This window comes from Stomoxys calcitrans, chromosome 4 (genome assembly GCF_963082655.1).
Source record: "Stomoxys calcitrans chromosome 4, idStoCalc2.1, whole genome shotgun sequence".
NCBI lineage: Eukaryota > Metazoa > Arthropoda > Insecta > Diptera > Muscidae > Stomoxys > Stomoxys calcitrans.
Window position 1 is genome coordinate 22867328 of NC_081555.1, and position 72089 is coordinate 22939416.

At 37.3% G+C, this 72089-nt stretch overlaps 2 protein-coding genes across 4 annotated transcripts; one reads left to right on the forward strand and one right to left on the reverse strand.

Moving 5' to 3' along the window:
- The first annotated feature begins 8392 nt into the window (after positions 1-8392).
- LOC106085685 (uncharacterized) lies at positions 8393-17399 on the forward strand. Its single transcript, XM_059367069.1, has 6 exons — positions 8393-8815; positions 10605-11093; positions 11169-12515; positions 14237-14488; positions 15444-15893; positions 15971-17399. The coding sequence occupies exons 1-6, from the start codon at positions 8570-8572 to the stop codon at positions 17315-17317; spliced, it is 4131 nt and encodes a 1376-aa protein (XP_059223052.1). The 5' UTR covers positions 8393-8569; the 3' UTR covers positions 17318-17399.
- A 1468-nt stretch (positions 17400-18867) lies between these two features.
- Positions 18868-22734, reverse strand: LOC106084989 (uncharacterized protein DDB_G0287625). 3 transcript variants are annotated; one of them, XM_013248990.2, is made up of 5 exons: positions 22596-22734; positions 22354-22529; positions 21924-22283; positions 19201-19915; positions 18868-19126 (listed from the first exon to the last, which is right to left on the reverse strand). In XM_013248990.2, the coding sequence occupies exons 1-5, from the start codon at positions 22631-22633 to the stop codon at positions 19048-19050; spliced, it is 1368 nt and encodes a 455-aa protein (XP_013104444.2). In that variant the 5' UTR covers positions 22634-22734; the 3' UTR covers positions 18868-19047. The 3 variants fall into 3 exon arrangements, with proteins under 3 accessions (XP_013104444.2, XP_059222749.1, XP_013104438.2); XM_059366766.1 differs by having other exon boundaries at positions 19201-19927; positions 22354-22526; positions 22596-22733; XM_013248984.2 differs by having other exon boundaries at positions 19201-19927; positions 22596-22733.
- Between the last annotated feature and the right edge of the window lie 49355 nt (positions 22735-72089).

The following is a 72089-nucleotide window of genomic DNA, read 5'->3' on the forward strand; positions in this document are numbered from 1 at the left end:
TTGAAAAATTTGTAAAATATACATATAAAAATTTTCTTTATCTTTTGGCACCATTTATAGCAAGTTTACATGTCTAGTTTTTATGTAATGAAAAAATTTCAGAATGTAAACATCATACCACAAGTAAAAAACGGGGAACTTACAATAGAAAAACAGCTTTCAATGTTGTTGTTTCTAAATGGAAGACGAAAAGCTCGTCTCCAAAACAAAATCCACCATATGTGTGGTGGTCATGTTGACGTCGGCAGGCGGAGCTTGCCACGTTGACAAGGGAATACAATTAATGCAAAAGCCATAGAGGGAAGTTGGAGTCTGTTTGAAGAGATATTGCTCAGTGAAAGGCTTACAGCGAACAGTCTGGTAGTAGTAGTTGAGATTTCACATAGGATTTGTGCTTATGGTCTCAACTATAAGTGCTACGAACAACATGCTGTAAACTGTAGGCCGGTCTAACGGACGGACATAGTTCACGATGGTGCCGATGAGATAATGAAACCCAATTATCGAAACGCGTCCACCAGTCGGGTGACATGTGTGCTGCCTTGTCTGAGGAACTGGCAATTTCTTTACTTCAAGACTTAATTATCAATCTCTCCTTTGGATGTTGCATTCGCTTGGTCATTAAGCTCGACTTGAAAGACAATGAACCAAAAAAAGTAAAAAATGTCAGTTTCACACATGTTTGAACCTAAATTGTGGGTTTATTAGAAAAGAAAACCAAATTCCTTAAATCTTTGGTTAAGACTAATACGGATTTAAAAAGGTGGTCTCACGTGAACAGCCGGCCGAGAACATATACAAAATCAGAGTTACACTAATCACTGATTTTGACAATAGTGCTCTCAATATTTTGTTGTTGGTTAGTTGTTCCACTACCTGGAAATGAATATATCTTGCCTTGGACTCACAACTAGCAATATTTTTTGACGCCGCTAAAGAAAATCTATCGTGACTTTGTTCTCTGGCGCTGGGGGGTAAATAAATATCAGCTGTTTAACTAAGTTGTACCTCCAAATTCCTTGTTTAAACCTTTTTATTTGGAAAATCTAATCAAAGCGTATATACCTGATTCCGATTCCATAATTTAGCTGTCTACAACATTTAATGCTGCTATTTTGTTGTGTGCCCACAGTAATATTTGCTAGTAATGGAAGATAGTGATATTGGTGTTTTCATCCGAAGGGGTGGCATACTTTTGGCTCCTTTAGCCAAATATTATAATCATAAATATCAGTATATATTAAAATGTGACCAGTGTGATGAAATATGTTTTACCATTGATACATTTGTACTTCATTGCCTTGATCACGATGAATACCTAAAGGCAGAAACAAAGGTGAGTCGCCGAAAAGCTGCACACCCAACAGGAGAGCACGAAGAAGAAAAGGACGAGGTATGTATGTGTGTATAGTATGTTGTATTGTGTTATTGTATTTTTCATTAATTAGCCGTTAGAAAAAATCTAGTATCTCTGTAACTGGTGCTTCTAAAAGGGTTTCTGACTGGACAGATGAACATGTGAGGCATTTTGTGTGGTCGCTGGTTTCAACTAGGCACATATTCAGCTTCAATTCCAAACTAATAAATTTCTTTGGCATGTCGTGCACCATCAACTTCATCAAATGCTGTGGACGGTTGATGGTCTCCAAAACCGGCATTCACTAGGTAGTTTGTTGTTGTTGTAGCCACGTACTTCGATACATATACGCCTTCGCTGGGCAACTCTGCAGATGTACGCCGCTGGTTCATCCGCTACCTCATCCTCATGAATGTTGCTTTGATCTGCTTATTATAACTATGTGGGTTTGCAAATAATTTATAACTTTGTGAATGTGACCATCACTGATCTAGAGGCTTTCTCTTTTTCATGCCTGAACCTATCGATCTAAATCATGAAGTTCTAACCAGACATGTATGGGTGTTGATTGCCTATCCAGTAGATAGTGATGATGTTGTTGTAGCAACACATTTGTTGTTGTAGTAGTGTGTTGTGTTCTATCTTTCGTCTGCTTGATTCTGTTAGTGTCCGGATCCAGGAACTCTGCGACTAAGATGGTGTGCATCCAGAGGGATCTGGGTCTGAGACGAGTCCGGGTCTGGCTGGGCAGTTTAACAGGTGCCGGATCGTTATTGAGCCAGAACAATGCCGTCTGGAGGCGGTGGAACGGAGGATAGGTAGAGGTTAAACATTGCCACTAGGACCGTCCTATCACATGGCCTGGGCTGATTGAAGCCATGGCAAATGTGTGCGGCGATGGCATGCAGAGCAGTTGTTGTGCTATCCAGTCTTCGAAATCCATTCTGATGCTCGGCGAATGGAAATTCTCCAAAGAGGCTAGGGAGGATTAGTCCCTCAAACGTCTTGGTTCGGTCTGTACTAGTTCGTTCGGTCTGTACTACTCCCCCCGGATCCTTTCCATGCTTCAGTAGCGGGATCACTCTGCTTATCTTCCAAACATCGGATACTATAAGAGTGTTTAAAGACAGGTTGAGGACAGTCGAAAGGTACTCGACTGCAGGTTGATTCAGATTCTTCAATATCAGTGTAGAGATTCCGTCAGGGCACAACGACTTGGATGACATTCGCAACTTCGTCCACGGTAAATTGTGATGGCTGCTCTTCGGCTTGGAGACCACGAATACGACAAACGGATTAGATCAGTTAAATCGCCCGAAGTGACAGGTCCTGTCGTCCCGTCAACCGGGGTTCGAGAGTGACTTAACAGTAGACCACAGCTTGCCTAAACCTGTACCTAAGTTGCTTTGCCCGGAGCGTTCCAGCCACAAATTCCGCTTATGTTCGTTGCCTACCCTGTTAAGATTCAGCGCGCTGATTCTGGGGTTAGTGTGGTCCGTGCAACGAATTCCACCACGCTTGTCTGCGAGTACCACTACCTGAAGCGGGAAATTGAGGCGCACTTGGGTATTCGACCAGCTGGTATTAAGAAAGCGGCTGCTGCGCTAATGATGTCTCGGAATTTATTCTCGGAAATTAGCACATTTGAGGTGTGTCTGTTCACTGAAGCGGCGATTGGTGAAGTCTCTGAAGCCGACCCAATCGGCCTTCTTTTGATTGACAAACGTTCGGCGCTCAGAGGTTATGAAGTCTTGAGGTCGGTCGACGGGGAGAATTATGGGGAGGTGGTCTGACCCCAAAGAGATGACGGCTTGCCAGGATACATCACTAAGGAAATCAGGGGATGCAATGGAAGTGTCTGGCGAACTGCTGCATCTCCTCGTTATCCTAGTGGGGGCATCCTCATTCACCGTGCAAAACGTGGAGCCGTCAATTTGCTCTGCCAAAGCCATGCCACGCTGGTGAAATGTGATGCGCAGTCCCCTGGAACCAGACGATTATGGCAAGATAGTGACCCACTTATGTCGGGGTTGTAAGCTTGGTCATTAGTCTGGACACAGCGACCAATCGGCGGTATGTACACGTTATATAGCTCTACCTTGGCAATACCGGATCTGACTGTTATCCCCATGTAAGGTTCAATCAAGCTAGGCGCAGGCGAGAGGGGTCTATACTGCATGGAATGGTCTATCACGAAGTCCAATACCCCACCTCCATTCCTTAAGCGATCCGTGTTTCCGTGACAACTGTCCAAGTTGCAGATCTTGGTCAACTTTATCTTCTGGATCGCTGCAACCAATATGTTCTTCCGACTCATAACCGCCAATAGCTCGTCTTGTCCGAAAAAGTATTATAGGCAATCAGTATTTATGCAAGAGCCGGTGTCGACCGGCCTCTTCGAGACACTCTCCACTTGATATCGCTGATTGCCCGCCACTGTAATTATAGTTACTGCGTATGAAGTTACTGTAATTTCGCAACCTGTGGACGCGCCCGATAGCTCTCAACTGAGCTTATCGTGATGACAATGAAAACCACACAAATCGACACTCAGAGCTCCAAATGGCCTGGTCCTCATAGCCATCCCATTTGGTATATGTGGCAAGTGGACCGACTCTGCAGGGTCTTTAAGACGACTAACTTGATCACAAACTCCATCTGCATTTGATTTTAGTGCCTTTTTTTCTTGTACAAAATAAGAATTTGTTCCAGATTAGGATTTAGATTGCGGCTTGGTGATTTTTTTTGGCTGTTGCAATTGACCACCCCTGATGTTAACGTCTTCTTTCAGGATCCCTTGAAATTCATAAAACATAATAGCGATTACGAAGATGAGCGTATGTCTGATAACGATGATACCGAAGTAACCGAATATGTATTTGAGACTGAAATTGATGATGAGTCGAATGATGACCTTGATATGTCACTTGTAAAAGAGGAGGAACTTATCACAGACTCCAAGAGTTTGCTGCATGATGAAGAACATGAAAGTCAGGAACAATATGAAAATCAAAAGGAACATGAAAATGATGAAGAATATGAAAATGATGAAGAGCATGAAAATGATGAAGAACATGAAAATGATGAAGAGTATGAAAATGATGAAGAACATGAAAATTATGAAGAATATGGAAAACAGCAAGACCATGACAATGATGGAAAACAGGAAATTGATGAAGAATCTCAAGATGAACATACCTATGTCACAAAACGAAGCAGGACCAATGACTACGACGGGGATTATGAAGAACAACTGGTTGACGATGAGGAAGAGGAGCTTTTAGTACCCACGACTCGCAAACGCAGAAAAAAATTTAAAAATACTGACGACGTTGACGATGAACAAGAGAACAAGGTATGTAAATTGACTTTACCCATACCAAAATGCCCATATTTAACGTATTACTTTTTTTAATTGCTACTTTAAGCCTTTGCCTCACAACAAGCAAATACTGATGTTTATACATGACTTTATGAGAAATCAATCACATGTTATAGCTCTACTAGCTGCCTATGAAAAACATCCGCAACTTTGGAAATTTGATAAGTCAGAGCAATTAAAAAAAGAAGATCGAGAACTGCACCTTCGTCAAATAGCTGAAGAAATGGAAAATGCCAATATTCCCATGACCAGCACCATTCAAATCGAAGAAGTACTGCGTTATATACGCAGTTCTTACAGAAATTATATAAATCACTTTGACCCCAGCGACAGAAAGGGAGAAAAACGAAAGCCCCTATGGTATGCCAAATATTTGGAGTTTATGCGACCATGCATAGAGATTACCATTACCAAAATCAATGAGGAGTACCCAAAACTGCGTCCCCAACAAATAGTACGAATATTAGGCATTTATGAGAGATATCCACATCTTTGGAATACTGATCTGGTAGAATATGTGTGCAACAACAAAAGGCGGGAAGCTTTGCAGGAAATGCAGCAATCCATAGAAAAGGAAATGGGCATGAAGGTCGACATAGAGAGTCTTAAACGTTACGTTTACAATGTACACATGCATTGTTCTCGCGAAAAGAGAGTATGCGTGGAGAAGCTTTGCAAGAAGTCAGCTATTTGTAAATATTATAAGCACATGTCATTCCTAGTCGAACATTCCGCTCCATTTTCCTGTTCCGCTTGCGGAAAGAAATTTGGAGGTGCTTTTGTCTTAAAAATACACCATAGTTCTCAGCACGAAAAATTAAATTTGAAACCACTGCAGTGTTCTGTGTGCCACAAAGTGTATAAGACGCATGAACCCTACATAGCTCACGCCAGAAAGCATATGAAAGACTTTAGACATGAGTGTAAGGATTGTGGTAGGCAATTTATAAGGCTGGCTGATTTAAAAATTCACACACGTTACCATACGGGTGAAATGCCATATTGTTGTGAGATTTGCGGTCACAATTTTAGACACGCCCAAGAGCTTAATGTGCATAGAAGACGTCACAACAAAGACTATCGTTACTACTGTCAAGAATGTTCAAAGGGCTTTTATGGCAAGGATATTCTAACGAACCATATGCGAATGAAGCATATAAAAAAACGGGAATTTGTTTGCGATACATGTGGTAAAGGCTTCACCACGAAGACTTATCTAAATCAACACAAAACCATTCATTTGCAGGGCATAAATCATTTGTGTAAGCTGTGTGGCAAAGGTTATAAAAATAAAGCTGGCATCTACCATCACATGAGAACGCATCGTAAAAGAGATGTGTTGACAAAAAAATATCTGGAGGGGGAAGATGAGGAAATATTGAAAGATGTGTAAAACCCTGATGCATGTTTGTTTTTGGGCCAATCGAATAATTTAAATTTTCCGTTGAATAAATTTCTTTTAATGATGATTTTTTAACTTGTAAAAAAATGTAGTTTTGCTATTTTATTTTGTTGGCTTTCTATGTTGTTTTTGTTGTAACCACGTTTACACGTCCAGGTAGCGAATTTCGGCAAGTTCCGGTAGGTAATCAATCTCGTTTCTGCCTAAAGGACCGATCGCCGCGGGAATAAGGTCGCCGTTGGTTATTTAAAGGCGCCGATAACTTGCCTTGTCATATTCAGCATTAGTATTTTTGGAAGAACCGGGGTCGCCCGGCCTCTCACTGAGACTCTCCGCTCGATACCGCTGATGTTGTTGGAGCCACATATCATGTGGAGGTAGCGATCCTCGTCAAGCGCCTGTAGGTGAGTAAGCGCGTTCCGCGGGAACAGGATGGCCTTTGGTTATTCAAAGATTTAAAGGCGCCAATAACTCGCCTTTTCATATTGAGCATCATAGGCACTTAGTATTTCTGCAAGAGCCGTCCGCGACTGCCGTTGCACCTACTTCGTTTGAAGCATTCCCCTATCCGCAGCCTATGGACGCCCCCGGTAGTTCGCAGCTAAGCTTCTCGTGACAACAATAAACACCAAACAGACCGGGCCTTAATGTTCGAATCTATGTGGTGCTCCCAGCTTTCCCGTGCCGGGCTTTCTATGTTTTAGCTTTGTGGATATGTTTGTTTATTTGATAAGTTCCATAAGGTCAGGGGTAACTCTACCGAGATATGAGTTTATCACCATACCTGCAGGGAAAAGGGAGTTTAGAGATGCATAAGTCTAGAAGAATCGGGAAAAGAATTTCACTTCCACTGTTTCGACTTTATGCTTTGAACTCGATCTCAATTATTATCTTTGAGAATAAGCTGTGTTGTTGTAGCCGCATTTATATGTGGAGGTGGCGATTCTCGTCGAGCTCCATAAGTGAGCAAGCTTGTTCGGGTCCAAAGGACCAATTTAAAGGCACCAATAACTGTCTTTGTCATATCGAGTAGCACAGGCACTAAGTAGTTAAGCAAGGGCCGGCGCCGACCAGCCTCTCAATGATTGCTCGCGACTGCAGTTGCAGCGGCCCAAGTGCAGTTTACTGGCCCCTCACCGATTCTTCTGAAAATGGCATTGAACATCTTGGCGAGCTGATACCAGCGACAAGAAAAATTCCCGGGGAACGGACCTTGAGAAATAGGCCTCGAAAGGGTCAGTCAAAACTATTGAATAACTCTTAGGTTTTCCAACCGATTTTTCAAATTTGACATAATTAGAAAGCTTTTTTCAAGACGTAAATTTTGCATGAATATCATTTTTAGTTTGTGAGTTATAGGCAAAAAACTAAATTTTTTATTCAAATATTGTGAAAATGTGGTCTAATCTGAAAAAGTAAACGATATTAGCTATTTATTTTTTCTATGTGACTTTAAAGGCGCTCCCCTGATCTTATAAGCTTTGTTAGATTTAAAAAAGTCCAACTTTGGATGGCAGAGAGTTTTAATTTAAATACTTTTGGATTTTTTCCCACTGTTGGACATATGGTGGAGAAAAAATTAAATCCGGCCGAAGACTGGCAAATTTGACTAAATTTGGATGGCAAAGATAGTTTTAATTAAAATACTTTTGACTTTTTTCCCACTGTTGGACATATGGAGGAAAAAATGTAAATTTCGTTATTAAAAAGTTATATTGGTGTAATTTTAGTTTTGTTATAAGTTAGTAAGGAGAATTATATATCAAATGAAAGCTTAGCGAAGTGGCTATTGTGATCTGATGTAACTTGGTTAAATTTTTATAGGAAAATTTTGAATAAATTGTAGTTTTTTGAAAAAGATTGTTCAAAATTTTAATATTTTCATTAAAACTATCAAAGATTTAAAGATTTTTAAAAATTTTTTTACTATTGTCTGAAAGCGATTTAAAAAGTCTACCTGATGGTTTTTATTGTATTTCTTCCTTATCGGTTTAACAATAAAAAAAAGTTATAAGCATTTACATTTTGAACTTTAAAGACATATATCTCATGGACTAGGTCCTTCCCCAACAAAATTTTTGTACAGTTTCATTCAGCACATCGAAATCGTATCACCTGAAAAAAATTACCTCATTTGACGAGGGGCCCGTTAACTGCACTTGCTCCCTTGGTATCAGCCAATACACTGAGCGCAGCAGATAACAATTATCTTGTCGCCGTTAAAAAAACTACAGTGACTTAGTTCTCTGGCGCCAGAGGTAAACAAAAATCAGTTGTTTACTTAGCTGTACATCTACATTCCCTGTTTCAACTTTTTAATTTGGAAAAACTACATTTTAAATCAAAGCTTATGACCATATTTACCCTATTTTTCCATTACAATAAAAAGCTCTTTTCTCATCTGCATGCACAGTAACATTTCTTAGTAATGGTAGACTGTGATATTGGTGTTTTCGTCCGAAGGGGTGGCATACTTTTGGCTCCTTTGGCCAAATATAATAATCGTAAATACCAGTATATATTAAAATGTGACCAGTGTAATGAAATATGTTATTGCATTGATTCATTTGTGCTTCATTGTCTTGATCACGATGAAAACCTAAAAGCTGAAAAAAAGGTGACTCGTCGAAAAGCTGCACAGCAAACTAAAACGTCCGAATCAGAAAAGGACGAGGTATGTATGTATGTTTATATAATAATTACTAACGTAGTTAGTCAGTTGTATTACTGTATGTTGTATTTTCTATCCATTAGTCGTTTAATTAGATTAATGTGAGTTGCGTGGTTCCCAGTCTCAAAAGGACACACATCTAACATCAATCTCAGGTCAAAGAAATTATCGGAAAATAATGCTCCCTTTGCGAGCAAGGTCTTGACAGAGCATAGACGCGATCGCTGGAAAAGTTGGTATATAAACGCTTTCGCTATCCTATACTCATGAACGCTGTTTAGACCTGCTTAATATACTACTTGATCTCAAGGAACGAAGCGAAAACAATGCGCAAGATCTGCTCCAGTGATGATAATCCTGATACTTTGGTACTTTTTTGGGACTTTTTAAAGCCCGAAAGTACCAAGGTACACCAGCAAATTGGTACCTTTTTCGAAAGTTTAAAGCTATTAAAAATTAAAAAAAAAAAAAAAAATAACGAGTTTTCTGGGTTTTAAGACCAACTTTATTTTGTTGTTCCTAATGTTGTTGTTGTAGCTACATTTGCATTTGGAGGTGGCGATCCTCGTTAAGCTCTTATAAGGGAGCAAGCTCGATCGGTCGTCGGGGGAACATTATGACCATTGGTTATTTAAGGGACCAAAAACTCGTCTTGTATCGAGCATCATAGGCATTCAATATTTAAGCTAGAGCCGGTACCACCCGACCTCTCACTGAGACTCGTCACTAGTTACCGCTGATTGTCCGCGATTGCAGTTGCAGATACTCCGTATTTCTCCATTCCTATGGACGCGCCCGGTAGCTCCCCTCTTAGCTTCTCGTGATAACGAAGAACACCACACAGATTGGAGCTCAAAGTTCCAGTCCGAGTGATTCCTATAGTTATCCCGTGTCTTCACATATACAACAGCGGTGTGTCTAACTGATTGGCCCATATCAAGCAATCAAATCTTTTACCAAGATGATTTTTTTATACCCACCACCATAGGAATGGGGTACATAAAAGACGATCGAGCCATGTCTGTCCGTCTGATTTAGGGTTTAGGCCCATAAAAGCTACATTTATTATCCGATTTTGCTGAAATTTAGGACAGTGAGTTGCGTTAAGCCCTTCCGCAACCTTTTTCAATTTGGCCCAGATCAGTCCAGATTTGGATATAGCTGCCATATAGACCGATCTCTCGATTTAAGGTCTTACGCTCATAAATGCGCATTTATTGTCCGATGTCGCCGAAATTTGGGACAGTGAGTTGTGTTAGGCCCTTCCATATCCTTCTGCAATTTGGCGCAGATGGGTCCAGATTTGAATATAGATGTCATATAGACCGATATGTTGATTTAAGGTTTTAGGCCCATAAAAGTCGCATTTATTGTCCGATGTCGCCGAAATTTGGGACAGTGAGTTAAGCCCCTCGACATATTTCTTCAATTTGGCCGACATCGATCTAGATTTGCATATAGCTGCCATAAGGACCGATCTTTCGATTTAAGTTTTTAGACCCATTAAAGTCGCATTTATTGATTTAATTTGAAACCCATATTTCTTAGGCTTATGTGGGGGTTCAAAATTCTCAAGACACCGTAGGCCCTTCCCGGCTTATTCACAAAACTTAATGAAGTCTTAAAATAGGTTTATTTGACAGCTCTTGAAAGTAAATCTACTAAGTAAACCCATTTCAAGGCTATATTAAGTTTTGTGTGTACCGGCATTAGAATTTTTCCAAGATTAGGGTTTTGACAACCGCTTAGTGAGTTGCTTTTTGTTGTAACTCTTATGTCCTCGTTCTTTCAGGATCCCTTGAAATTAATAAAACACAATAGCGTTTTCGACGATGAAATTATGTCTGATAACGATGATACAAAAATTACCAAAAATGATTTTAAGGTTAAAATTAATAATGAGTCGAATGATGGCATTGATATGTCGCTTGTAAAAGAGGAGGAACTTATTACTGACAGCAGGAGTTTGAATGATGACCATGAAAATCAGGATGATCATGAAAATCAGGAAGAATATGACAGTCAGAAGGAATATGAAAATTATGAAGAGTATAAAAATGAGCAATATCTTAAAAATGATAAAGAACATGAGAGTGATGATGAAGAATATCCAGATATGGTAAATAATGGTATGAGACAAAAAAGCACAAATCACTATGATGGGGATTATGTAGATGAACTGGTCGATGATGAGGAAGAGGGGCTGTTAGTAACCAAGTCCCGACAGCGCAGAAAAAAGTCAAAAATAACTGACGATGTTGAGGGTGAACAAGGGAATAAGGTATGCTAATTGACTTTCACCAAAGCGTAATTCCCATATTTAACTTAATCTAGTTTTAATTTCTACTACTTAAAGCCTTTGCCTCACAAAAAACAAATACTGATGTTTATACATGACTTTATGAGAAATCGGTCGCATGTTGCAGCTCTACTGGCTGCCTATGAAAAACAACCGCTACTGTGGAAATTTGATAAGACAGAGCATTTAAAAAAAGCAGATCGAGAACTACATCTCCGGCGAATAGCCGATGAAATGGAATATGCCAATATTCCCTTGACCAGCACCAGTCAAATCGAAGAAGTATTGCGTTATATACGTAATTCCTACAGGCTCTACATAAATCACTTTGACCCCAACGACAGAAAGGGAGAAAAACGAAAGCCCCCATGGTATGCCAAATATTTGGAGTTTATGCGACCATGCATGGAGATGACAATAACCAGAATCAATGAGCACTATTCAAATCTGAGTCCCCAACAAATAGTACAGATATTGGGCATTTATGAAAAATATCCACATCTTTGGAATACCGATCTGGTGGAATATGTGTGCAATAATAAAAGGCTGGAAGCTTTGCAGGAAATGCAGCAAACCATTGAAAAGGAAATGGGTATGAAGGTCGACATAGAGAGTCTTAAACGTTACGTTTACAATGTACACATGTATTGTACTCGAGAAAAGAGGCTATTGGTGGAGAAGCCTTGCGAGCAGTCAGATATTTGTAAATATTACAAACACATGTCTTTCCTAGTCGATCATTGCGGTCCATTTTTCTGTTCCGCTTGTGGCAAGAAATTTGGAGGAGTTTTTGTGTTGAAAATTCACCATAGCATTCAGCACGAAAACGAAGCTAATTTAAAACACCTGCAGTGTTCTGTGTGCCTGAAAGTGTATAAGACGCACGTACCCTACGTAGCTCACGCCAGAAAGCATATGAAAGATTTCAAACATGAGTGCAAAGATTGTGGTAAGAAATTTATAAGGCCGGCCGATTTACAAATTCACACACGTTACCATACCGGCGAATTGCCATATTGTTGTGAGATATGCGGTCAAAATTTTAGACATGCCCAAGAGCTAACGGTGCATCGAAGACGTCACAACAAAGAATATCTACACTACTGTGAAGAATGTTCACAGGGTTTCTACAGCAAAGATATGCTAACGGACCATATGCGAATGAAGCATATCAAAACACGAGAATTTGTTTGCGATACATGCGGCAAAGGCTTCACTACTAAGAAATATCTAAATCGACACAAATCCATCCATTTGAAGGGCATAAATCATGTGTGTAAACTTTGTGGAAAAGGTTATAAGAATAAAGCTGGCATCTACCATCACATGAGAACGCATCGAAGGACAGATGTGTTGAAAAAAAAATATCTCGACAGAGAATGTGATGAAATGTTGGAAGATATATAAAACGCACATACCGATGTATGTTTTAGTGCTTTTGTTCTTTTGTAAGTTCGAGTTTTTTGATGTCGCTTTTTGTCCTTGGGAGCATTATACTGGCATACTTCATTAAGCATAAAGCTTGAGGGATCAAGCAAAATAGACCACAAAAGTAACAGCATTGGGTTTTGTTTGTAAGCGTTTCGTTGAAAAATGCAACTCTGCAAATAAATCCCACTAAGGCAACCAAGGCGGATTTAAAAAGGTGGTCTCTCGCAAACAGTTATTAACAGCCGGCCAGGTTTGACAGTGTTAAGATGCCAGATTTTTGTTTCCATTCTCTTTGTTGTTAATTTCTTTCTCGCATATTCTCACTTCATGTCCGCACACGTATACACACACGCACACAAATTTCTTTGTGTGTGTTGGCAAAACGTCGATCAGCTTGATGACAAGATGGCAGATTGCAACACATGATTTGTGGTTGTTGTACAAATGAGACCAGCTTTAATTGTTTCGCCATGTATGAAAAAGTAAAACTGCCGTTGAGTTTTGGTTTTGAGCGTCGCGTTGCAAAAATGCAACGCAAATTCCAAAAAGGTAACTCGGAAAAATTAGAAAAATTTCAACTTTGACGCTTGAAACCAAGTATCATTCGGCGTTGTCACACTTGAAGTAGTGCCTGTTGTCGTCAAAGTTAAAAGTTGTTTATCTTTTGAATGTTGCTTTTTAACATTTGTTTGCAGAGTTGCATTTTTCAACGCGACGCTCCTCAACGCGCTCATTATGTTTAGGAATTTAACTTTGACGACTGAAATCGAGCGACATTTTGTTTTGCCGTACGTGGAGTAGTGTTTTAAGGCAAGGTAGAGATCCTCGTCAAGCTCCTGTAGGTGAGCAAGCTCGTTCCGGTCCAAAGGACCGATCGCCGCGGGAACAGAGTGACCATTGATTATTTAAAGGCGTCAATAATTCGCCTTGTCATATCTAGCATCGTAGGCACTCAGTATTTGTGCAAGAGTCGTGCCGCCCGACCTCTCACTGAGACTCCGCTCAATTCCGTTGATTGTCCGCGACTGCCGTTGTAGTTACTCCGTATGCAGCATTCCAAATTTTTTTAAATTTTTGGTAGTACTTCGCATGGAGGATGCCAACTTTTTCTCTTTTAACATTCATTTTTTGCTTACGTTTTCTCCTATATGATGACATTTTCAATTGGTGGATTGACATCCTTAAAGATGTTCATGCGGCCTTTTGATGTTCATAGCAGTTGCCCAACAATAAAATATAGAGTGCATTATCTGTCAAAACCAGTGATTAGTGCAACCCTGATCTTGTGTATGTTACTAATTCGCGTAATTTTTCGTTGTTTGTGTGGTATAGTTTTTAATTATAATACACACACACAACCAAAACTCGTTGAAAGATAGTGCACTCCGCGGAAAAAAAGTTACTCAGCTGTTTACGATAAACTACCTGGTAAACAAGTCAGGCTTCCTTCTTTAATGAACCCTGGCAGACGGCAACACTTTTGCCGCCTTTAAAGAAATTCTATTGTGACTTTGTTCTCTGTCGCTGGGGAATATTATCAGCTGTTTCATTTAGTTGTGCTTCCAAATTCCTTGTTTCAACTTTCTAATTTGGAAAACCTAAATTTTTTTATCAAAGCTAATGGCCATATTTAACTGATTCCATGATTTAACTGTCCACAACAATAAAAAAGATACTTTTTCGTCTGATCACAGTTACAATTGTTAGCAATGGTAGACTGTGATGTTGGAGTTTTCGTCCGAAGGGGTGGTATACTTTTGGCCAAATATGATAATCATAAATATCAGTATATATTGAAATGTGACCAGTGCAATGAAATATGTAATTCTATTGGTTCATTTGTGCTTCATTGCCTAGATCACGATGAAAAGCTAAAAGCTGAAACAAAGGTGGCTCGCCGAAAAGCTGCACACCCAACTGAGGTGCCCATAGCAGAAAATTACGAGGTATGTATGTATGCCTAACTCGTATACATATGCCCATATTCACAAAACTTAAAGTAGTTTAAAGTAGGCTTATTTGACAGATATCCTCTATAGAACTGTCTAATAAAACGGCTTTTAAGTTTTGTGAATACGGGTGAAGTAAGTTAGTGAGTTGTATTACGATGTGTTGTAACTTCCATAAACTATTCGTAAATAAATATGTATATAGGAACTCTGTTACTGGTGCGTGATGTGTGGTTCTTAGTCTCATGCGGGCACACATCTACCGTCAATACCAAGCCAAAAACATTTGAGCCGACCGCAACTGTTGGAACGTAGTGGAGCCATAACTTTTCTGGTATGCCGTGCGCCTAAGATGCTAAAAGGTGGCAGATGGTCCCCAAGAATATAGTTGTAATTGTTTAGCTACATACTGGCATACGGCGGCAGAGATTCTTGTCAAGCTCCCTTTGGAAGAAAGGTTGTTTAAGAGCATAGTCGCTCAAAGGGGAAGTTGTTAGATGTTCAACGTTTTCGCTATCATACCCTCATGAACCTCTTTCACACCTGCTTAATACACTGCTTATTTGGAGGAACGATAAGGCAAACACACATATACTCACTATATTGCACATGGTATAGCTAAACCTCTTCTTCTAATTCATGAAGATCTGCGCAGAAGGGCTTGGATGTTTTTGCTCCTGTATCCCCTGTTCCATAACTGATATTCATCAGATAATTTGTTATCGAAGTCCAAGAAAGTCGGCTGATAGTTGCATACCAGTTGTAAAGGTCAAGGTTTCTATTATATCTATAAAAATGTTTCAGTATCTTTAAGACAACCAACTATGTCAAATTCCATGTACATCTGATTTTACAACCTTAGTTTTTTGGGCAAAATTGTAATTTTCCTAGATTAAGATCTTGACCACCGCTTGGTCAGCATACTCTAATGTTTATGTCTTCTTTCTTTTAGGATCCCTTGAAATTAATAAAACACAATAGCGATCACGAAGATGAAAATGTATCTGAAAACGATTACACCGAAATTACCGATTATGCACTTGAGGTTAAAATTAATCATGAGTCGAGTGATGAACTCGATATGTCACTTGTAAAAGAGGAGGAACTTATCACAGACAGCCAGAGTTTGAATGATGAGCATGAAAATCAGGTTGATCATGAAAATGAGGAAGAACAGGAGTGTGAGGAAGAAGACGAAAATGATGAAGAATATAACGATATGAATGATAATAAGAATGCATATGGTACAAGACAAAAAAGGACCAATCACTACGATGGGGATTATGAAGAAGAAATGATTGACGATGAAGAAGAGGAAGAAGAGCTGTTAGTACCCAAGTCCCGCAAAGGCAGAACAAAATCAAAAAATACTGACGATGTTGAGGATGAACCAGAGAATAAGGTATGTTAATTGATTTTACCCATACCCAAATTTCCATATATAACAAAATAATTTTTTTTAATTGCTACTGCTTTAAGCCTTTTCCTCATAAAAAGCAAATGATATTTGTACAAGACTTTATGAGAAACCGGTCACATGTTGTAGCTCTACTAGCTGCCTATGAAAAACATCCGCAACTGTGGAAACTTGATAAGACGGCGCGTTTAAAAAAAGCAGATCGAGAACTGCATCTACGGCAAATAGCTGAAGAAATGGAAAATGCCAATATTCCCATGACCAACACTAGTCAAATCGAAGAAATATTGCGTTCTTTGCGCAGTTCGTACAGAAATTATATAAATCACTTTGACCCCAACGACAGAAAGGGAGAAAAACGAAAGACCCCATGGTATGCTAAATATTTAGAGTTTATGCGACCATGCATGGAGATGACAATAACCAGAATCAATGAGCAGTATTCAAAACTGAGTCCCCAACAAATAGTACAAATATTGGGCATTTATAAGAAATATCCACATCTTTGGAATACCGATCTGGTGGAATATGTGTGCAATAATAAAAGGCTGGAAGCTTTGCAGGACATGCAGCAAATCTTAGAAAAGGAAATGGGCATGGAGGTCGACATAGAGAGTCTTAAACGCTACGTTTATAATTTACACATGTATTGTTCTCGCGAAAAGAGGCTACTGGTGGAGAAGCTATGCGAGCAGTCTGATATTTGTAAATATTACAAACACATGTCATTCCTAGTCGACCATTGCGGTCCATCTTCTTGTTCCGCTTGCGGCAAAAAATTTAAAGGTGTTTTTGTATTAAAAATACACCACAGCACTCACCACGAAAACGAAACGAATTTGAAACGCCTGCAGTGTTCTGTGTGTCATAAGGTGTATAAGAAGCAAGAACCCTACGTAGCTCACGCCAGAAAGCATATGAAAGACTTCAAGCATGAGTGCAAGGAATGTGGTAGGCAATTTATAAGAGCGGCTGATTTACAAATTCACACACGTTACCATACCGGCGAAATGCCATATTGTTGTGAGATTTGCGGCCACAATGTTAAATGTGCCCAAGAGCTTACTACGCATAGGAGACGTCACAACAAAGAATATGTCCACTATTGTCAAGAATGTTCACAGGGCTTCTATACCAAGAATTTGCTAACGAACCATATGCGAATGAAGCATATCAAAAAACGAGAATTTGTTTGCGATACATGTGGCAAAGGCTTCACCACGAAGATTTATCTAACTCGACACAAAGCCATTCATTTGCAGGGCATAAATCATTTTTGTAAACTCTGTGGTAAAGGTTATAAGAATAAAGCTGGCATCTACCATCACATGAGAACGCATCGTAGGACAGATGTGTTGACAAAAAAATATCTGGAGAGAGAAGATGAGGAAATGTTGGAAGATATATAAAACAAGCACACCAATGTATGTTTTCTTGGGTCAAGGGAATTAATGAAATTTTGTTGTTGAATAAATTTCGTATTATAACTTTTTTACACTTTATCATTGGCAACACCATGCCTATAAAAATGCTATTGATTCAAATCGTTTTATTGGCTGCCTATGCTACAGATTTGTGTTAACGTTCCAAAAGGCCAGTGATATACCTAACGAGATATGAGTTTTTCACTATAACTGCAGGGGAAAGGGAGCTTAGAGTGGTAGAAATTATGAAGAATCGGGAAGAGAATTTCTTTACACCTTGTAGAACTTGTCTTTGATGGATTTAGAGCCAAAAAAGCAATATAGCTCCCATATAAATCGATAGATTAGTCCGCAATTCTTATCCAATTTGGCCGAAATTTTGCACGGCGACTTCTACTATGGTCTCCAATATTTGGGACAAGTATTGTCAGAATTGCTCCATAACTTAATCAAGCTCTCATACAAATCGATTTACCAAATGCACTTTTTGAGCCCCTTGAGTGCGCAATAATTATCCGTTTTGGCTGAAATTTCGCACAATGACTTCTACTATAATAGTTCCCATTTAAACCGATATCCCGATTTTACTTCTTGAGCCTCTAGAGAGCACAATTTTTATCCGATTTGGCTGACATTTTGGACAAGACTTTTGCTATGACCTGCAAAAGTCTTGCCAGGTATGATATGACTTGGTAGAAAACCTGATAAAATTCCCATTTAAACTGATCCATCGAAGCATCCATAAGACTCCTTTAGCCTCTAAGGGCGAAATTCTTATCGGATTTGTCTAAAATTGTGCACAATCATTTCTACTATAAGGTTTTACATTTGTGCCCTGTATGCTGCTAGTCGGCCTATAACCTTATTTAGTTCCCATTTAAACCGATAGATCCATAGACTCCTGTAGCCCCTAGAGGTCGCAAATCTTGTACGACATCCGTGCCAAGTTTGGTCAGTTGTTGTTGTAGAAGTTCCGTTGTTGTTGTAGCAGTTTGTTGTGTTCTATCTTTCGTCTGCTAGATTCTGTTGAGTATCCAGATCCAGGAACTCTGCGACTTAGGGATCTGGGTCTGCGTCGAGTGGGTCTAGCTGGGCAGTTAAACAAGTGACGTGTGATCTCTGGTCACAATCGGGACATATGTCGGCATCAATCCTTGGTCTGTAGGAGTTGAGACGGTTGTAGTTATATCTTTGTACTGGTAGAATCTTTGTCTCCTGATGGAGGTGGTCCACACGAGAACTGAGGAGACAGCCCGTCGCAGTTCGAAGAGCGGCGTGTTACAGAGCTGACGGGACCACACTGGCGCTGCATAACTTAACACAGATCGGCCAATTGCTTTGTACGTGGTGTACAAGGTTTTTTTTTTGTCAGCACCCCATGTGAGTGTGTGACTTGAGGATCTTGTCCACCACCAACCACCACCCTGGGGCCCTTCCCGCTCCAAAATCCCCATTGGAATATCGAACTTTAATACAGTTTTTATGAATGGAGTACATCCCTAACCCCTTCAAAGGCCAATAAAGATCATATGGGATTTAACATAAAGACAAGCGACACACATATACCACTTTCGTAGCATGGTATTTCACTAACGCTCTTTAACTGTCGAAAATAAATATTCAAAGGACAATTTTGTTCCATATATTGTAAAAGGAGGCGTAGCGGAGCCGGCCGGCTTCAGCTAGTATTTTATATGCCTTCATTGATTGACTCATCATTGGCTACATTTGCAGGATTCGCAATTCCAAGGACAGCACGCACAACTTATGGTAGGCTGCTGTGATACTACACAACTGAAAAAAGAAATTCAAAGACTCGCCATTACCTGTTTTGAGAAGCCTTAGAAGGCTGACAAATATAGACATACCATTGATCACGTTGTTCCATTGCGGCACGCAAAATATCCCAAGGTTTTACATCGAATCTTGAGGGTTTCTCATGTCTATTCGGGAAAATTTTAGGCTTTTCTATCCTTAGGTTCTGATGCTTGGGGCTAGACATGTTTTGTTTAGTCTGAAGATCTTTCGAAGGAACAATCTGCTTTGGACTTCTAAGATTTTGGCCATTTCGAACCTTCCTTCTCAAGTCAGTTATCATGATATTTTCAAAAGGGTTTTTAGGAGTTCTTATGTCTCTAATTCTATTGAAAGAACTGTTCTTATTGGCCTTTGGAGCTAAGGGGGACATTTTTGCTCCATTTTTCTTGTTTATTTTGTTAGTCTTGATTGGTTTTTGGTTTTCGTTCTCTGCTATTGCCTTATGAAGTTTCTTTTCTGACTTGCTTTTACTTTGCTGAAAAAATTGATTGATTTCGGCTGGCAACTTTTTCTTTGGTATTGGATTCTGGAATTTTTTGACTGATTTTTTCTTATTTTCTTCACTGACCAATTCTGCTGTGATGGGTTCTTGCGATATTTTGTTAGATTTTTTCTTAGCATTCTTGTTAATGGCCTTTTGTGTATTATTGAGTTTTGAGGTACCCATTGATTCACTTTTAGGGTTTTCTTTTCTTTGGTTTCTGTTATTGGCATTTAAGTTGATTTCCTTACTTTCCATGTTTCCAAAAACGGACAGATTTCGATCTGCAATAAGGACTAAGGAGAATATTTGAGAATTTTAGGGAATGTTCTGTTATTCTATCTGGATCTTTGTTGGCTCAGTGTTTAGTTTAGCCGTACTCAGGACGAATTCACCTACGGCTTCAGAAGTAGTTCTACATTAATGCCTCCAAGTATCTGCACCAATCAAAATAATACGTTCATGAGCTTAAAGGAACTCTTCTATTGGCAGGCAACTTTTACAAACACTTTATTATACTGAATAAAATGCTTGATTCTTCAGGGAATATGATGTAGGCAAGACTCTTTCCGATATAAAGTACAGCATCACTATACCTAAAAAAATGCAAAGCTCCAGTTTATAACCGGTAGTTTCAGTTCTTTAGGGGTGGATATAGAAAGAACATTAGCGGCAAGGGAAAGAACAATAGCGGCAAGGGAAAGAACATTAGCGGCAAAAGGAGGGAACAATAAATCTTACGACGGCATCGGGTGTATACCATTCAGCCGGAATAAAATGAAAATCACTGTCAACCGGTTAAAAAATTACAAGGCTGTAGGAGCCGATAGTTAAACGGCAAAAATCTGTCAAAGTGGCAGTAACCCAGCTGAAGAATAACAACGCAGTAGGAACCGATAGGTTATCGGGTGTAAATTTTTTTTTTGAAAATTGTCTATGCGCTGCCTCCTTAGGTAAGTTTAGGTTGAAGGCCGCGCAACTAGTGTGCTAGTGCCTTCACTTGGCGATCATAGGTCCATTGTGAATGTAGAACAAGTAAAAAGGCGTTAAGTTCGGCCGGGCCGAACATTGGATACCCACCACCTCGGGTATATATATAAATCACCTTTCGTCAAAATCCGTTGAAAATGCATACCTTATGTCCCATTGCAGCTTCATCGAAATATGTTCCGATTTGGACCAAATACTAATACGTACAAGTCATTGTTCAATTGTGTATAACAAAATATTGATCTTTTTAGTAGCTTTATCTACAAATAAACCGATCTGAACCATATACGACACGGATGTCGAAAAGCCTAACAAAAGTCACTGTGTCAAATTTCAGTGAAATCGGATTATAAATGCGCCTTTAATGGCGCATACCACCAAACTTTATATCGAGATATCGGTCTTCATGGCAGCTATATCCAAATCTGGACCAATTTGGGTTAGGTTACAGAAAAATGTCGAAGAGCCTAATACAACTCACTTTCCCAAATTTCGGCGAAATCGGATAATAAATGCGCCTTTTTGGCCTTAAAACCTTAAATTGGGAGATCGGTCTACATGGCAGCTATATTCAAATCTGGGCCGATCTGTGTCATATTGCAGGACTATGTCGAGGGGCTTAACACAACTCACTGTCCCAAATTTCGGACAATAAATGCGCCTTTTATGGGCCCAAAGCCTTAAATCGAGAGATCGGTCTATATGGCAGCTATATCCAAATCTGGACCGATCTGGGCCAAATTGAAGAAGGATATCGAAGGACCTAACACAACTCACTGTCCCAAATTTTGGCAAAATCGGACAATAAATGCGCCTTTTATGGGCGCATGACCTTAAATCAAGAGATCGGTCTACATGGCAGCTATATCCAAATCTGGACCGATTTGAAGTAGAATGTCGAAGGGCCTATCACAAATCACTGTCCCAAATTTCAGCAAAATCAAATAATAAATGTGGCTTTTATGGGCCTAAGGCCCTAAATCGGCGCATCGGTCTAAATGGGGGCTATATCAAGGTATAGTCGATATAGCCCATCTTCGAACTTATGCTTATGGACAAAAAAAGAATAAATATATGAAGCCAAGTTTTTTTTGCTATTTTACCAAATAGGAACTAAAGACATTTAAATAACAGATGATTACAACTATGGGCTTAATCGAAAGATGGTGAACGTATAGTTAGCTCACAGGCTCAAAACCATTTTTTTGATTTTTGCTGTCCAAACAAATTTCTTTGAGTGTAATGTTTGTGTTTGGAAAAATGTTTTTATTTTGTGAATTATTAACACACCACTACCATTACCTTTTTGGGATTTCGTTTTCTTCTTTTTGCCAACCTCAGTGGAATTTTCTGTTTGACCTTTATTTATTTGAAGACTCAGTTGCTTTTGATTGTCTTTAACGACTTTCTTGATTACAGAAATACGATTTTCTTGAGGAGATTTTAAACCAGGTTTATCATTGTGATTATGTTTTGGTGCTTTGGCCTTTGGCTTCATAATATTCTCAGAGTTGGAGGTTTGAGTAGTTTTATTTCTTTGTGCTTGTCTCTCCCAATCGGTACCTAAAGGCTTTTTACATACAGTTTCATTCGCTATATCTCCTTTTGCTACTTTTTGCCAGTGCTGCGTTCCACAAAGATCCCCATGAACATTTGCCTTATCTTTATATTCGAAAAAAGCAATTGTATTTTTAATATTTTTCTTTTGAATTTTATAACCCTTCTTACTTACCTCTTTGCGATCTTGTTCTATGTATCCTTATATTGATACTATTGCCCCCTTCAAATACAGAATACTTTTCGCGAAATTGCGTCCTACAATAGACCTTGATTAATTGGCGACAAAACTTTTTCAAAACAAAGCAGGTGTGACACCTATGATTCCAATATCTAGAACAATTTTGGCTACTGAAGGATAAAAAAATGTTCACTTTTAAGGGAACCTCGTTAAGGGAATCATGTATGTATGCTTACCTTGAGGTTATTATGTCTGCAGGACAACGGCAAACCATTTCAAATCTAAAACATTTTATAAGAAATAAATTTTAAGTTTAGTTTTCGGAGAAAATCATATCTGACAGAAAAATTTTGTTTTTATGCAACCAGGGAAAAAAGTTAAATACACAGAGAGGAAAATTGTATACACTACACCACTACTGTCGCACAGGGTATTATAACTTAGTGCATTTGTTTGTAACACCCAGAAGGAAAAGAGATAGACCCATTGATAAGTATACCGATCGACTTGCCAAAATTTCGTACAAAGCTTTCCTTTGACGACTACCACAATATCCAAGAAGTTTGGTCGAAATCGGTTCAGACTTGGATATAGTCGCATTTCGGGTAATTTGCAATTTGTTGTCATTTGTCAACCGTAGTTATTACAGCTTGAACATATTTGCTCGAAATGTGGTACGGATTGTTTAACAATCCATCTGAAAATATCATCAGAGCTCCATCAAAATTTGTTCAGAATTAGATATAGCTCCCACTTTGTACTTATAGGGTAGGTGTAGGATATTTAACAGTTGACACTGCCCTACTTAGGCCTTTCTTTACTGGTTTCACTTAGTGTTCTGTTACGACCGTGTCAAGTTCTTTTTAATTTTGTCTGTTAACTGATATAGCTCCCCTATAAACCCATCTCCCGATTTGTCTTCTAAGGTCCCTAGAAGCTTTAGTTTTTGGCTGATATGACAGAAATTTGATGCAAAAAGTACACATATGTCCTTCAACTAGGTTCATTTGGGTAAATTTGTTGCAAAATCTATTGTGGTGGTTTCACAAATTCGGCCCGGCCGAACTTAGCACGTTCTTGCTTGTTTATTATTTTCTAATTACGTATTTAATTTTTGTTTGTGTGTTCACTCAACCCTAACGTGTAATGGTTTTCCACCTATGCTTATATGCTTTAATGCTGCAAACATTTTTGATCGCCAAACAATCTTTCACGAATCTTCTAGATGAAGATTACGATGAAGAACGAACTTTTCTAAGAGTCGTAGACGATTTTTAATTTGTGTCCTCAATACGAATCTTCTGGAGGAGTGTTCCGCGAATCTTCCACATGAGTTACTAATGAGTAAGTCAAAAGAGTCTTGGAAGATCTTAGAATTGCGCAAGAATAGTGTGGGCGAGTAACAGATGAGTGTTTTGGAAGATTTATGAAATACTCTTCTGGTAGAGTTGCGCATTACTCTCCCGGACGAGTAACAAATAAGTGTTTTGGGATATTTATTGTATACTGTTCTAAAAGAGTTGCGCGTTATTCGATTGGAAGATCTAAAAATGCATACCAAGATACAATGATTTGTTCATCGAAAACGTAACAACTACCAAAAAAAATTTATTACTTGCCATATTCGTCATACTAAGTACCAATCGTCATATTAACCAAATGAAAATTCTGTATGGTATTGTGAAAGTTGTCCACGCAAAATAAAACATCGAACAACATAATTCAGCACCAGGCATGAAAATAAAAACTATCACGAAAAGTTAACTCAGGCAATTTATAAACAAATCTTCTGGACGATTATAACGCAATGGGTCGCGAAGAGTTGCTAAAACACATGCAATGGATTGTCCAATGATAATCCAGAAGAGAGTTTCACGAGTCATACAGACGATTATAACGTAATGGGTTGCGTAATAATCGTCGCGAAGAGTTGCTAAAACTTCCGAACACGCAATGGATTGTGCAATGATAACATAGAAGAGAGTTTCACGAGTCATACCGACAATTATAAGGCTATGGGTTGTACGAGAATCGTCGCGAAGAGTTCCTAAAACATCCACATATGCAATGGATTGTCCAATGATAACCTAGAAGAGAGCTTCACGAGTCATACGGACGAGTATAAGGATTGTCCAATGATATCGTAGAAGAGTGTTTTGCGACTCATACGGAATAACAATTGCGTAAAAATCTTTCAGAAGATTGTTTTGTTCATCACGAGGATGAAGGCTCCTCTAAAATTTTTAAAAATGTTTGTAGGGATATAGTGAATATGTATCTGCCTACTTGTCCAACTATAGTTCCTATGGGCATTTCAATGTTGCAATTGCAAAACCTCACTACCAGATGAATTACAATGTATGGTAAATGAACAAGAGGATACAAGAACATGCTTTGCCCAGAACAATTATTGGATGAATACACGATAAGAAGAAAAACAACAAGCAACATTTTCCCTCCAATGCCGGAGGTGAAATAGTGATGTGTTTAAGCATTGCTCTTTGATAGTAAAACGTGAACCAACTATGAAGTAGTAGATATCGCTGTGTGTGTATTTTTGTAGACTTTAAATGCAATTTACAAAGAAATAGTTATTAAAGATATTAAGGCAAAAATCATAATGGGATTTTAATTGATTGTGATTGAGGGAGGAAGAAAGGGACTGAAGGGAAGAGAGGGACTGAGGGGGTGAGAGGGAGAGAGGGAGAGAAAAGAATTAAATCTTTATGGGAAGACAAGCATCCCGGTGGTCCGCTTCGCTACTCCCGTTTTGATGCTCCCTTTTTATACACATCACCAAAGGATGGGGGTATATTCATTTTGTCATTCCGCTTGCAGCACATCGAAATATCCATTTCCGACCCTATAAAGTATATATATTCTCGATCAGCGTAAAAATCTAAGACGATCTAGCCATGTCCGTCGGCCTGTCCGTCTGTCTGTTGAAATCACGCTACAGTCTTTAAAAATAGAGATATTGAGCTGAAATTTTGCACAGATTCTTTTCTTGTCCATGAGCAGGTAAAGATCAAAGATGGGCTATATCGAACTATATCTTGATAAAGCCCTCATATAGACCGATCCGGCGATTTAGGGTTTTAGTCCCATAAAAGCCACATTTATTATTCGATTTTGCTGAAATTTGGGACAGTGAGTTGTACCAAGACTACCAACATCTGCCCCGAATATGGCCTTTCGACATTCTTCTTCAGTTTGGCTCAGATCGGTCTAGATTTGAATATAGCTGCCATATAGACCGATCCGGCGATTAAGGGTCTTAAGCCCATAAAAGCCACATTTATTACCCCATTTTGCTGAAATTTGGGACAGTGAGTTGTTTTAGGCCCTTCTACATCCTTCTTCAATTTGACTCAGACCGGTTCATATTTGAATATAGCTGCCATATAGAACGATCTCTCGATTAAAGGTTTTGAGCCCATAAATGGCACATTTACTGTCCGATGTCGCCGAAATTTGGGACAGTGAGTTGTGTTAGGCCCTTCGACATTCCTCCTCAATTTGGCTCAGATCGATCCAGATTTGGATTTAGCTGCCATATAGACCGATATCTCGATTTAAGGGTTTGGGCCCATAAAAGGCGCATTTACTGTCCGATGCTGAAATTTGGGACAGTGAGTTAAGTTAAGCCCTTCGACATTCCTCCTCAATTTGGCTCAGATCGATCCAGATTTGTATTTAGCTGCCATATAGACCGATATCTCGATTTAAAGTCTTGGACCCATAAAAGGCGCATTTATAAACCGATTTCACCGAAATTTGACACAGTGACTTATGTTAGGTTTTTCGACATCCGTGTCGTATATGGTTCAGATAGGTTTATTTTTAGATATAGCTACTTAAAATACCAATATTTTGTTATACACAATTGAACAATGACTTGTACATATTAGTATTTGGTCCAAATCGGAACATGTTTCGATATAGTTGCTATGGGGCATAAGGTATGCATTTTTCACCGGATTTTGACGAAAGGTGGTTAACATATATACTCGAGGTGGTGGGTATTCAAAGTTCGGCCCGGCCGAACTTAACGCCTTTTTACTTGTCACTTGTCAGTGCAGGTCTTCCCAAAACCTAGCTAGTCAATCTGTCTATAAGCTTATGAAGTTTTGTAATAACAGTATATAAAAAGTGCGGAATCAACGGAACCAACATTGACAATACATCGAAAAAATCATCAAAGTCGCACAAAATATATTATCAATGTATAAATGAAACCTAATTTTGGGCGTTTTAGCTCATATATAACGAAGCTATATCTAAACCTGAACCGATTTTGACCAAACTTCTTAGATATTGTGGTAGTCATCGAGGAGGCGTTGTGCACAATTTTTGTATGATTGGTCAATAAATGCGCTTGCAATGCGTCTAGAAGTGAAAATCTCGCGATAAACATATATGAGAGCTATATCATTTGTCATTTGCCAACATTTTATTTTTACAGAAAATGTGTTTGAAAATTTTGTCAAATTTTTTTTTAGAAAATTTGTAATTTTTTTTTTGCCAAAATTTCCATTTTACGAAATTGTCAAAATTTTATAAAAAATTTTATTATAATTTTATTTGTAAAGAAAATTTTTATGAAATGTTATTTCTATGAACATCTTTACCGACAGTAAAATTGCCATAAGGGCAATAACAACCAGGACGGTAAGGTCACGAACAGTCTTGCAGTGTAAGAAGGAGATTAACGCCTTCTCGAAGGATGGCAAAATCCGCATCGTTTGGGTGCCGAGCCATAACGGAGTAAGGGGAAATGAAAGGGCAGACGATTTGGCGGTGAAGGCCTGCCGTCAATAAACTTGGTTAACCCGAAGCCTTTCGGGTCGACGCAGTCCGAGTTAAGTGAGTGGGCGACGAATGCGCATGCCACATTGTTGAACATCGAAACGGTCGGTAGCACGGCGAAAATCCTATGGGGGGATCCAGATCGTGAAAGAACGAGGCTAAGGAAGCAAGAAGGAGGTCAGTATAGCTATTGGTATCATAATGGGACATATAGGTTTATGAGCTCACTTATGTATAATCGGTGCGGCAAGTGATAGCATGTGTAGGTCATGCGGGGAAGATGATGAGATGTTGAAACATTTCCTTTGTCATTGCCCGGCTTTCGCGTCCAACAGATACCGGTACTTAGGTGGGGACACAATATGAGACATGAACCAACTTAGGGGCGTGGTATTGAAAACAATTAAGTACATAATCCTTAAGCACGGAAGTAGCACGGAATTCCTAACTTAAAATTTTCTTTTTAGAGGTTACTTTATAATTTTTAGAGCGCACAACAAGCCGATTACTGGCTTAGGTGTATGTCCATAGTGGCATGGGGCGGATTAATATCTGCACCCTTTTTTCGACCTAACCTAACCTGTTTCTATGGAATAATTTGTCTTTTATTGAAATATTTTAAACATCTTTCTTTTAGAAAATTTTGTAATTTTTTTAGAAAATCTTTTTTTTTTAATCAAAATTTTTTTTAAAAACATTTAATTTCTGTAGATTTTTTGTTTATTTTATTTTTAAAATCAATTTGAAGTACAAATTTTGTTGCCTCATTTTGCTACATTAATTTTTAAGCAATTTTCATTTTCAACTTTGACTCTGATGCTGTTCCCAATAGTAAAAAACTTTCCAAAATATTCTTTTGTTTTTTATCTATTTTCTTACGGTACAGACACTATACCGTTTTTTTAACGTTTTGTTATAGAAAAGTGAAATTCATGTTAGCGGATATTAAATATCCGTTATGAATTTGTATAGCAGTTGTAAGAGAGGTTGGAGAGGGTGGTGGTGACATCAACACACACCAGGAACAAAGAACGTAATCAGTAGACATACATACACCAGAACCCAGACAGGACACATGATGAACAAAAAGAAGGTGGGAAAAAGGGGAGGAGAACAGATTGAGGGAAACGGAAAACAGATTTATTTTTGGCGCTAGTTTCAAACATTGTTATAAGAAATAAGAAAATGGCAAACAACAGCAAGGATAACAATCTCAACAATGTTCTTAGAAATGCTCTGAGCAAAAAATGAGCAACACGTGAAGGAAATTAAATGAATTGTGAAAATGAAAAAAAAAGTAAAACAGTCATGGCTCAAAGTCGACAGAAATCTAATTTGTTGACGCATTTTCATTTTGTTCGCTTTTATTTCTTTCATTCACTCAGAGCTTTGCAGCATACATGTGAAAGATGGTGGCTAAAAACTCTGCGGAAAAATGCGAAATTTGCCCATGAACATTCTATTAAGGGTCTGGGATATTATCAAGATAGGTGAAAAGTAAAGTGGGTAAGAAAAAGTAACAAAAAACATAAAAAGCAACAGAAAGACGAACCGACAGAAAAACGGACAGAAGGGCGGACAGAAGGAGGGACACCCGGATGGACAGAAGGAATGACAGACAGAAGGGGGGACAGAAGTACGGATAGAAAGACGGACAGAAGAAAGGACGGATAGACACATGGAGAGAAGGACAAATGTACCCTAGATCGAATATCAGTATGGTATTTAGATTGCAGACTGCCATTTTAGTGGCCAGGGATTCCCCTAGATATTTTAGTCCATTAACAGGCTAAAAGGTACAACATTTTTATACCCACCACCATAGGATGGGGTTGTATTTATATAGTCATTCCTTTTGTAACGTTTCGAAATATTGTCCCAATCGGTAAACATGTCCGTTCGGATGGGTTTTGGGATGGGGCGTCCCTCCAGTTTATTTGATCCCCCAAAATTTTATACCAATTTCGTATTTTTGGGGTACCATAAGGTGAATTTTAAACTTCGCTTAAATCGGTGCATCCATCTCCGAGATCTGGCATTTTTAAAAATTGGGGTAAGGGGGAGGTTCTTCCCCAGCTTTGGATATAAGAAAATGTATTTTTCACCGGGAACATACAAACAACTGTAAAAACAAACAAACAAAGCCCAACAATTTCAAACTTTTATTTCTATAGAAAAATTTGTCAAAATTTTATTTTTAAAGGAAATTAAGCAAAAAAATGGGGAAACACATTTTTATTGAAAATTTTTTCTACATTTTTTTACAGAAAATAATTTTTAATTTTTTGCCTATTAGGGCGAGATCATTAAACTTTACAATTTTTGTTTGTTTCTCTTTCGAGACGAGCTTAATGATCGAAGATGCAAATGGAAAAGGATAACCAAAGATAGCAACACACACCAACAACTATGGGACGCGTTTCGTCATTGGTTAGAAGATTTTTCAACTATTTTAGGTGTGGTGGCTTCAAGGGCCGTGCGTTGGTACAACATACCAATTTTGGCTTTCCTTTTCCATTTGGATCTTCGATCATTCAGCTCGTCTCGAAAGAGAAACAAACAAAAATTGTAAAATTTAATGATCTCGCCCTAACAGGCAAAAAACTTGAAAAATTGAAAATTCGGCAGAGCCCAGCCAGGATTCGAACCTGGGACCACGGAGCAACGGCGAGAGCCATTGCCGTTGTCTTAGGTTAATGTGGTTATTGTATCATAGATGCGTTTTCACTATTAATACGATTCAAATACAACATACCAACGTACGGCTCTTGAAGTCATCACACCTTATATGGTTGAAAAATCTTCTAAACAAAGACGAAACTCTTCCCATAGTGGTTGGTGTGTATTGCTATCTTTGGCTTTCCTTTTCCATTTGCATCTAAATTTTTTTTTTATAGAAAGTTTTGCAAATTTTTTTTATCGAAAATTTTGTCGAAATTTTATTTTCAATACAACCTTGTCAACTATTAACTGTCTTTTCTTGCATTATTCTTATTCATTTGAACCAAAAATTCATCATTACATCATTTTGTCCCTTTTCACTCATTGACCAAATCCCATATCCCCTCTTTAAGTTGTTGTTCTATTGGCTTCCGTTTATTGAATGTAGCACAATTAGTGTTAATTGATTTTTAAGTACGTACTTGTATGTGTTTTTTTTTTGTTCAAGCATTATTATTTTCTCAATCCTTGAAAGGAAGGACATAAACGTCTCCTTCAATTGATATCATTTACCATTGGTAATTGCTTCCAATTGGTTTGGGTGTGTTAAGACAAAGGCCATCATGGCGTATAAGTGATGCTTTGTTTTATCAATGTTATGTATACGTTCCCATGTACAAAAAGCAAACACATGTGTGTTGAATGAGAAATAATAAAACTAAAGTGCATTAGCGGAATAAGAAACAGAAATCGAATATTAAGATATTTAAAAAAAATCTTTGTATTGAAATAAAATTTATTTTAATTAAAATAAAATGGCATTGTCATAACATAACATTTCTTAAACAACATTTTCTGTCAGAGAAAAAGGTTTACAATGCCTTTTGCATGCGTCATTAAATAATAGTAATTCATACAAGTCCAACATATTTTTATATTTTTAAAGATAATTTAGTTAATAATAAAATTTCAATTTGTTTGCTTCAAAAAATCTTTGAAATATAAACTGTTCTACGAAATAAGAACCTCTTCTACTTAAAGAATTCTTGTGAAATATTTATAATACCAGCATATTCTCTCTATCTTCTACAGTTGATTGCTTTCTTGGTAATTTTTCCCTAATACCCATCACTGAGTATGTAGTGTTGTTCAATTTTCTAAGTAGATTGTTCACAGCAAATTGAATAATACCAACATGCATTTGGTATCCTTGAACTTAGATGCTAGACAGGCATTGTGATTCTCTCAGAATGACGTTGTTGATGGCGTATTGTGTATTGTGTGTGGTGTATCGAGTATCGTGATGAAAATGTTATTGTCCGGGATTAAATTGATTTAACTGAGTGTGATGACAAGCATAACAATGGCGACCATGTGTTTTGTTGTATTGCTGTCAATATTTTCATATTGAGATAAAAATCGGCTATAGCCTTTAGCAAGAAATGTTGGGGTGCAGTCAAGATGACAAAAAAATATGATAAAAAATTTGTGTTTTTAAAATTTGTGTGTTGATTTTGGTACAATGAATAATACCTGATAGGTAGAAGTAGAATATGACAAAAGATGAAATTATTATTTATATACCCACCACCACAGTGTGGGTGGTATACTTATCTAGTCATTCCGTTTATTGCACTTTAAAAAATTGATCTGCGACCCCATAAAGTATGTATATTCTTCATTGTCTAGACATTCTAAGTCAATCCATGTCCGTCCATCCATCCGTTTCTGGCTGGAAATCATGATAGAGGTCGAACAAATAAAGATATGGACTTGTAATTTTGCACAGATACTTTTTATTGCGGTAATTCGGTTGGGGTTGTAAACAGGCTATATCTGTTCAATTTTGGATATAAAAAAATGAAATTATGTTTGTTTGTTTGATCCGTATAGACTCAAAAACGGCTGAACCGATTACCTTGAAATTTTCATAGATTATGTAGGTTGGTCTGGAAGGAAACATAGGCTATATAATTTTTTGATATCCCCCGTACCCCAAAAGTACCACCCAAAACTAAAAGTGTACCCATCAGGACAATATGGGATTCAAATGCAAGGTATTCAGGAGTAGAGTTCGAATTTCATATTCAAAATTGAATTCGAATAACTTGGCGGCCGCCCCAACTCCAAAACCCCCTAAAGTAGGTTTTTTGTACGAGCATGACAATATGGGACTCAAATGAAAGATATTCAGGTGTAGATTACGAATATGGTCAGGAAGAAGGAATATGCTTTATAATTTGTTGATATCGGAAAGGGGCGGCCCCTTCTCTGTTACCCCAAAAATACCACCTAAAATCACAAGTGGACCGATAAAGTCAATATGGATATCAAATGAAAGTTTTTAAAGAGTAGAATACGGATATGGCACAAAAATTGGGTCCATGTATCCAGAAAGTTGTCCTAATGGGCTTGTCTAAAAACAGACAAATTGAACGTCCATATCAATATGGGGCTTAAATGAAAGGTATGCGGGAGTGCATTACGAATCTGACATACAAAATCAGATCCACCCCCCAAAAACGCCCAAATGGGCATATGGATCCATCATGACTATATGGGATTCGGATTGTTTTTTTGTTCCATAGAATCAAAAACGGCTGTATAGATTTCTAAATTTTTTAACCGACTGTGTAGGTTGGTCTGGAAGGAAATATAGGCTTTATAATATTTTGATATCGGATGGAGGCGGACCCTCCCCCTTACTCCAAAAATGCCAACCAAATCCTAAAGTGGACCGCTAGGCTAGGTGAAAAGGTATATCGAATATCGTTTTAAAAGTTGGGTCCCCCCAAACCCAAAACTCCTATAAACAAATATTTTCGACGTTCATGTCAATATGGGACTCAAATGAAAAGTATTCGACAGTAGATTACAAATATGGCATACAAAATTAGGTCTAGGTCGACCCATCCCCAAATGAGCATATTAGCCGACCATGGCTGTGAGGGACTCAAATGAAAGTTATTTGGGAGTAGATTACGAATATGACATTAAAATTTGCGTTCAAGTCTAGGCGCCGATTTTCCTCCTAAAACATGACAAATAGGTAAATTGACCCATTATGAAAATATGGGACTCAAATGATCCAATTTTGGACACAATGTGTTTGCTTTTAAAGCACTCCCTAAACTGAACTTCATTTCCGACTATGGCAATATGGAGCACAAATCAACGGAATTTAGAAGTAAAGAACGAATTTGATATCTATTTTCAGAGTAAAGTGTCGGTGGGCGCCCCAGTCCAAAAACACCCTCCAAACTGTTCATATTTACCAACCATGGCAATATGGGGCTCAAATTAAAGAGATTTTGGAGTGGAGTACGAATTTGAGTTTAAGTTTAAACACAAGTTTAAACACAATGATAAGGATCTTTTTATAGCCGAGTCCGAATGGCATGCCGTAGTGCGACACCTATTTGGAAAGAATTTTGTACAGGACCATGATTGGCCATTAGAGTGGATAACCATCCCTTTAAATTTTGTTCGATGTTCTCTCCGGGATTCGAACGCAGGAATTCACCGTCATAGGCGGACATAGGCTACAGTTGCACGAATTAGATATCCACATTCAGGGCGAAGTGTCCCCACCCTAAAAAGATATTAGATAGTTGAAGAAGGTGCAGTGAAGCGGGTCCTGTTCAGCTAGTCTACCATATAATAGGGTCCTTCGACTAGACTTCTTTAGCCCTTTAAGATTGCAATTGTTATCATATTTGAAAAAATTTTGCACGTAGTGTTTTTTCATGATTTCCAATATTGGTGGTTAGCATGGTTTCAATCGGCTTATAACCTGATACAGCTGCCATCTAAACTTCTTGAGCCTCTGGAATCCGCCGTTGTTATCCAATTTGAATGCAATTTTGCACATAGTGTTCTGTTATGACTTCCAACTATCCTGCCAAGTATCGTTCAAATCGGGTATAACCTGATATAGCTCCCATATAAAGCAATCTTCTGATTTTACTACCTGAGCCCCTGGAAGTCTCACTTGCTATCCGATGTGGCTGAAATTTGGCATGTAGTGGTCTGTTACAACTTTCAACAACCGTGCTTGGTAGTGTCCGAATCGGTTAATAACCTGATATGGCTGTCATATTAGCCGATCTTCCATTAGTTTTCTACGGCCCCTACAATCTTAAATTTTTGCCTGATTTGGCACTCAAAAACGGTGGATAAGCCGGTCATGACAATATACCTGCTGAACTGTTGCGATATGGGGCACACTCCAATAATCAGAGAGGCCTGGGATAAAACGCTGTCTCTCGGAATGGAAGAAAGGGATCATGATCACAATCCCAAAGAAGGGTGACCTCAGCCAGTGTAAAAACCGGAGGGGGATTACATTGCTAAACGAAGCGTATCGCCGACGCTATTTATAGCCTACAACTGTGGTATAGGCTATTATAACTTAGTGCATTTGTTTGTAACACCCAGAAGGAAGAGAGATAGACCCATTGATAGGTATACCGATCGACTAAGAATGACTTTCTGATTCGATTTTGCTATGTCCGTCTGTCTGTCTGTCTGACCGTCAATCTGTCCATATTAACTTGAGTACAAACTACGGGTTTGTACTCGTCTTCAAATTTGGTACAGGCATGTTCTTCAATCTAGAGACGATCAACAAAAAAAATTATAACTTGTATATCCCTAAGACTATTGATGATATTGTACACCTCAAGCTGACTTTTTTGTTGGGATTTTTTTATTCGATGGTATGTCCCTAAAACCATTGAAGATATTGTACACCTCAAGCGGACTGTTTTGTAGGGATTTTTGTAGTACTATCTAGAAAAAACAAACAATTTTGAAAATCGGACTGCAAATATTTGAAGATTTGGTAGCCCGAACAACTTTTCGAAATACCAAGGTGACCAACTTTAGCTGATTGTCAAAAGGCGCCCGGACAACTTAGGGCCCTGAAATTTTGCACACAATCTCAAAGAGATATCACAACACGTTCTCACACGGCATATTTTTTATACCCTCCACCATAGGATGGGGGTATACTAATTTCGTTATTCTGTTTGTAACACCTCGACCCCATAAAGTATATATATTCTTGATCGTCATGTCATTTTGAGTCGATCTAGCCATGTCCGTCCGTCCGTCTGTCTGTCGATAACGCTAACTTTCGAAGGAGTAAAGCTGGCCGCTTGAAATTTTGCACATATACTTTTTATTAGTGTAGGTCGGTTGATATTGTAAATGGGCCTAATTGGTCCATGTTTTGATATAGCTGGCATATAAACCGATCTTGGGTCTTGACTTCTTGAGTCTCTAGAGGGCGCAATTCTTATCCGATTTTATTGAAATTTTGCACGTAGTGTTTTGGTATCGCTTCCAACAACTACTCTAAGTATGGTTTACATCGGTCCATGTTTTGATATAGCTGCCATATAAACCGATCTTGGGTCTTGACTTCTTGAGCATCTAGAGGGCGCAATTCTCGTCCGATTTTATTGAAATTTTGCACGTAGTGTTTTGGTAGCACTTCCAACTACTGCGCAAAGTATGGTTTAAATCGGTCCATGTTTTAATATAGCTGCCATACTAACCGATCTTGGGTCTTGACTTCTTGAGCCTCTAGAGGGCGCCATTCTCGTCCGATTTGACTGAAATTTTGCATGAGGTGTTTTGTTATAACTTTCAATAACTGTGCTAAGTATGGCGTAAATCGGTATAGAACCTGATATAGCTGCCATATAAACCTATCTGGGATCTTGACTTCTTGAACCTCTAGAGGGCGCAATTCTCATCTGATTTGGCTGAAATTTTGTAATATAGGCTAATATAGTCTGAATCGATCAATAGCTTGATACAGCTCCCATATAAACCTATCTCCCGATTTTGCTTCTTAAGCCTCTACAAGGCGCAATTCTTATCCGAATGAATAGCATAACAGTTCTTATTCAATATTCTATGTTTGTCTAAAAAGAGATACCGCGCATAGAACTCGACAAATGCGATCAATGGTGGAGGGTATATAAGATTCGGCCCGGCCGAACTTCGCACGCTCTTACTTGTTACTAGTTGTTTTTGATTTTCTCCCACTGTGCGGCGTGCCGCATAGCGACTGCCAGGTGGTATCGAAGTTCTAACATTGCAGCATACCTCATCGCTGAAAATATTTCTGATGTTCACACCGGGATTTAAACCTCTGCACCACGGTGGCCTATCTTTTTTCTATTTTTAAAGCTATGTTTTTGATGTAATGCCCTATTTACATGACCATTTATTAATTTATTTATAGAATAACATATTCATTTTTGTGAGTGAATAAAGAAAAGAAAAAAGTGTTTTAATTGCAATGAGATTGCAAAGCTAAACCCCCTAGGGGAAATTGAAGGAAATTCAACTGTTATATTTATAATTAAAATAATAAACACTGCATTCAACATACATTGCAATCAACACATGATACATGTACACCAAACCAAAAAAAAAAATACACACACACACATTTATGCAAAAGTGAATGTGTGAATTTATAAACGTTTTCCATTAATGGAAGGGTTTTAAATAATTCAGCGTTGCACTTAAAAGGCAAAACTTAAAGGGAGAAATAAACAGCCAATGTAGCTTTGTAGCACTTAAAGGGAGAAATAAACAGCCAATGTAGCTTTTTAGCAAACAATTTCACCATGGGGATGATTTAAACAATCAGGCTTATATTTTTTGTGCGTTTTTTGTTTTTCTTACAAAGTAGCGAGGCTAACTTGAATACTTTTCGTCAGTAATGGTTTTAAGGATTTTGTTCATTGCCAATGCAGTTAAGCCTATTATCATTATTCTCTTAAACACATATGTACATGCATATGTGTATATAGAAACAAAGAAATATGACACATTCTTGTTGCATGGTAGCACGTTGGGAGGAACTGGAAAGGAAATAATGGCATACTCCATTAAATAAATAAAAAAAATTGGTTTTTTTTTTTAAGAAATTTTGTCTTTAGAGAAAGAATCTTAACAATTTCGCTTTATAAACATTTTTTTTGGAAAATTATCATGGAAATTGTGTTTTTGTAGCGAATATTTCTTACTAGTCTTATCTTCAAACGAAAATTCATTGTAAATATTTGGTCACGTCACGAGGAGTCACTTTCCTAAGCAGTAATAGCCCGCATACTGTCCGGTCTTTCTGGTGGATAGACATCAGCGAGATAATTCTTATTCCATTCTATATATCTATTCTCGTCCACCATCTTGTTATATGTTGAGTCACTTGTCGCCCTGTTACATCTTAATATCTGTGGCAGCCAGCCTATTGCATAAGATTGTTTTTATCTGAATTTGTCGGACGGTCAAGTAGTGCTAGAGTTTTGTCCAGACCTGTAACCCTACGTTAATTCACATTCACATAGGCTGGAATCACGACACAAGTAGGAACATAATTTTATCAGTAGTAGCTAACGTACTTCCCTAAGTATAGCAAAGACAGAAGCTGGTTTTCTACGCTCGTCTCAAGAGCACAAAGTGTTGGCGTGAAGTCACAATTAACACCAGACAGACCCTCGTTCGCGTCCAAAATAATTGCCTTCGATAATGATAGTAGCCAGCAGGCCCGTAGCTAGGATTTCGGAAAACATTTTTTCTGAGGGGAGGCGACCCTTTCCTCTGGCTGCAGTCACGTCACAAGTAGTAATGTCGCTATAACATCAGCAGCCTACGAACTACCTGGTTTTCATTAGCGAAAAGAGCAACTGACTGCTCTTCACTATCTACACGATCACGAAACCATAACTAGTTGCTAACGGTTCACACAGAAACCTTGCCCAAATTCTTTAGTCACCGTCCACCCTCGCGACTTCGAAACATAAGCACAATTCCCCCATCCGATTGGTTATATAGTCTTAAGATTGTTAAGACTAAAACAAAAAACCAGTAAGGAAAGGCAAAAGTAGGGCGGTACCGACTTTATAATACCCTACACCTACCCTATAAATACAAAGTGGGAGCTATATCTAATTCTGAACCAATTTTGATGGACGTCGGCGGATGTTTTCAGATGGGTTATTAAAATCCCCGTATCAAATTTCGAGCAAAGGAAACAAATAAAAACAAATTACCCAAAATCAAATTTCTAGAGAATCGGGTAACAAATGAGCACTTTATTGCAATATTTCTCAAAATCGGACGAACATATACATCGGAGCTATAACTAAATTTGAACCGATTTCGAGCAAACTTTATAGATATTGTGGAAGTCGACGAGGAAAACGTTGTACAAAATTTTGGGAAGATTGGTCAATAAATGCGTTTGCAGTGGCTCTAGGAGTGAAAATCGGGCGATTTATATATATAAGAGCTATATCTAAATCTGAACCGATTTCTATGAAATTCACCAGTAATGTCGAGAGTCATTAGGAAATCCTTCCTGTAAAATTTCGGTTAACAAATGACCATTTTATTGCATTATTGCTGCAAATCGGACGAACATATATATGATAGCTATATCCAAATCTGAAACGATTTTTTCCAATTTCAATAGACTTCGTCTCTAGGCCGAAGAACATGTCTGAATCAAATTTATAGACGATCGGATGAAAATTGCGGCCTGCAGTACACAAATTAACATGGACAGACAGACGGACAGACAGACAGGCAGACGGACATAGCTAAATCGAATCAGAAAGTGATTCTGAGTCGATCGGTATACTTATCAATGGGTCTATCTCTCTTCCTTTTGAGTTTTACAAACAAATTCACGAAATTTTATCAAATTCAGCATGCTGGAAGCCGTGCTACGGAGAACTTGCCGATGAAGTTTATCCTTTTTTATTTGCTTACTTTTTTTGAAACTTCCATATATAAATGATTTCAGTTTTACTATATAAAGAATTTGAAAACAACTCAAACATTTTTCTATACTGCCATAAATTGGCAAAAGTTTGTTTACAAAATATCCGGCAGGAGGACCATGGGAATTTGTTAGCCGTTAATCACTGACCCAAAAAAAAAGACCAACGATAGACAGCTAAGATAGAAAAAGAAAAGAAAAAACAAGTAAAAGCGCGTTAAGTACGGCCGGAGCGAATCTTATATACGATCCACCATGGATCGCATTTGACAAGTTCGTTCAATGACATTTTTAAACATATATTAGCTATTTCCAGTTATGGAGCAATATTGACCATACTTGTTATAGCTGTTAGATGTCATACAAAAATGTTTAAAATGTCAGCCAAATCGGACAAAAATTGCGCCCATAGAGGCCCAAAAAGTAATTTCTTAGATATTCCTTTATATGGGAGCTATATCAAGTAATGAACCGATTTAGACCCTCTGGAGGCCCAAAAATCTAATCAGCAGAGGGGTTTATATAGGAGCTATATCAGGTTATATACCGATTTAGACCATATTTAGCATAGGAAGGAGGTCGAAACAAAACGCCACTGGCAAAATTTCAGCCAAATTGACGGTCCGGTTATAGTTCGATTGGGACCATACTTGGCACACTTGCTGGAAGTTATACCAAACGTCACATGCAAAATTTCAGCCAAATCAGATAACAATTGCGCCATCTAGAGGCTTAAGAAGGCATATCGGAGATAGGTTTATATGGAAGCTGTCAGGTTATAGACCGATTGGAACCATATTTGCCACAATTGTTGGAAGTCGAAACAAAACGCCACTTGTAAAATTTCAGCCCAATCGGTTAATAAATGCTCTTTGTATTGGCTCAAGAAATAAATCTACTCCGTTGTCAATTCAACCTAACTCTAAGCTTTTTTAATTCAAAATTTTTCTAACCATTCGCCGTTAATAACATTTTTGCCCACGACATAAACAATTCAACATTTTTTCTTTAAGTGTATTTTTCTCTCTGCTGTGGTTGATGATCCTGATGATTGTGGACAATTGGTTTGGTGGTAGTTAGAGACTAGAATGTTGTCAACATTCATCAACAAAACGGATAAAAAAAGCAAATCGATTTCAACGTTTCGATAAAACGCTTAAAGGCTCGGTGAGAGCCTCAATAACAAAAAATTCTATTGAAGTATTCGTAGCTGTCGCTTGCATCATTTGTATGTATTGTTGGTGAGAGAGTGCGTAGTGGTGTGGGTGAGTAAAGGTGAGCTTTGTTCACTGAAATATCGCAGGGGATTTCGTTTTTTGTTCTGTTAATAAGAGTGATGAGGACCACAATTTGATTTTGGGTTAAACTGATTGACTTTTGGTGTCCATGGACTGGCAGTGGGCATAAATTTCATCGGAAACCAAGGTGATGTTAAAGCTGTAAGGAGCACACTAGGGAAGTAGAGTAAAGTATTGGGTGATATTATGAAATTACCAGTCAAATATATAGGTAGATGGCAGCAGCTAATATACAGTTCCCAAACAGTTTGATATGACATATTGACATTCTATAACGATTAATAGGATTATATCTGAAGTAGTCAAATAGCGAGATCGATTTCTATGGAAGCTATGTCAAGGTATGGACTGATGTGAAACATACTATTCATGCTGGATGCTGGAAGTCATAATAAAACATTAAGAACAATATATGTATAAGCCAAATCGGATAATAATTGCGCCATCTAGCGGCTCAAGAAGTAATATCTGAAGATCGGTTTATATGGGAGCTGTAAAAGGTCATGAAACTATTTGTCTTTACTTAGAGTGCATATGGGAAGCCATTATTAATGTCAGTTATCATAATTTCAGTCCAATCGGAAGATTATAGCGACCTCTGGAGGCTGAAGACTTATGGGAATTAAAAAGTATTTGCGCAAAATTTCGATTGGCTAGTTTTACAGATAGACAAAGAGAGAGGGAGAAAGACAGACAGACAGACAGAAAGACAGATGACTGACAGATATACCGGAAGACAGACAGGGAGACATTGAGAGAGATAGAGAGAGAGTGACACACACACACAAAGATAGACACGCGCCATCTAGCGGCTCAAGAAGTAATATCTGAAGATCGGTTTATATGGGAGCTATAAAAGGTCATGAAACTATTTTTCTGTATTTAGCGTGAATATGGGAAGCCATTATAAATTTCGATTAGCATAATTTCAGCCCAATCGGAAGATTATAGCGCCCTCTGGAAGCTGAAGACTTATGGGAAGTAAAAAGTATTTGCGCAAAATTTCGAGTGGCTAGTTTTACAGATAGACAAAGAGAGAGAGACAGAGTGTTAGACAGACTGACAGAGGACTGACAGATATACCGGAAGACAGACAGAGAGACATACAGAGAGATTGAGAGAGAGAGAGACACACAAACAAAGCCAGACACACAAACAGACAGACATACAGCCAGCAAAACAAATAAACAGACACAAACACAGACACAGACAGACAAAATGGCAAGTCTACATCGACTTAAAAATTAATGACGAGGTGGTATTTGACCAACATAACGAGGTCTTACATACAAAATGACGAAATTATTAAACCTTAATCTTATGTTTGATGGTATGCAAAACCTATGACTATGGATGCATAACATCAAAATCAATGGTCCATGTGTTATCATAACAAATGACGTTGTACTCAAAATATTTGATGGCATGGCTTATAAACCAACGCACAGTGGGCCAAATGGCAAAAAAATTGGAAATAAGTCTACAACTTTTTATCTGTTGATTTTAGCCATACAAAATGTTCTAGACATTTGTAGAGGAGGACATAGGCTTTCAGAAAAGTGCTGTTGTTGGTCCATATCTTTAATACAGGGTGAGCTACAGGGTGTCAAAGTTGACCACTTTTGACTTCTCCAAGCTTCTGGGGGCCATAACTTTTGATCTACTCAACCGATTTACATGATTTAGGACTCTAGAGAAAGAGCTTGACAAGATCTAAAAAACTTATGCATAAAGTACCATGCCATCGTGTACTGTTAAGGAGTTATGAATTGTTTAATTTTAAAATATGAAAATTTGGCCTTGGTTTTTTTCAGTGTTTTTTAAATAACTCCGTCAATTTTAAAGCTATAAACTTCATACTTCACACAAATTATGCCAGCATATGTGTGCATAAAATACAAAAGGAATCACGTGAATATCTTTGGCGGTTTAAAAATGGCATCGTTTTCAATATGAAAAATATTTTTTTTGTCAAAAAATTGCAAAATTTTTCAAAAAAGATACTCCCATTTCCTTTAAGTTTTCGCAAACTTTGGCCGTCAAAGCATTATCATTTCTTTCCATTTTCACAAAGTCGAGGTATTAAGAAAAGTTTTAAGTGCTAATTTGGCTAATTTCGATATCAAACAACACCGTTATCTTAAGACCAAAATGGCCAATTTTTTTACTAAACTTCAAAAGTTTCTCACTGGAAAAAAAGTTCCACGGGGATTTTTTCGCTTTTTTTGAACTTAAATGAAAGCTTAAAATGTTCCCAACATTTTAAGGTATGTCTCGCCATATCCTAGCCATAAATGAGATCGTAGCGATCAAAATACTGAAAAAAGTCAATTTTCAAGTAGTGCTATATTCATTGCTAAAAAACAAGTATTACGTCACATTTTATTGCAAAGATGTTAAATAAACTTTTATTTGGTAACACTTCTTCTACAAAACACAAAAAGAATCATGGAAATATCTCTATTCTATTCCATTTTATGGAACCGGCAATAAAAAAGTCAATTTTTCAAAAAAGTCGAATTTCCCAAATTTTGTTTTTGTTGTCCTAATTGCACATGACACACTATAGCCATATTTACGCAACATACCTTATCGTAAAGGAAATTTTCATACCTTTCCAACAATGTATAAAACATTTCTCAACTCGGATTCTATCTACTCTAAAATTCATTTACACTTCATTAAACTCTATATAAAAATGTCTATTTGTGAAATGGAACCTTATATGGGGCCTACACTAAAACATTGATAGATTTGCCCAGGGTTTACAATACAAATGTGTTAGAATAAAAAAAGGTCTCCTGCCAAAGTTTAAAAAAATTGGAATAAAAATATGTGTTTTAGAGCGAAAACACTTCGCATCGGCGTGCGTTTGTATAGTACCTACATCTATTTTTAATGTAAGCTGATGATTTTTGAATAAAAAGTAACCTAGAAATATACCTGCATATATATATATATTTGTGTTAAGATTTGATGCAGACAAATGTTACCTGTTTCGCTATGTCGAATTCCCAGGAAATCCACCGTATCAATGAATGTGAAAAAACCTACCCATAAAAAATTCATTGTCATTTTTTTTAACCAAATTCGAGTCCAGGTAAATAATTATAGAAGAGTAAGTAAAAAGAGGCACTTTGGACCCCTTTTTACGATTGCGTCTGATACCTGAAATGGGTCATTAATTGTGAATATATTGCATAAATATTTGAACAAAATCCAAATTTTCTTCATTATATTTTGTAGAGGCGTAAAGGACATTTATAAGTTATGGAAGTCATACTGAAGTATTCCACTCTTTCGAAAATTGTATGGGACATCAAAAATGATTCCAAATCATACACGGAGTCATTTAAGGAACTTGTTTACACTTTGGACCACATATATGGAATAAGGCTAAATAAAGACGCTTTAGACAAACTTGAAAAATTCTACAAATCATTTGAGAGAAGGTTGCCAGAATGTTCATTCGCAAAAATCAAGTTTTTCAAAATGTATGAGAAGTGGCTGAAATCGGATCTACTTATTGAAATTAAACCGCTGATTCCCGGCCGGCCTAGCAAAGCATACGACGAAGTTACGGAGAAAACCAAAAAGAAAAAACAAGAGGAACTATTGGCGGCACATCCGCCAAATTTAATAAAAGATACGTTCAAAACAGCATTGTTAAAAACACAACCAAAAAATGTTGGACGAATTGTCGATGTTTTACCATTAGCATCTCCGAAAAGGGTAAAGAGAATGGTAGAAAGTATTCCAACTCCAAAATCGACTACAGAATTCACGGAGGAAGATGCACTGGCCCTGATTTTGAACCTAGGCCTCTCAAGAAACAAATACTCAACAATGAGGAAGGCTCTTCGTGAAAAAGGATGGGGTTGTTTACCCTCAAAACATAAATTGTACAACACCAGGACGAAAATGGTGCCATCAAATATATACGTGGACGAATTAAAAGCAAGAGTGAAACTTGCTGATCTTGTTGAAAATACAGCTGTTAGAATTATTTCTAATTTTACTGAAGAACAGTTGAACACATGTAATAATTCCGAAGTGGTTTTGATCAGCAAATGGGGTTGTGATGGATCATCTGGATTTTCCGAATATAAGCAACAAACAGAAATAGATACCAACTTCGCATCAATTTTCATGGCATCATTAGTACCATTGAGAATGAGATTGTACAAGGACCAATCTTCATCATCGAAAGAAAATGCATTTCAAGATATATGGATAAATAGAACACCTGGGTCAAAATATTTATGTCGCCCAATTCGGTTTGAGTATACAAAGGAAGACCGGAACACAACACGATCTTTGGTGAACGAAATAAAGGAAGAAATTGCTGCATTACCCATGATTGTTATAAACCAATTGGGAAGAAATATAAAAGTTTCGTTTCAACTACAACTCACTATGATCGATGGAAAGGTGGCAAACGCATTAACTGGCGTTATGTCCAATTGGAGATGCAATATTTGTGGCAAGAAGAATGGGCAATTCGAGGACAAGTCTGATGAAAATTTAGTAAACGAAAATGCGCTCAATTTCGGTATTTCGCCCCTGCACTGTAGAATTCGATTCATGGAGTATTGTTTGCATTTATCGTATGACCTTAAATATCGGACTAGCCCTGGAAACCGCGATGTCTCTGCTAGAAACAACCAAGATCTTCACAAAATGAGGCAGGAAGAGAAGAATCGAATCCAGTTGGAGTTTAAACAAAAGGGACTTATAATAGATAAACCTCTTTACGGATACGGAAGCACAAATGATGGCAACTCGGCAAGGCGGTTTTTTGAGGACCCCGTATCGACATCTAAAATAACCGGTCTTGATGAACACTTGCTAAGACGATTCAAAGTGATTTTGGCTGTAATCAATAGCAAAAAGATGATAAATTCAACCAAATTTGAAGCTTATAGTAATGACACAAAAAACATTTTATCTGATTTATATTCGTGGAAAGCTTTAACACCGACAGTACATAAAGTCTTACATCATGGCAAGGAAATTGTGGAATACAACATACTTCCGTTAGGAGAACTTACAGAAGAAGCTCAGGAATCCCGTAATAGAGATGTTAAACAGTTCCGGCTTTTCAATACCCGAAAGAGCACCAAATTTAACCAAAATTATGATTTACTTCAATATTTATTGTTATCGTCTGATCCGGTACTATACAGCATCAGAACTAAATGGCTACCAAAAATATGTGACGATATAGATAAGGACGATCCCGATGCCATTCAAATTAAAGAGCTTTTAAATTTTGATACCTTAGATTATTTGGTAGAGAATAAAATCAAATAATACAAAACTAAAATGCTTTTTTATTTTGGGAGTAGCTAATATACATATAAACGCACGCCGATGCGAAGTGTTTTCGCTCTAAAACACATATTTTTATTCCAATTTTTTTAAACTTTGGCAGGAGACCTTTTTTTATTCTAACACATTTGTATTGTAAACCCTGGGCAAATCTATCAATGTTTTAGTGTAGGCCCCATATAAGGTTCCATTTCACAAATAGACATTTTTATATAGAGTTTAATGAAGTGTAAATGAATTTTAGAGTAGATAGAATCCGAGTTGAGAAATGTTTTATACATTGTTGGAAAGGTATGAAAATTTCCTTTACGATAAGGTATGTTGCGTAAATATGGCTATAGTGTGTCATGTGCAATTAGGACAACAAAAACAAAATTTGGGAAATTCGACTTTTTTGAAAAATTGACTTTTTTATTGCCGGTTCCATAAAATGGAATAGAATAGAGATATTTCCATGATTCTTTTTGTGTTTTGTAGAAGAAGTGTTACCAAATAAAAGTTTATTTAACATCTTTGCAATAAAATGTGACGTAATACTTGTTTTTTAGCAATGAATATAGCACTACTTGAAAATTGACTTTTTTCAGTATTTTGATCGCTACGATCTCATTTATGGCTAGGATATGGCGAGACATACCTTAAAATGTTGGGAACATTTTAAGCTTTCATTTAAGTTCAAAAAAAGCGAAAAAATCCCCGTGGAACTTTTTTTCCAGTGAGAAACTTTTGAAGTTTAGTAAAAAAATTGGCCATTTTGGTCTTAAGATAACGGTGTTGTTTGATATCGAAATTAGCCAAATTAGCACTTAAAACTTTTCTTAATACCTCGACTTTGTGAAAATGGAAAGAAATGATAATGCTTTGACGGCCAAAGTTTGCGAAAACTTAAAGGAAATGGGAGTATCTTTTTTGAAAAATTTTGCAATTTTTTGACAAAAAAAATATTTTTCATATTGAAAACGATGCCATTTTTAAACCGCCAAAGATATTCACGTGATTCCTTTTGTATTTTATGCACACATATGCTGGCATAATTTGTGTGAAGTATGAAGTTTATAGCTTTAAAATTGACGGAGTTATTTAAAAAACACTGAAAAAAACCAAGGCCAAATTTTCATATTTTAAAATTAAACAATTCATAACTCCTTAACAGTACACGATGGCATGGTACTTTATGCATAAGTTTTTTAGATCTTGTCAAGCTCTTTCTCTAGAGTCCTAAATCATGTAAATCGGTTGAGTAGATCAAAAGTTATGGCCCCCAGAAGCTTGGAGAAGTCAAAAGTGGTCAACTTTGACACCCTGTAGCTCACCCTGTATTAAAGATATGGACCAACAACAGCACTTTTCTGAAAGCCTATGTCCTCCTCTACAAATGTCTAGAACATTTTGTATGGCTAAAATCAACAGATAAAAAGTTGTAGACTTATTTCCAATTTTTTTGCCATTTGGCCCACTGTGCAACGCATTGCAATAGCACGTGGATTCCTGCAATATTTGAACATTTGAATTTTTTTTTTGCAGAATTGGGCTTTTATTTTTAGCCGCAATAAATATTTTTTGCCTATACAATTGAACGGCGCACACAGAGAAAACATCATGACGATATTCATGACCCTTGACATTTCATATGTCCTGGTGCATTGTGCTGTTATATGAAAATAAACTGAACTCTCGTGGCAAAGCGTGGCGCGTGTTAACTGCATTTTGCCACAATACAATGGCTTCAATGGCATCGATTGTTATGAGAGTGTTTTTTGTTTTTGGGTTTTTGCATTTGACTTGAATGGTTGAGACTATTATGAAAAGGAAGTGGGAAAAATTTGGTTTGTTATAAAGGGAAACATTTCTTCAGTGAAAAATTGTAGGAAATATTTGTTTGGGTGACGTAGGGGATAAGGGATACCAAGTAATGGTTTTAAGAGGCATTTTTCTGTCAAAGTCCACGACAATCTTAGAGGGATGCTCAACTGAATTATCGACACTGTCCTCCTTATGGTGCCACCTGAGGTAGCGACTTTTAACGCTCGGCAAAGGCAGTAAGCTAACATGTGCCGCTAAATCCAGATTTTATATACTCTTCACTATAAGGTAGGGATATGGATGCCACTGTAGCGCAGAGGTAAGCATGTCCGCCTATGACGCTGAACGCCTGGGTTCGAATTCTGGCGAGACCATCCGAAAAAATTTTCAGCGGTGGTTTTCCCCTCCTAATGCTGGCAACATTTGTGAGGTACTATGCCATGTAAAACTTCTCTCCAAAGAGGTGTCGCACTGCGGCACGCCGTTCGGACTCGGCTATAAAAAGGGAGCCCCTTATCATTGAGCTCAAAACTTGAATCAGACTGCATTCATTGATATGGGAGAAGTTTTCCCCTGTTCCTTAGTGGAATGTTCATGGGCAAAATTTGCATTGCATATGTACTACGTCTTTTTATTTGTAACACCTTGAGATATTGGTCGTAGTGACATCCTCATCCGTCCATCTGTCCGTCTACCTGTCCGTATGTTCGTCTGTCCGGCTGTACGTCCATCTGTCAGTGTGTTCGCTTGTTTGGCTATCTGTCTGTCTGTGTGTTCATCTGACTTTCAATCTGTCTGTCCGGCTGTCTGTTGGTCTGTGTAACTGTCGGCCTGTCTGGCTGTCAAACGCTCTGTCCGTCTGTTTGTCTATCCGTCTACCCGTCCTTCTGTCTATAACCCGACTTTATCCTACACCTACCCCTGTTCCCACTAAGAACGAGTCCGAACGGCGTGCCGCAGTTCCACACCTCTTTGGGGAGAATTTCTAACATGGCATAGTTCCTCACAAATGTCGCCAGCATATGGAGGGATAATCACCACCGGAAATTTTGTTTTATGTTTTCGTCAGGATTCGAATGCAGGCGTTCAGAGACGGCCTCCGCTATATTGATAATGTAGTCAAAACAGCAGATTTTATGAAATAGCAGACGCAAATGTTTGCTAAAGTAGCAGCCCTATGTTTGGTGAAACAGCAGTCATGTCTGATTTCCCATTTGCAGCAGACAAAAACTGTTGTTTTGGCAAACAATTTTGCTATTTTGAATAACAAAATTCATTGAGTGTATTTAATTCGGCTGAAATTTTACGATATATTTTCCTTATAAAAAGATCTCCTTATTGTACTTCTTGAGCTTCACATTTGTGCAATTATCCGATTTAGAGGTCGGACAATGACTAGTCGTATCTGTCTGAGTCCAAATTCAAATAAGTTTTTTACCTTATATAACTTCCATTTAAACCGATCTCTCGATTTGACATCTCATACAGCATGTAATTCCTTTCAAAATATATAAAAACCGTCTGACTTTTGTATTGCTTTTACATGCTTTTTTTACATAGCGACTTAATTCCTTTTTACACTTGGTGGAAATGCCAAAAACATTTTTATGTGGGCACGTTGCAATTTCATGGATTGCATATCAAATTGCAACACGTTTCGGTTCGTTTTAGTATTCCAATTTTGTGGCATTGTATGGATGCTATGTTTTTTTTTTTGGGGGGCTTGTGTTACCAATTGGTCTACACAGGTCATAAGCTATAAAAACTGTGCGTGTAGGAATCGTTATGGGTCTTGCGTGAGACATAACAATGGTGGAGACCCATGTAGTTAGAAAAAGGATTGAATTTTCTTAACACTTATATGAAAGGATTTATGTATGTGTAAGGGGAATATTTATGTAAAATATTTCGGAAAAAGGATGGCAAGTAGATTCAATAAAATTTGTTATTCAAATAGCAAAAATGTTTGCTAAAACAACAGTTTTTGTCTGCTGAAAATGGAAAGGAAGACAATAATGCTGTTTCAATTAACAAAAGGCTGCTGTTTCAGCAAACATTTCTGGCTGCTATTTAAACTAACAAAATCTGCCAAAATACTGATTATTGCTACTATAGCAAATAAATTGCACTGCATTGAGAGGGAGTATAAATTTGTGTGAAATTTCGCATATAGTATCTTACACCTGAATTATTATACCCTACACCACTACTGTGGTAAAGGGTATTATAACTTAGTGCATTTGCCTGAAGGCAGAGAGATAGATCCATTGATAAGTATACCGATCGACTTAGAATCACTTTCTGATTTCCGTCTGCCTGTCTGTCCATGTTAATGTATATACAATCTACAGGTCGCAGTTTTCATCCGATCGTCTTAAAATTTTCGGCCTAGAGACAAAGCCTGTTGAAATTGGACAAAATCGGTTCAGATTAAAAAACTTAGCTCCCTTATATATTTTCGTCCGATTTGCAGTAATAATGCAATAAAATGTTCATTTGTTAACCGCTTCTCTCCAAATTTGGCAGGAAGAATTTTCTTATGACTCTTGACATTATTGTTGAATTTCATAGAAATCGGTTCAGATTAATATACAGCTGCCATATATGTATATCACCCTATTTTCACTTCTAAAGCCACTGCAATCGCATTTATTGACCAATCTTGCCAAAGTTTCGTACAACGCTTTCCTCGATGACCACCATAATATCTAAGAAGTTTGTTCGAAATCGGTTCAGTATTAGATATAGCTCCCATATATATGTTCGTCCGATTTGCAGCAATAATGCCATAAAATGGTCATTTGATGACTGATTTTCTCGAAATTTAGTAGGAAGGATTTTTAAGATCACTGGTTAGGTTGGATTAGTTTAAAAAGATGGTGCAGATATTATTCCGCCCCATGCTACTGTGGACATACACCTAAGCCAGTAATCGGCTTGTTGCGCGCTCTAAATAAAAAAAGTAGCTTCGATAAAGAAAATCTAAGTTAGGAATTCCGTGCTACTTACAAAATCCTTAATTGTTTTCCATGCCACGTCCCTAAGTTGGTTCATGTCTGGTATTGTGTCCCCCCGGTATTTGTTAGACGCGAAAGCCGACGTCTCATTATCTTTCCCGCATGCCCTACACATGTTATCACTTGCCACACCGAATTTACATAAGTGAACTTGTAGTCCTATGTGTCCCTTCATGATACCAATAGCTTTCTTTCAGTAATAGCCTCGTCTTCTTACGATCTTCATTCCCCCAAAGAATTTTCGCCGTCCTACTGACGGTTTCGCTGTTCCACAGGGTTGTATGCGCATTCGTCGCCCCCTCCCTTAACTCGGACTGCGTCGACCCGAAGGCCTTCGGGTTCACCAAGTTTATTGACGGCAGTCCTCTGGCCTTTACCGCCAAATCGTCTGCCCTTTCATTCCCTCTTACTCCGTTATAGCCCGGCACCCAAACGATGCGGATTTTGCCAACCTCAGAGAAGGCGTTAATCCCTCTCTTACACTGCAAGACTGTTCGTGACCTTACCGTCCTGGTTGTTATTGCCCTTATGACAATTTTACTGTCGGTTAAGATGTTCACACTCGACTTCCTCGCGTTAGCACCACACCACTTCACGCATTCCGTGATTGCCCGGATCTCCGACTACAGGACCGTATTATTGTCAGGCAATCTAATAAAGATCTCAGTCTTCTGGGTTCTCAATGTAGACCCCCAGGCCCACTTTGTTCTCTAGCCTTGATCCATCCGTGTAACATGATCTTCCAGATGACAATACTAGGGTTCCGTCAATCCAAGACTGCTGGCAGCAGTGCTCCGCACTCGAACTCAATCTTCATCTCAGGTATCCGATCGGATACCTCTTCCCTTCTTTACAGGTTTCCTATCGTCGCCTCGATTATACCGTGATGGTATGAGCTGCCCCCATCCTCAATACATTCTAATATCGCCTTAAGTCTCATAGACTCATGAGTCGGATATCTAGAATAGTCTCCTGTTCCCTAGTGGGCGTGGTCGTCATCGCTCCGCCTATGCCAAGACAACATGTTTCCTGAACCGGTTGTATGGTCCTTATGTTGAACTTTTTTCCAGTCCTCCAAACTACTGAGGCGTAAGTAAGTATTGGACTATTCCTGCACAGAGCCAGTGGAGTATCCTCGGACTCAGGCCCCATTTCGAGCCAACGGACCGTCTACATAGTGCCCAACATTTGTGAGCCTTCTCAGTGTGCTTCTAAATGTGACACTTCCAATTTAGTTTCCTATCGGAAACGTGGTGCGTTAAATTGACCCACCTTCGTCTACCTCGTGAACAGGCATATTTCAGTCTTCTCTGGGTTACCATTGGGACCTCTAGATCTAGCCCAGTCATATGCCATATGCAAGACTCTTTCGGCCCTTCTGCATAGCTCGTTCAGATCCTTACCCCTTAGAAGTTTTATAACATCGTCTGCGTAGCAGACGGGTTCAAATCTCTCCTCAGTCAGCATCCGTAATAGGTCATTTATGGTGGTCACCCATAGAAGTGGCGATTAAATCTCCCCCTGTGGCGTGCCTTGTGCCACTTTTTCCCTTATATTTATGCCATGAGACACACAATTTATCCACATGTTCCATAGTATATGGTTTATCCAGTCTCTAAGAACCGGGTACCCCCGGTATTGGTCTAAGGATTGGATCAGTGTATGGGTCTGCACATTGTTAAAAGCCCCCTGGATGTCAATGCATACCGCCAATGTGTGCATTTTGGCATCCAATGATTCTCTTATTTTATGCACAACCTCATGCAGGGCAGTCTCCACCGACCTTCCCTTGACATAGGGGTGTTGTTTGTATTTGAACAGTTCCCTGGCTGTCCTACTCCTTGTCATGGTATCCACAATACGGGCTTGGGTATAAACACCACCCTTGTCTTCAGCCAGGCTTTCGGGGTATATGCAAGTCCCAGGCACGCTGTGAAAATATTAACCATGTGGGGCGCCAGATAGTGTGCCTCTTTCTGTAGTAACGCCGGAAATATTCCATCCGGTCCGAGTGACTTAAATGATTTGAAGCTCCTCAAGGACTCCTTCACCATTAATTCCGTAATTATAAACCTTCGATCAACATCATTATTCCAAGATTCCGGTGTCTCCGTAAGTTCCGTCGTATCCTCTGAAAACATCCGGTCCATCAAAATTGATTCAGAATTGAATACAGCTCCCACTTTGTACCAATGGGGTAGGTAAAGGGTATTATAAAATCGGCACCGCCCACATTTTGCTTTTTATATTTGAATTTATTTTTCTTCATTTGGACTTAATCTATTTTCCATATAGGCAGAGCATGTCAATAAGTTTCCACATGCCATTAGATGTTACATCTATGCTACATGTTGACATTTTCAATAAAACTTCGTGTTCTATTTTTATGCATACTCTTCACGTGTGGTGTTCGATAGTTTCCGCTTCCGTTCGATAGCAGAATTCCTTGAAGAAGAAATAAAATTAATTTAAAAAGTTGTCCTTCTGGCAGGAGTGTAAGGAGAAACAAACAAGAAGGCGTTAAGTTCGAGTGGGTGGAATCTTAAATACCCTCCACCTTATATTCTATATGACAAGTTCTTTAAACAATGTTTTCATAAGCAGAGGTTGGAGACCGATTAAAACCATAGTTGTCATGAATATTGGAAGTCATATGCAAAATGGTGGTCACATTGCATCATCTAGGGGCTTAGGATGTATATTCGGGAGATCGTAAAATGTGGGAGCTATATCTAAACAATTCCTAATTTGGAGTTCTTATAATCCCAACCAACATCAGTAAGAAGTATGAGTGCAAAATCTCAAATGCCTAGGTTCAGTGTATCAAAAGTTATTGGGCTCTCGACAGACGGACACACAGACAGACGGACAGACAGATGGACGGATGGACAGACAGAGGCACGGATTCAAAATCTTAATTGCCTAGGTTCAGTTCTTCAAATGTAAGTGCGTTTTCGACAGACGAACAGATGGATGTATGGATAGACGAACAGACAGACAGATAGATGGACAGACAAACAGAAAAAGACACAGACAAATAGAAAGACAGGCAGACAGACAGTTGGAAACTGGATCGCCCCTTCGTGGAGACAGACTTCTATGAAAATTTTTAAGAAAATAAAAGAATAAACTTTAACTCCTATAGGGAATATGAGCTATTACAAAGATTTTTGGCTATCTTCTGCAGTGTAGTAATTTCAGCTAGTTCTACCCACCACCGAAGGATGGGGGTATATTCATTTTGTCATTCCGTTTGCAACACATCGAAATATCCATTTTCGACCCTATTAAGTGTATATATTCTTGATCAGCGTAAAAATCTAAGACCATCTAGCCATGTCCGTCCGTCTGCGTGTTAAAATCACGGTACAGTCTTTAAAAATAGAGATATTGAGGTGAAACTTTGCACAGATTTTTTTTTGTCCATAAGCAGGTTAATTTTGAAGATGGCCTATATCGGACTATATCTTGATATAGCCCCCATATAAACCGATCCGGCGGTTTAGGGTCTTAGGCCCATAAAAGCCACATTTATTATCCGATTTTGCTGAAATTTGGGACAGTGAGTTATATTAGGCCCTTCGATATCCTTCTTCAATTTGGCTCAGTTTGGTCCAGATTTGGATATAGCTGACATATAGACCGATCAGCCGATTTAGGGTTTTAGGCCCATAAAAGCCACATTTATTATCCAATTTTGCTGAAATTTTTTGTTGTTGTAGTAGCAGTGTGTGGTACACTGAGGCGGCAGCCCTTGCTGATGAAGGAATTCATCGGGTTAATCCGGTAGCTTCGGTGTTCGGTTCGAAATGTGTTCAAATTTTGACAAATTTTGTTCAGCGATGAGGCTCATTTCTGGTTGAATGGCTACGTAAATAAGCAAAATTGCCGCATTTGGAGTGAAGAGCAACCAGAAGCCAATCAAGAACTGCCCATGCATCCCGAAAAATGCACTGTTTGGTGTGGTTTGTACGCTGGTGGAATCATTGGACCGTATTTTTTCAAAGATGCTGTTGGACGCAACGTTACGGTGAATGAACACATTTCGAACCGAACACTGATTTTGGTAATAAAATTCAATGATTTGCAAGCGTTGCTCGTTAGTAAGTCTATTCATGATGAAATGTCAAATGTCTCTTTGACACCATGTCTGAAATCCTCTTTGACACCATGTCTGAAATCCCACGTGATCTGTCAAATACTAATGCATGAAAATCCTAACCTCAAAAAAATCACCCTTTAGCTGTCATATAGACCCATCTCTCGATTTAAGGTCTTTAAGGCGCATTTATTGTCCGATTTTGCCAAAATTTGGGACAGTGAGTTGCGTTAGGCCTTTCGAAATTCTTCTTCAATTTGGCCCAGATCGGGCCAGATTTGGATATAGCTACCATATAGACCGATCTCTCGATGTTAGGTTTTGGGCCCATAAAAGGCGCATTTATTGTCCGATGACGTCGAAATTTGGGACAGTGAGTTGTGTTAGGCTCTTCGACATATTTCTGCAATTCGGCCTAGTTCGATCAAGATTTGCATATAGCTGCCATATATACCGATCTCTCGATTTAAAGTCTTGGACCCATATATGGCGCATTTATGATCCGATTTCACTGAAATTTGACACAGTGACTTATGTTAGGCTTTTCGACATACGTGTCGTATAGGGTTCAGATCTGTTTATTTTTAGATGAAGCTACTAAAACGACCAATATTTTGTTATACACACTTGAACAATGACTTGTACTTATTAGTAGTTGGTCCAAATCGGAACATATTTCGATGTAGCATGCTATGGGGCATATGGTATGCATTTTTCACCGGATTTTGACGAAAGGTGGTTAACATATATACTCGAGGTGATGGGTATCCAAAGTTCGGCCCGGCCGAACATAACGCCTTTTTACTTGTTTTTATTTGAAAATTTCTCTAAGTATATACAAACACTGCCTTAAATTTGTTCTAAAGAACAAATAGTCCTTGAAATTTTCTTTAAAATAAAAATTTTTATGAATTTTTTTCTAGTGACATGATTGGGTTAGATAGGAGTGGCAGTATGGACTTGAAATCCTAAACTTCAAGATTCTATGGCAACAATTTTAAACATTTCTTGAAACAAAATTTCCTCTCAACAGCTAAGACCCATTCCCAGTCTCTTTCTACATTTTGCTAATACTTTATCCGTATAATGCATTTCTACCATTGCAAAACTGAAACTTTTTCAAAACATAATATCACAACTCTTAAGTATATCATCTTATCCGCTTAAACTTTTCCACGTTGGTATTTATAAATTCTTTACATAGTCCAAGAAGTGTTTCCAAGACTTTTCTTGCCATGTTTAAACGAACTCAAATAGGATTTGCTTTGTTGTAATGTAGGAATAATTCCATGTGTTGGCGTTGCACTTTTGTGGTTGACTGATAACAAATTGTTTAAGAAAATTCTCTAGGAAATTAAACTCACCCTCACATATACACACACACGCACGCACACTCTCTTATAACGTTTACTTTGTCACATTTGTAGGTGGGTAGAAGAATTTCTTTATAACACAATTTGTGTGGGGTGTGGTGCAAACAAAAAGTAAAAAAAAACTGAATGTTTAAATGGTTAAAAGTTTATTTGTTCTTTGGTGGTTTGTGTTTTAAGGGGAAGAAGCGGTTGGCAACATGTGGCAAAAGTTGATTAAAGGAGCTTAAATAAATGACGCATAAACAGGAAAGGAATTTCAATGGAATTAAAAAAACTCTCCTCGATAGACAACATTTTCATCAAGTATTGTAAAAAGACAAAATTTCCAGGAAAAATTTTCTGAAGTCAACATTTTTATTAAATTTTCTTTGAAAACAGAATTTCTATAAAAATCTCATGGAGGATGAAATTTTTTTCCAGAGAGAACAGTTTTTTCTGCCTGTCTTTCCCTTTGTTCATCTATCATTCTGTCTGTCAGCTTGTGTCTGTCCGACTGTGCCTTTCCGTCCGGCTGTCTGTCCATCTGTCAGTCAGTCTGTCTGTATCTTTCTCTTCGTCTGTGTCTGCCTATGTTTGTCTGTGTCTATCCGTCTGTCGATTCGTTTGTTTGTCCATCTGTCTGCCTGTCAGATGTGCATAATGATAGCGCACTATCAATTTCACACAGGAACCACCTCCCCAGAACCGCTTTCGCATTTCATTTACTGTTATGTACAGTTCCCATATCTTTCAACTACTCTCCTGTCCATTATATGTTAGTATTATGATTCAGCGTTGTCTCTAGGAAGCTGTTTTCTTCATCATCACTTTATGGATAAAAGCGACGAATTTGATCCATTTCTCATGTGAATCCTCAATTCGTTTATCCGCCCATCTGTCTGTTCGCCTGTCTGTCTCCCCGTCCGTCTAACTAACTATCCGTCCGTCTGTCTGTCCATCTCTCCGTCTGTCCGTTTGATCGTCTATATGTCTGTCTGTCTCCCTGTGTCTATCTGTCTGTTAGTGTCTATCCTTCCATCTGTCTGTCCGTCTGTCGTTCCGTTTATCTGTCCGTCTGTCGTTCCGTTTGTCTGTCCGTCTTTTTTCTAATGGACGTAATGATAGCGCACTATTAATCCCACACAAGAAACACCACTCGGGGACCGCGCTCGCATTACTTCGGGGTGGGGTTCATTGTCTGTTATGCACAGTTCCCAAATCATTAAGATACTCTCCCGTCCATTATACGTTAGTATTATGGTTGGGAGTCGGTGTTGTCTCTATTTATCTTTTTTTCTTTCATCACTTCTTGGATACAAGCGCCGAATTTGACGCATTTCTCATGTGACTCCATCATTTCGTTTATCCGTCCATCTGTCTGTCTGTCCGCCTATCTGTCAGTCTGTCCGTTCGTCTAACTAAATGTCCGTCTTTCCATCCGTTGTACTATTTGTCCGTCTGTTTTTTGTCCATCACTCCGTCTATCTATTCGTTCTGTCCGTCTGTTTGTCCTGTCTGTCTGTTTGTCTGTCCGTTTGTCTGTCAGTCTATTTCTCTGTTAGTCTCCTTGTCTGTCTGTCTATCAGTCCGTCTGTCAAAAGGCCTTTTACTTTTGAAGGAGCAAAGCTTTGCGCTTGAAATTTTGCACAAATTGTTCCGTGTATAGATATGGCTCCCATATAAACCGATCTGTCGATTAAACTTTTTTTCCGCTAGAGGGCGCAATGATATGGCTGTAATTTTGTATATGGTGTTTTCTTACAACTTCCCATATTCATAACCAGTATGGTCCAAATTAGCTTGATATATATCCTAAATAAACCTATTTCACAATTTGACCTTATGAGCCGATAGAGGGCGCAATTGTATGGCTAGCTCACAATATCCATCTCAAAAAATCTCAAAGTCTGCTCACAAAACGATGGAGCTCCCATAGGAGCTGTATATTTAAAAAGAGGTCAAAAACTTATCAAATTCGAACCATGGTGGAGGGAATATAAATATCGCCTTGTACGCGTTTCAAGGCTTCTGCTGGCTCATATGCAGTATTTTTTTCAGATAAGAATTTTTTAAAATTTTTAATATCTTTCTCCCCTTGTATTTCCTTTGAATTCTTCTCAATGTCATTGACAGATATTTTAGCTTCTAACTTTGATTTTTGTAACAGAATTTCGGAAACTTTTGCAAGGTCTCTTATTCTTCATTTGTATTCTATTCAAATTCGAGCCAAAAGATAATAAAAAAAGCTTCATATAAAATGACGCAGATGGGCAAATGGGGCCATTGACCCAAGTAACACTGCCAAAGTTAAGTCATAACTTTCCCTTTAGGGATGGCAAGAAGTTTCTCAATATAATAACCATGTACGTGCGACAGTAAAAAGTAAAAAAATCCCTAAAAATGAAAATGACTTGGAAATGTTCATTAAGTCTAGATGAGTTTGCATTTGTCAAATTTTAGATTTTTTTACCAACAAAAACTGTTAATGAAAACATACCCTCAAGTCTTTTAATAAAATTATTATTATTATCAGACATATGCTTCTGAGCCATTTAGCTGCTTTAAAATATTTTTTTATATAAAGCTAATATTGAATTTAAGGACAAACTTTTTCATTAAATTAAGCAGCATTTGCTTCTCAACAAATTTTCCAGATACCTTTTTAATGCTTGTGTTTACCTTGGTGTCGGCTTCTTTGTTTGCACCTAAAATGCTGCTATAGATTTATGCCTTACTTGTAAAGGCCCTCAAGTAGCACAACGTTTGTATGTGCTTAGCAATCTGTGTTTAGATTTGCGTGCTGAAATATGAAATCCCACTCATTTAGGATGGACAGAGAAAAATGTTTGTGGAGAGAATCATAAGAATTTAAGAAGAACATTAAAAAGGGGACAATTTAATTTCATTTCTATGGGAAATTTTGAAAAAATTTAATTTCTAAGGGCAATTTTGTCAAAATTTTATTTTTATAGGAAATTTTGTCAAAATTTCCTTTCTTTAAGAATTTCCCATAGAATTTCTTAAGAATATATATGGGAAATTTTTCAAAATTTCCCTTTTTTGCAAATTTCATTTCTATAGAAAATTTTGTCAACATATCCTTTCTATGAGAAATTGTGTAAAAATTTCATTCCTGTGGGGAATTTTGTCAAAATTTCATTTCTATGGGAAATTTTGTCAACATTTCATTTCTATGGGAAATTTTGGAAAATTTTTACTATAAGGAATTTTGAAAAAATTTTGACAAAATTTCATTTTTATAGGATAATTGTCCAAAATGTCATTTCTATGGGAAATTTTGTCAAAATTTCATTGGTACAGGAAATTTTGTTAAAATTTCATCACCAGTTAAAAATTTGACAAAACTTAATCACGAAAGGAAATTTTGTCACAATTTTTTTTACTTTTTTGTGTGCAAATTTCATTGATATGGAAAATATTGTCAAACTTTCATTTCTATGAGAAATTTGATCAAAATATCTTTTCCATGAGAAATTTTGGCAGAATTTTTAACGGAGATTTCGTCAAAATACATTTGTATGGGAAATTTTGGTAAAATGTCATTAGTATGGGAAATTTTATCAAAATTTAATGTCTATATTAAAAATTTCATATCTTATGAAAATTTTGTCAAATTTTTGTTCCTATTGAAAATTTTGTCAAATTTTTTTCTTTGAAAAAATTTGTCACAATTTCATTACTATGGGAAATTTTGTAAAAATTTCATTTCTATGTCATATTTTGTCAAAATTTCATATTTTATCAAAATTTAATTTCTATGGGAAATTTTGTCAAACCGTCATTGGTATGGGAAATTTTATCCAAATTTAATACCTATGGGAAATTTGTCAAAATTTCATTTCCATGGAAAATTTTGGAAAAATTTCATTGTTACAGGAAATTTTGTCAAAATTTCTTTCCTATAGGAAAATTTGTCAATATTATTACTATAGGCAATTTTGTCAAAATTTCATTGCTATGGGAAATTTTGTCAACATTTTATAATTATGGGAAATTGTGTAATTTCTATAGGAAGTTTTGTCAAAACTTCATTTCCATAGGAAATTTTATCCAAATTTTATTCTTATGGGAAATTTTGTCAAAACGTCTTAAGTATGGGAAATTTTATCAAAATTTAATATCTATGTGAAATTTTGTGAAAACATAATTTTTATAGGAAATTTTGTTAAAAATTTAATTTCTTTAAGAAATTTTGTCAAACTTCTATTCTTATGGAAAATTTTGTCAATTTTTTTTTGTATGAGTAATTTTGTCAAAATTTCATTACTAGGGAAATTTCGTCAAAATTTCATTTCAATGGAAAATTTTTCTATAGGAAATTTTGTTAAAATTTTATTTTCGTGGGAAATTTTGTAAAAATGTCATTTCTATAGGAAATTCTGTTAAAATCTCATTTCTATGGAACATTTCCTTAGAATTTGATTTCCATAGGAAATTTGGTAAAAATTCCGTTTCTCTAGAAATTATTGTCCTTTTTCCTCATTTTTGGACCATAAAATATTCGCTTTTCTTTCTCTCTGATTATGGCATTATGGATAATTTAACTTTTCTTAAGTTGACTCGTTAAATTTGCTTCATATTGCCTGCCAAACACCAAAGTGTCAATATTTTTATATCTTCGACCATATTTATGCTACCCACACTCACATACCTGGACACAATGGAAAAAGTGTTTTGCCATAAAAACAATTCCAACAATAGCTTCAAAGTATTTTAGCAAAAAGTGTTTCTCACAAAGTTGCTTGGTTATGAAGTCATAAATAACGAATGGTGTCTTTATAGCTTTTGGTAGGATAAAAGTCAACAAAGCATAAAACTGTGAAAGAAAATTTTCCACAACTTTTACTCTCTTTTTAAGTCAATTTATGTGCATTTATGTAGAAATATTATGGCAATTTGAGTTTGAAGTTTTTTGAGGGTGGGGTAATAGGGAATTATTTTTAGCCGTGTGTTTTTTGTTGTGAATATTTTGAAAGTATAGTATTTGGGATTTTCTTTATGGTCATATGATTTTGTTCAAGTGACATTGAGATCAAATTCTTTTTTTCTTTGTCTTAATGGGCATTCTAAAGAAATTTTTGGTTTCATAAGAATAATCCCTCATAGGAGATACCTTCTTTCATGAATTGAGATCTTATTAGTCAAAACAATTCTTTAGAATTGTGTCTTCAGAGAAATTTCATTAAAATTTTGTACAGAGACAATATTTTAGGAATATTTTGTCCTAAGGCATAACCTGAGAACTTTAGCATTGGTAAAAGTTTAACCGACCTTTCGTCGTTAGAGAATATTTTATAACAAAATTTCTGTTCAAAGACAAATTTATGGAAAATTTTTAAAATCGTTTTTAAAAAATTTCCCTTTGGAAGAAATTTTTTTAAAGTTTTTTAGGAGAAAGTTTTGTCTTAAAAGAAAATTTCCTGGAAATATCGTGTTTAGAAGCTTATTTTATATTGTCCGGCTACAAACCATTAAGTTCAATGCTTTCTTTTCAAAAATTGGAAAAGAACTTTTCAAATATTGTCTTATACAAAAACTTAACTCATATTTTATGGAAAATTTGCCTTAAAGGAAAAATTTTATTAAGCTGTCTTTATGACCACCAAAAACTCCAAAGATTATATTTCATGTCGTAATGCATTAAAAACTACACATACTCACTCGTTAAAGTCGTTAAATTTACAAGCGCCATACAAACACCACATTATCTCATACAGAAGGCAATAAAAAATGTAGCATACTTTAAGGATTACGTGCTTGTCGTTGAATGACATTGATTTAAGTAGTTTTTCCGAGATCGTATTTTTTTGGCCCGATAAGGGATAAAATAATAAAATTTAAATCCTATAAATATCAATAAATAATCATTCACATGTTGTAAGAATAAATTAGCTGTAAAGAAATAATTCCAATCAAATTTGTAATAAACTTTCTAAAGAAGTGAATTTTGCCAAAATTTCCAAAGAAAAGAAATGATATTTTGACAAAATTTGCCATAGTAATTAAATTTTGACAAAATTCTTATAGAAATTAAATTCTGACATAATAGTAATGAAATTTTGACAAAAATTTCTGATAGAAATGAAATTTTTACACAATTTCCCAAAGTAATGAAATTTTTATAAAATTTTCTATAGAAATGAAATTTTGACAAGATTTCTACAGAAATTAATGTTTGATAAAATTTCCTAAGGAAATGAAATTTTGACAAAATTTCCTAAGGAAATGAAATTTTGAAAAATTTTCCGATAGAAATGAAATTCTGACAAAACTTCCTATAGAAATTAAATTTTGAAAAAAATTGCCATAAATAAAAAAAGTTGTCACAAATGAAATTTTGACAAAATTTCCTTTAGAAAGTAAATTCTGACAAAATTTCCTAGAAATTAAATTTTGAAAAAATTTCCTATAGAAATTATATTTTGACAAAATTTCCTATAAAAATTTAATTTGGACAAAATTTCCCATGGAAATGAAATTTTGACAAAATTGCTCATAGAAATGATTTTTTGACAAAATTTCTCATAGAAATGAAATTTTGACAAAATTTCTCCTAGAAATGAAATTTTGACCCATTTGTTTTTATTGGACTACGAATTTTACTCGGAGGGTTTAATTTAAGTGTGGATGTTATATGTTCTTCATTCTTAAACGATTTTATTTCAGCCCAATATTCTCATGATGTCCGATTTAGGGGTGTTTTCGGGGGTGAGGTGGTGCCCCAGACACTTGGCCCTGAAAAATATATCATCATCGTTCTCTTCTCTCAAATAATATAAAATTTGTTTTCTATTCTCAAGTATCTTTCATATAAATCACATATTGGCATGGTCGGTAAATTTTTACCCTTTGGGGGTGTTTTAGGGAAGGGGCGGTCCCCCAAAAGCATGGTCCCACATTGTCCCAAATACATATATCTGAGCCACATATTGCGATGGTCAGTAAATAATTGTTGTTTGTGGGGTATTTTGGGAAAGGGTTGGCCCTCAGATAATTGGTCCCGAAAGTGGGTATCAATTTCGTGCTCTTCTCCCCAATACTTTTCATTTGAGCCCCACTTTGACATGGTTGGTAAATATGCCCGATTTAGGTGGGAGTGGGGTTGTCCCCCAAACATTTAGGCCTGAAAATATATAATCATCTCTATTCTCATATTTATATACATCATTTATTTGATCCCCATATTGCCATTGGCCTCGAAATTGAATATCAAATTCGTTTTCTAATCTCAAATCCATTTTATTTAAACGCCTTATTGCAAAAGTTAGCAAATATGTCCGGTCTGGGGTATGGACCCTAAAAGCCATTAGTAGTGTCTTGAAGACCCAAATTGTCTTCGCGAGCTAAAACGTTCTACTTGGGGCTTTTTATGGTGTTGGGACGTCCCCAATGTAGGTACCGAACTTTGATATCAGATTCGTGGTCTTCTCCAAAATACCTTTCATTTGAGCCCCATATTTCCATAGTCGGCAAACATAACCGGTTTGGGGGATGGGGCGGCCACTTAGTGACTCGGCGTTGAAAATATATATTAGATTCTTGTCCTACTTTAAAATACTTCTTATTTGAGCCCTATATGGTCAGTAAATACTTCCTATTTGGGTGGTGTTATGGGGTTGGGGTGGTCCCGAACATTAATATCAGACCTTTCATTTGAGCCCCATATAGATATGGTCGTAAATTTGTTCTCTTTGGGCATGTTTTTGAGGAGGGGCGGCCCCCCAAACACTTGATCCCACATTTGGATATCTTATTCGTATTCTACACTCAAATAGCTTTTTTTTAAGCCCCATATTGACATGGTCAGTAAATCTACCCGATTTAGGGATGTTTTGGGGGTTGGGGTGGTCCCCCAGAAACTTGGTCCCACATTTGAATATCAGATTCGTATTCTACTCGCAAATACCTTTCATTTGAGTCCCATGGTCGGTAAATGTACCCGATTTAGGGATGTTTTGGGGGTTGGCGTGGTCCCCCGATACATTTTCTCATCTTAAATACCTTTTATGTCGTGATTGGTCTATATATATTTGGTAGGTTTGGGGGTGGGGCGGTCCCCCTAGGTACCCCATCCGAAATTTCGATACCGAATTTTTGTTTTTAGGTTACTATAAAAGAGCACACAAAATTTTGTTTTAATCGCACCACCCATCTCCGAGATCTGGCGTTTTTGAAAAATAGGGTAAGGGGGAGGGTCCGCCCCCCTTAAGATATAAAAAAATGAAAAAATTTCTCTTATAAAAATTTTTTTTACAAAATTTCCCGTAGAAATGAAATTTTTAAAAAATTTCCCATAGAAAAAAATTTTTTAAAAAATTTCCCAAAGGAGTAAAATTTTGATAAAATTTCCCAAAGAAATGAAATTTTCCAACATAAATGAAATTTTGATAAAATTCCCTTTGGAAATGAAATTTTTAACAACATGATTTTGTCAAAATTTATGTAAGTTCATAACTGTTGCAAAGTTTACCCATTATAGCACTCACATTTTATTTGCAATTAAATAAATTTGATTGTATTTAAACAAAAGAATTACAAAACATTATCGACACAAGTTAGCTCATTAAGTTATTATTTCACCATTTATGTTGACCTCAAAGAGAAAAAGCAAATAAAATATGTCCATTTGTTTTCGTTGTTTTTTCTATAGCCACAATCGCAATTATTTTCAACCACAATTGTGTTAATTAAATTGCTCTTTGATACATGTATATTAACATATGAATGTTGGCGGAATGGACAAATAAATGGGCTTACAGTGGAATACAGCCATAATGCTTCCCAATGTTGGCATACCAAGCTGTCATACAGGAAAATGTGGTTTTTGATTTTGACAAGAGCTTTAAAATGGGTTGAGGGCTGGGGGTTGCCAATTAACAAATTATTTTGGTCAACATTGCACAGTGAGAAAAAATAAAAAAAAATACAAGATATGGTCCGGTTTGGACCACAATTAAATAATATGTTGGAGACCTGTGTAAAATGTCAGCCAATTCAATTAAGAATTGCGCCCTTTGGGAGCTCAATAATTTTAGCCAAATCGGATAGGAATTGCGCCCTCTAGAAGCTTAAGAAGTCAAGTCCCCAAATCTGTATATATGACAGCTATATCAGGATATGAACCGATTTGAACCATACTTGGCGCAGTTGTTGGATATCATAACAAAACACGTCGTGGAAAATTTCATTCCAATTGGATAAGATTTGCGCCCTCTAGAGGCTCAAGAAGTCAAGACCCAAGATCGGTTTATATGACAGCTATATCAGGTTATGGACCGATTTGAACCATACTTGGCACAGGGTTTGGATATCATAACAAAACACGTCGTGCAAAATTTCATTCCAATCTCTAGAGGCTCAAGAAGTCAAGACCCAAGATCGGTTTATATGGCAGCTATATCAAAACATGGAGCGATATGGCCCATTTACAATACTAACCGATCTACACTAATAAGAAGTATTTGTGCAAAATTTCAAGCGGCTAGCTTTACTCCTTCGGAAGTTGGCGTGCTTTCGACAGACAGACAGACGGGCGGACACGGCTAGATCGACATAAAATGTCTCGACGATTAAGAATATATATACTTTATGGGGTCTCAGACGAATATTTCGAGTAGTTACAAACAGAATGACGAAATTAGTACACCCCATCCTATGGTGGAGGGTATAAAAATTAATTAGGCAATAATTTGGAAATAAAAATTTGCCCATGAACATTCCATTAAGAATAGCGTCAAACTTCTCACATGTCAATGAGAGCTGTCAGATACAAGTTTAATCTCAATGATAAGGGGCCTCCTTTTTATAGCCCAGCCCGAGAAGTTTATACATGGCTGCCATACCATTTTTCAAATGGCTTAGTTCCACCAAATGTCGCCAGCATTAGCATGGGATAACCACCGGTGATTTTCACGCCAGGATTCGAACCTAGGCTTTTAGCCTCACAGGCGGACATTCAAACCTCTGCACTACTGTGGCCTCCAATTATTGTAGGTAATCATTGAATGAATACCTCAGCTGATATTTATATACCCTACACCACTACTGTGGTACAGGTCGCAATTTTCATACGATTGTCTTTAAATTTGGTATGGTCATGTTTTTCGGCCTAGAGACAAAACCTATTGTAGTTGGAAATAATCGGTGCAGATTTGGATATAGCCCATATATATAGGTTCGTCCGATTTGCAGTAATGCTGCATTGAAATGGTCATTTGTTAACCGATTCTCTCGAAATTTGGCAGGAAGGACTTTTTATAACTCCCAACATTACTGGTGAATTTCATGGAAATCGGTCCAAATTTAGATATAGCTTCCATATATATGTTCGTCCGATTTGCAGTAATGCTGCATTGAAATGGTCATTTGTTAACCGATTCTCTCGAAATTTGGCAGGAAGGACTTTTTTATGACTCCCGATATTACAAGTGAATTCCATAGTAATCGGTTCAAATTTGGATATAGCTTCCATATATATGTTCGTCCGATTTACAGTAATAATGCAATAAAATGGTCATTTGTTAACCGATTCTCTCGAAATTGGCAGGAAGGACTTTTTTATGACACCCGACATTACTGGTGAATTTCATAGAAATCGGTTCAAATTTGGATATAGCTTTCATATATATGTTCGTCCGATTTTCACTCCTAGAGCCACTGCAAGCGCATTTATTGATCAATCTTCCCAAAATTCTGTACAACGCTTTCCTCGATGACTTCCACAATGTCAATAAAGTTTGCTTGAAATCGGTTCAGATTTAGACATAGCTCCTATGTATATGTTCGTCCGATTTACAGTAATATTGCAATCAGATGATCATTTGTTAATCGATTCTCTCGAAATATGGCATGTAGGATTATCTCTTGACTCTCGACATTGACTCTCGATGAATTTCATAGAAATCTGTTCAGATTTAGATATAGCTGCCATATATATACTTATATATATATCGCCCGATTTTATTTTTGGTCCCATCAAGCGCATTCATTGACCCATCTTGCCAACATTTTGCAGAACGCTTTCCTGAACGACTGCCACAGTATCTGAGAAGTTTGGTCGAAATCGGTTCAGATTAAGGTATAGCTCCCATGTTCGTCCGATTTTGAGAAATATTGCAATAAAGCGCTCATTTGCTAACCGATTCTCTTGAAATTTGGCAGGAAAGAAATCGGTCCAGATTTAGATAAAGCTGTCATATATGTATATCGCCCGATTTTCACTTCTACAGCCACTGCAAGCGCGATTTTTGACTAATCTTGTCAAAATTTTGCCCAACACTTTTCTCGACAAGTTCCACATTATCTGAGAAGTTTGCTCGAAATTAGTTTAGTTTACATATAGCTCCCCTATACATGTTCTTAAAATTTTGGGTAATTTGCAATAATATTGTCATTTGTAAACCGCATTCATAACAGTTGGAATATATTTGCTCGAAATTTGATACGGATTGTTTAATAACCCATCCGAAAACATCCGCCGAGGTCCATCAAAATTGGTTCAGTATTAGATATAGCTCCCACTTTGTATTTATAGGGTAGGTTTAGAGTATTATAAGGTCGGCACCGCCCGACTTTTGCCTTTCCTTACTGGTTCAAAGCTTACTTAGATATTTGAAGTTTCCTGAATGGCCCTTAAGTCAAAAAATATTTTCATCAGCAAGATTTTAAGTATTTTATATAATTTTTCAATCAATTCTAATCACTTTGATATTCTACTTCAATTGTTTCCTAAAGTCATACAAATGTATTGACATTTTGGTAACTTTGTTTTGTATGTCAATAAAATAAATTGAAAATATTTACCCTGCAGTTTGATTAGCCAACAAATAAAAAGCAGTCAATCGCAAAACTCTTGTGGTTAGTTGTGCATAGTTGGCCCTTCGAGGATGAAGTAACGAAAAAACGAAAACATTACCAAGGAATTCCTATCAAATCGAAGTTTTGCTCAACGCAAGAAATGCCATTACAAAAACATAAATAAAATATATTTAGGGGGATATGATGTTTTCATAAAGGTTCTGCTTGGTTCCTTATGCACGTTGCCAAAGGGAAGTTGAAGTTTCGTTTAACATGCATGGATGGCTGAGAAATATGAATGAGATGAAAATAAGCAGGATATATGTTGACGAAACGAAATTATGCTTTAGAGATGCTTGTGCTAAGTTACCTTGCAAAAAATAATGGTGTGGAGTGAAAAGCAAATATCATAGAATAAAAAAACAACAGTACAGTACACAAGGCAATCATATAAAGAATTACACATCCCAAAAATTCTTAAATAAGCTATGAAATGTTAAGTGAATCTTTCTATGACATATTTCTTCTTCTGCTTAAATTTTAGAAATTGCCTTATTTTGGCCTTTCCTACACCCTAAGTTATGAGTACGGGTATGGCAAAGAACTTGGGAAAACTTAGTTAATTCAATGAATTATGCGTGTATACTTTATGCAGTATGCATAGCATTTCTTATTCTCATTCATATCCGGAAATATTCGTTTCCTGTGAGTTTGATATCCTAGTCAAAAGTTTTTGTTATACAAACTTGGTGCTGCAGGTTAGTATTATTGTTATTGGGAAACTTCCCTACCAAAAAATGGCTAAATAAGAAAAACAGAAAAAAAAGACAAAAAATTTTCACTGTACAGAGTGAGGGAGAGAAAGCGAATGGGGAGAATAAGAATTTTCGAAAACTATTCATATTTATACGAAACTAGCTGAACCGGGCTCGCTACGCTGCGCCTTCGTTTACTTTATATGGAACAAAATTATCCTTTGAATATTTATTTTCGATAAATAAAGAGCTTTTAGTGAAACACCATGCTACGAAAATAGTATATGGATATCGCTTGAATAACAGTATAACAACATAAATGCCTTTATCTGAATCCCATATGAATCCATATGAATTGAGCAATATCGCGCTCAAATAAAGTCTTTTAAGAATGTAGTACATCCAACATCCAAACTTAATTGACCATAAACCCTTTGAGCGAATTCATATGGGATTCAGATAAAGGCATTCATGAGGATTTTGGGAGTGGGAAGGTCGCCAGGGTGGTGATTTCGACATACCTTTAATTTGAGCCCCACATTGCCGTGACCGGCTAAAATGTATGTCCGATTTAGTGGTGTTTTCGGGGGTGAAGTGGTCTTCTAGACACTTAGCTCTGAAAATTTATTTACAATAAATCCCATATTGTTATTGGTTTAAGGGGAGTTTATGTGATGAGGCGTCTATCAAACACTTAGCCCCCAAATTGGTTATCAAATTCGTTTTCTAATCTTAAATATCTTTTGGGCCACATATTGACCGTGAGCCACATATTGCCATGGTCGGCAAATTTGTACTCTTCGTAGATTGTTTTGGGGAAGGAGAGGTGCCCCAAATGAATATCAGATGGTCTGTAAATAATAATAGCTGTTTTGGGGAAGGGGTGGATCCCCACAAAATTGGTTCCGAAAGTGGGTATCAATTTCGTATTCTTCTTTCTGATACCTTTCATTTAAGCCCCACATTGGTCGATAAATATATCCGAGTTAGGGGTGTTTTGGGGAGTGGGGTAGCCACCCAAACACTTAGCCTTGAAAATATGTCAGCATCGTGCTCTACTCCCAAATATCATTTATTTGAACCCCATATTGCTCTTGGCCTCAAAATTAAATAACAAATTCATTTTTATACCCATCACCGAAGGATGGGGTATATTCATTTTGTCATTCCGTTTGCAACACGTCGAAATATCCATACACGCTACAGTCTTTAAAAATAGAGATATTGTGCTGAAACTTTGCACACATTCTTTTTTTGTTTTTAAGCAGGTTAAGTTCAAAGATGGGCTATATCGGAGTATATCTTGATATAGCCCCCATATAAACCGATCCGCCGATTAAGGCCCATAAAAGCCACATTTATTATCCGATTTTGCTGAAATTGGGGACAGTGAGTTATGTTAGGCCCTTCGATATCCTTCTCTAAATTGGACCAGATCATTCAGTCAGTCAAATCAGATTTGGATATAGCTGCCATATAGACAGATCTCTCGATTTAAAGATTTGGTTCCATAAAAGGCGCATTTATTGTCCGATTTCGCCGAAATTTGGGACAGTGACTTGCTTAAAGAACTTCAACAACTTTCTGCAATATGGCACAGATCGGTCCAAATTTGGATATAGCTGCCATATGACCGATTTCAGGTTTCGGGCCCATAAATGTCGCATTTATTGTCCGATTTCGCCGAAATTTGGAACAGTGGGCTGTGTTAGACCCTTCGACAGCCCTGTTCAATTTCGGTTCAGATCGGTTCAGATTTGGATATAGCTGCCATATAGACCGATTTCTCGATTTAAGGTCTTGGCCCTGTAATAAGCACATTCATAATCCGATTTCGCTGAAATTTAGGACAGTGACTTACGTTAGGCTTTTCGACATCCGTGTCGTATGTACTTCCAATTGGTCTATATTTCGATATAGCTATCAAAAAGACCAATATTTTGTTCAACAAAATTGAACAATGACTTGTACTTATTGGGCCACTCAATGTCCGTGCCGAATTTGGTCCAAATAGGACCATATTTCGATATAGGTCCTATAGGGGTATCCAAAGTTCGGCCTCGCCGATCTTGACGCCTTTTTACTTGTTTTATATTTATCTTATTTGTCTTATCATATTTTTAGCACAGATTTTTTTGGCCCAGAATTGAAACCTTTTGGGAAAAACACGATCATTGCGAAATTTTGCACGAAGTGGTTTCTTCAGATTTCTGCTGAAGTTCATAGAAATCCGTTCAGGATTAGATATAGCTCCGATATAGGTGTCATATCTGATTTTATTTACCCACAAACAAAGATGGCATTCCCATTGCAATACATCGCAACATCCATTTCTTACCCTGCAAAGTCTATATATATTAGGGTGGAGCGATTAGTATGGAATGAAAAAAATGGTAGTGGGCTCTTCACGTTTCTGATTCTTGGGATTGTACTGAGCAAAAAAGATCAGGCTACCAGGTGCGATTAGTATGAAATTAAAAAAATCGTAATGGGTGCGTCGCGTTCTGATTCTAGGGATTATGCTGAGTAAAAAATACACTAGACCATAGGTTTACGGTGAAAATCAAGTTTCCAGATTTTGACTTGCAGTTTTTCACGTCACATTTTTTATACCCACAACCATAGGATGGAGGTATACTAACATAGTAATTTCGTTTTCAACACCTCGAAATATTGATCTAGGATCCCATAATGTATATATTCTTGATAGTCTCGACATTCTGAGTCGATCTAGCCATGTCTGTCCGTCCATCCGTCCGTCTGTCGAATTCACGGTAGCGGTTAAATGAGTAAAGCTAGCCGTATTGGATATAGTTGCCATATATGCCGATTTCCAACTTAAGCTCTTAGGCCATTAAAGGCGCATTTATATTTAACAACATCCCTGTTAAATATGGCTTAAATCGGTCTACATTTGTATATAGCTGCCATATGAACCGATCTCCCGATTGAAGGTCATGTGCCCATAAAAGAAGCCTAAGGTGCATAAACAGGAGATCGATTTATATTCAGATATATGGATCTAAAACATAAACCGATCTGCTGGTTTAAGGTCTTGGTTACTCGATTTCACTGATTTCCATGTAGTTCCTATATTGAGTTCCCATATCCATCTCGAGTATGGTATAGATCGGACCATAATATTATATAACGTGTATATACTCCCATGGTTGTCTTCCTAACTTGCATCGTAATGTAATTTTCTTTAAAATGATTAAATGGAAAGAAAAATGTAGCATTTCCTTGGAAAAATCCACACACAAATGCCATAAAGACATTTCTTTCCATATTCAAACGTAGCCGTACAGATGCTCTCTGTCACGTTCATCATCTGCTGGTGATTTGTACCAACATTAAAATTCAAAAGGCATGGCCTATACCTTCATCATCATCATTTGTTTGTTATCGCCAGAGAAGTTTGGGTTAGTTTGAGATATGACTGACTACAAGTGACAATGACAGGGATCTAAAAAGGAAGAGTGGGAACAAAAAAAAAAAAAAAGGAAAAGCCGAAGATAAGCGAAAATTATGCTGCATTGACAAAGGATACATCACAAAGGGAAGGACATTCATCATAAAACAATTATTCAACCAGCACATCTTGAAAGAAAAAGGGAATATCAGCAATTTGCGAAAGCCATTATAAAAAGGGACTTCAAAAAACAATAAATGTGAATTCCTGGAAAGAAAGTTTTTATCATTTCTTTGTCAGGCAAAATGTTGGGATGAAATTGCTTTTGTTAAAAGTAAGAATTCCCTTTTTTTTGATGATTATTACATATGATTGGGCCATTATGTTGTTAGGCTGGAGTTTTATTTTTATTTTTTTTTTGATTATTCATAAAGTTTTTGGCTGAAAATTGAAATAAGGGTATTTGTCATATTGGTGCGATATTTTCCAATGAATTATTTTTGAGATATTTTTGTATGCCACTCAAGGCATTAAGGAAAGTTCGTTGTAACTTCCCGATACTGGTGTGGT

What these genes read in the sequence shown, in the direction of transcription:
- LOC106084989 (XM_013248984.2), bottom strand. Translation starts at nt 22,633, where the DNA reads ATGGTTTGCCGTTGTCCTGCAGACATAATAACCTCAAG. An exon ending in GCAGACATAATAACCTCAAG is followed by an intron (nt 22,530 to 22,595) that starts GTAAGCATACAT and finishes TTTATCCTTCAG; the next exon opens with TAGCCAAAATTGTTCTAGAT. An exon ending in TAGAACAAGATCGCAAAGAG is followed by an intron (nt 22,284 to 22,353) that starts GTAAGTAAGAAG and finishes TCGAATATAAAG; the next exon opens with ATAAGGCAAATGTTCATGGG.
- LOC106085685 (XM_059367069.1), top strand. Translation starts at nt 8,570, where the DNA reads ATGGTAGACTGTGATATTGGTGTTTTCGTCCGAAGGGGTGGCATACTT. An exon ending in CCGAATCAGAAAAGGACGAG is followed by an intron (nt 8,816 to 10,604) that starts GTATGTATGTAT and finishes TCGTTCTTTCAG; the next exon opens with GATCCCTTGAAATTAATAAA. An exon ending in CCATAGCAGAAAATTACGAG is followed by an intron (nt 14,489 to 15,443) that starts GTATGTATGTAT and finishes TCTTTCTTTTAG; the next exon opens with GATCCCTTGAAATTAATAAA.